A 72,089-nucleotide genomic window follows, 5' to 3' on the forward strand; every position below is an offset into this window, starting at 1 on the left:
GTCAACTCTCTGGCTCTTGAAACAGTTTCTTCTGCTGGAGTCCTGCCTCTTATTGCATTACTTCATAGATTTCGCCATGTGGATAATTTTGCAACCAGCAATAGGATTTTACAGACAGGAAGACAAAATGGATCCGAGAGGCTTGTTAAGACAAATATATTCTAGAAGATGGAAGATAATTCTTGCAAAATTTCAGGATCATGAAACATTGGTAAAATTTTGGGCAGTAAAGAGGTTTTATGATTTCTCCTTCAAATTGAAAATCAAAGTGATGCTCTTTCCCTATTCTAACACTAACAAAGTGATAAGACCCCAGCGTGTTTTAGTTAGACAAATATAAAGCCTAACTCCAGAAGTGAAAAGATTGTATTTTGGTGGTGACATGTTCTGCAAATGATTGTTTTCTTCAAACCCATTACTAAGTGAAACATATATCTGCCAGCATTTCAAATGGGCTTAAATCAAGAGTTTCTCTAGCATTTTCAGTTTGCTACTCCTGACACTTTGACCTTATTTCCTAACAGTTGCAATAGAAATAGAATTTGTGCTGCAAATATATTAAACTCTTTTAAGAATATCAGAAGATAGGCCCCTAGAGTTGTAGAGCAGAGCTATGCCTTCTGTCTCAGTCAATTTGGGCTGCTATAACAAAAATACCATGGACTGGCTGGTTTAAACAACAATTTGTTTCTCACAGTTGCTAAAGACTGGAAAGTCCAAGATCAAGGTACCATATACTTTTATTCCTGGTCAGGGCTCCCTGCCCAGTTTGCAGAGGAACACCTTTTTTTTTTTTTTATCCTTGTATGCCAGGGGAAGAAAGAGGAAGCAAGATCTCTTACATCTCTTGTTATAAAGGCACTAATCCTAATTACCTCCCAAAGGTCCCATTTCCAGATGGTATCACATTGGGGGTTGGAGTTTCAACATATGAATTGGTAGGGGGGTGATAAATATTCAGTTTATAACACTCTTTGGCTAATAACTAGAAACATTTTCTTCCTTCCTACTAGACCCTGGAAGAGACTGAATATTGGAGGGTAGTGCACCAAGTAATCATGCCCATTATTGACTAGATGACCATTGACACACAAAACCATGAAATGGTTGTGCACTGAAGCAGCACATGATGAAGCAGAAGTGGTATAGAAGGGATAGAGTTTATTATACGCCTGAAGAATACAAAAAATGACATAGTCACGTGGCACACACTCCCAGTGTACCTCCCTGAATAAATCTGCTTGTCTCCTCCAACCTCTTAAGTTCACACCAGTAACTTCACGGGCAGTTCCCCATACCCAACAGAGTGTGAGAACCGGATCTGCAAGTGGTTTCAAGCAATATACCGGTGCCAGGGGAACTCTGATGACTATCATTACAACCATACAGGAAAAATTCTGTCTGGAGGAAAAATCTTCCCAATGGCCAAAATATCATGTAGTCCACTTTACTTGGGAAATGAAATCTTCAAGAGATAAGGAAGCACACGATTTATTGGCTATAATTAACAGTTTGATTAAATGAGCCAAAATTTGGAAGGATAATATAATAAGTACAATGACAAGAGGCTTGGGTAAGCTATGTGTGGACGGACTTTTTAACATGAACTAGCCTCTGAGAATATTTGTGTTTCATATAAATTCTTATCCATCAGCGCATAATGAGAGGGCTCATTAAGTGTATAAAAATGATCCATTCTGAGGATGTCATTCATCCCCCTCCAGTCACACCACTGCTGGTCAATATATCCATGAAATATGTAGTTGCTGTCACAGGGATGAAAGTTGAACATGGTGCAAAACTTGTGACTTTCCAATCCAAGTTTATCTAGTCTCCCTTAATGCTAAACCCAATCTGGCAACAACAGAACTGAGGCTGATGCCCATCATAACACCAATTTTTAGAGATATTAGTAAATGATCTAATACCAGTTTGACTACATTGAGCCACTTTAATTATGTAGAAGATATCAACTTTCCTCAATAAAACAGTCACTTATTCTGGATGTGTTTGCCTATCATGCCTATATGCTTTTGCCAGAAAAAGAATATGAGGACTAATAAAATTTCATATGCACATCTATAATATCTCACACAATATCATTTCTGAGCATTGATGCCATATTGTAGAAAAGACCTGAGGCAAGGCCAACAGAGGCAGCGTTTCCTTGTAACCCAACACTCTGAAATAATTAGCCTTATAGAATAATGGAATAGACTATTGAAGACACAATTATGGCATCTTTTGGAAGACACCACTTTGCAGTCTTTGGGTCCTATTGCACAGGATGCAGAATCTACTTGGAACCACATACAGTATAGTTCTGTGTTTCTCATAGCTCCATTGGACTGGTAACCAAGGTTTGGAAGAGTGAGGGCCATATCCATTATAGCTAATTATACTCTCACAAAATTACTGTCTTCTATTTCCAGTGGCTTTGGAGTTTTAATTTTTAGTATCTACATCTAGCCTCCAGAACTGTGAAAAAAAATGATTTCTGTTCTTTAAGCCATCTAGTCTGTGGTATTTTCTTAAGGTAGTCAGAGCTAACTAATACACCTGTATAGGAAAGTTTTAATAATGGCTTAGAACGAACGTTTGGGCAACCCCATGAGCTATAGCTTCCCAACAGTTTAGGTACTGGCTAAGACCAAAAGAAAATTTTAATAGATGGCAGAGAAAGAAATCTATTATTGCTAACCACAGTCTAGTATCTAGGTAAAGGAAAAAACACAGTGACCCATATTTAAGTTCTGGCTCTGTGATGCATGTATTTATTTTTCCTTTCCTTTCTCCTTTATATTTTATAAAAGTTATGTTGGTGGTGATTTTCTTTATAATTGATTCCTTGAATTACAGAAAATTGAGATGAGATTGTGTCTTAAAAAGAATAAATGTTACCCAAAGATGAATGGAGTGATACATGTTATTGAGGTTTTTCTTGTGGGGACAGATTATATAAGTTAGGAGCATATTCTTTTTGGGGGGGCAGTTTATATAAGGTAGGGGTATAGGTAAATGGATGTGTGTATAGATGTTGAATTACCAAAAGGAGAGTTACAAAAGATAAGGTAAATGTAATGGAAAGTTAACCTTCATTCCATATTCTTAATTGACTTTTGTGTTCAGAAGAGGCAGAAATGCTTAAAGTTACATTCTCAGCCTCCCTTGCACTGATCTTCCAAATGCAAACTAGCTTCTGCCATTTATGTGCACCAGGGCAAGATTCCTAGGAGGAATATGAGATGGAAGATATCTTTCTGCTTTCTTTCTTTCTTTTTTTTTTTCTTAAAGAGAGGACACAAAATCCTGAACCTCAAAAGCCAACTATGGTGGTAGTTTTACTAAGCATTCACTGTTTAGGCACCAGCTTTGTTTGAGTTGAGAGGATTTGTGGTTATGTAACATTCTGATCTCTGAATCACAAGGGCAGTGTGAACCTTGGACTCGATTATATTAAGAAAGTCCTCCTGACTCCAACTCCTCCATCCTTTCCATTGATGTTATAAGCACTTATTTTCCAGTATAAAACATACTTCTGCTTAAAATATTCCTGGTGTTTCCTTTTCCTGCACAAGCAACTAAATAACACAGGAATATTTTTTTTTTCCAGAGGAAAATTGAGTTGTTACAATGAGAAAAAAAAAAAAAAGAGGATTGGATACTGGGTAAAAAATGCAATTCAAATCAGAAATAAAATATATCTGTTATAGTAGTACCTAAGTGTGGTGTGATGTCTTATTAGTGAGAAAAACTCACACTTATACTTGTCATTACCTTTTCTGATTAGGTAAAACAGAAAGTCACTTTGGAATGTTTTCTATATAGTCTGGAAAAAAAATAACATGAGTAGCTAGTAGGCACTCATTGGCAAGGGTAAAGTGTACAACAAGAGAATGTCTTAAAAATGCATGTGGATCTTTATATTCTTGGAATAATATAGTTTCTCCGCCACCCAGGGAATGGGTGGATAATTCACATACAAGGCAAGGAGTTTCCTAGGAACAAGTGATAATATACACTGATCCTTTCATTTGAAAGTTTAACTGTATTATAACCTCCTAGAAGAATTAAAATAACCCAGCTCAAGAGAAAGGCTCCCAATTTGCTCCAAAATAAATTCAAAACAAGAAGGCAGAACTGGTGGTCCAGGCTCAAAACCTGCTCCTCGACGGTCAGGAATAGGACCAGGGATGTTTCTGGATGAGAGGAATAACAATTCCAGATTTCCTGAAAATCTGGAAAGTTGATTTTTGATACATTTTATATGTAAATATTTTTTAAATGTGCCTCTATTTGTTCTTCAGTTGGAATTAAGCAGGTCTTAAGTCATATATCTTCAAGGATACTTAAAATTTTAGTTATCTATAGAGAGTGATTTTGGCATTGAGACTAACAGTAATAACAATGATATTAATATCAACATGTGTAATATAGTCCTAACTTCTTTTGTGACCCTTGGGTCTCCCCCAGTCCTGAGCAGGAAATAGGATGGTCCTCTTTGAACTCCATGTGAGAGATGGAGAAGTGGAGGCAACAGGCAATGACTTACTTGCCTGAGGTCACAGATAATTAGTGAGAGAATCAGGCAGAGCCCCCAGGTTTCCTGATCACCATCTCTGTGATCTCTTTACTGCACCATTTAGTTAAGAGGTCAGAATCTTTTTCTTGACATCTCTGACAATCCTTCTGTTGCCACTTACTCACTGTGTGACCTCGGGGCAAAACAGTTAATTTCTCTAAGTCTCCAAGTCTTCCTAGGCTAAATGAATGAAGTCAATTGTACATTTTTCCTTTAATATAATCTATTAATTTCTTATCAAGATAGTCTCTTTATCATCTCAATATATGTCTCAAACATCCAACTTTCAAGCAAATTTTCCTGCTGCAAATCTTGCCTACAATGTCTTTTTCCTTTATTACCACCAATACCATAAATTTCTATCCATTTATTACTATATTTCATTCAAAAACTATTTACTAGGCACCTATTATGTGTCCTGTGCACTAGTAGATATGGGAGCATACTCAGATACTCATTCTACTTTCATAGAATTTCTAATCTGGTCACAGGAAGAGGTTAAAACACACACATGCTGGTATTATCCAAAGCACCAGTAGTAGCTTTTAGAAGACAAGTGAGTAATTTCAGAATACCAGTCTTCTTTCTTTTATTCAACAGTATAATTAATATTGTTGAAAATAAAGCTATTTTGTTCTGTGTAGAATTATTAAAGTACTCAAATGATCTAAATAAGTAACTGACACTAAGTGCATAATTTTCAACCAGGTAATGATGGCTTTGTAAAATAAGGGAGTTTGTATCATATCATTTTTAGTTGATGAATGATATATTTCCTCTATTAGACACATGGAACTAAAAATAACTGGGCAAGTTTTTAAAATATTAAGAAACAAAAAATTAAAAGGAAACAAAAAATTAAAAGGAAACAAAAAATAATGTAAACCAAAAGCTAAAAATGAGTCTACATTTTTAAATATGTTTAAAATATTTGTAATACTTAGAATAATTGATCTTTTCCAATAATTATATGGTTCCCACTTTTTTTTTTGGAAACCAATGCCAAAACATATCACCAACATATTTATGTCATGTCTCATGGTTTGCTGTCATTTCACATTTAAGTGTATTGCCCAGAATGGTTTGAAATTAATAAAAATAATAGCAGCAGTTCTTTAAAATTTTAATTTCAGTTATTTACTTATAAAACATAGATCTTAAATTTCAATGTTTTTCTAGTGATTACAATTTATAAATCAATAAAATAACAGATTTGTCTATACTTAGTGATTAGTTAGCACCTTATTGTATTTACTTTTGCAATGTAAATTTGATTTAATCTCCACTTACACAAAAATCTACACTAAAACATGCCTCTTTTGCCCACACAGTGCATATACAGTCATCTAAAATGGAAGGAAAATTTTCTTGAAAGAGGCAGATTTTTAAGTTGTAGGAAGTAATCAGAAGGCGTTTGAATTAACTGTTTCATCTCTATCAATATATATGAAAGCAGCCAAAAAAGAAAACAAAGCAAATTATATACATATATATAAATATATATAAATAGTAAATATTTGTGTGTATATATACACACACACACAAATAGATGTGCGTAGGTATGCGTTATATAAATAATTGGGGAAGGACAGGCAGTTTTTATTTATTCTGTAGCCTATAATCAATAGGCTACCATTTAATTATGAACATAAAAGATGCACAGAAGGATTTAATTTTTGCCCAATACATAAGATGAATGAAAAGTAATACACACTGCACATATTGAAGACATTTACTATGTTTTCATTGATTTTCCTTTTAATATTAAAATTGTGGCATGCAGAGACAACCAGTGATCAAGTTATTTGGCAGTACTGTAACAGAAAGAATGGCTTGAAAAACACAGAAATATTTTCTGTCTCTTTAAAACATCCCGGCTTCTTTTTGAGAACTAAAATCTGTATCCCTACCTCAGGCCAGTGGTTGGGGAGGGCAGGGTGATGTCTTTTGTTCCTTGTGCTATAGGAGATGGCTCAGTGGAACTGCTAGCCAAGGGCCTGGAGATCTGGGTGGGCCTCCCAGGACTGTCTTTGGAGGGAGATGGAACCCATCAGAATCATCAACCCAACCAAACTTGAACAGCAATTGCCTAAAGCTGAATAGCCTCCCTTTAGAAACTCTGTATTTCTGCTTATTATTAGGATGGTGGCATTTCAGACAGGAATCTCCAACGTCCTCATTTGCCAGCAAATTAATAAACTTCCCTTTCCTTCTCCTCAAACCCACTTGTCCTCCTTCTTCTGATGCGGCCTTGGGGACAAGTGCTGAACTTTCGTTTACTGCACATGTGAATAAAAACAGGAGCTAGCCTCACCTTAGTACTAATACTATACCTCTTTTACCTTGGATTACATAAACCAAAATTGGTTGCAGAATAGTGAAGATTTCATACCGTAGATGATCTAAGATTTTATTAACACTGTATAAAACAAAACTAATTTAAAATTCAAAAAAATCAAATAATTATTATATATATGTATTTACTATTAAGTGAGTGTATTATTCCCTGATCAGTATCCTCAGCTCCCTTATTTCAGTGTTCTCTCAATCTAATCAAAATTCTCAATGCTGATCTCCAGATGCAAGCACTGCAGGAAATAATCACACAGTCAGATAATTGGTGCCACTGTGAATTTACATTTGCCAGCCTCAACTGAGCCCTTGATGTTGTTTCTTCTAGTTCTATTTTCCTGTCTCCACAGGGTCTATTCTAAAACATCCTCCACTCTTCCCAAAACTCTCAAGTCTCCTTTTCTGATGACAATCCTGCCTCCTGTTCTTATTGCAAATGAGTTGAAAGCTCCCTATATTTACAAAAGTCTGATTACTAGACACATGGATGTCCTGTTACATAGGAAATACTATACGCTCATACTGTAATCTTCCATTCTAAATATTCTTCCTTTCCTTTCTTTCAAGAATCTTCTCTTTCTGAACTATCTCCATTTTCTTAGTTTCTGTAGACCCTCCCTCTCTACCATCTACATTAGCTTCTAAAGGTATGTCTTCCACTTTAAATAGAGAATAAAACAAATTTTTCTTGAGACCCTCCCACCTACTTTCAGCCATTGTCCTCTTTAGAACTTCCCTGCAGTTGACTTGGTAATGCTCTACCTTTATCCCTCTTCAAGGAAAGATTTGTTTTCTCTACTTCTGGGAGAGCTGTCAGCAGATAGCCTTCAGCTATGGCCTCATTAGGAATTGCCTCAGCTGCAAGAGAGCCTTCTCACTCCAAGGTTACAACCTTTCTGGAGTGTCCTATATTGATGAAGGCCTGGACATTTTGGCTCCAAAGTTCCATGTAGGGTTGGCTTGGGCTCTGAGAGATCTTCTATCACAGCTCCACTTCTCCCTCCTCCGTAGCTATTGATCCCAAGGGCATTCCCTAATAAACAGCCTGCATGCTAAATTCTGTCTGTTTCATGTCTATTTCCCAGAGATTTCAAATTATAAGAGTTGGTGACAGATGTGGCCTGAGATTAAGCAATAATATGGGTTTTGGATTTGGATCACTTGTCACCCAGCTGGCACTGGAAGAGAACATAGATACCTCCTCTTACAGGCGGTATTTTTAATTGTTAAAATCTCACTGGTGGTGAACTGGGGTGGTATGTGAAAGGGAATGCACCAGCTGGTATGATGCATCAGGTATTGAGAAGTATGGGGAAATAGAAACTATAAAAATGATATCTGATCACTTTTGTGAAATTCTTAAAGCTCTAGAATAATATAAATAAAGACTGGGAGTATTAGCAGAAAATTCAAAGCCATAGGTGAAACAGAAGGTTTGCTGGTAGTATACACAGAAAGTTTCATCTCCTGCAACATGAGGATGAAAAAACTAAGGAATTATCCAGGACTCTTATCTTCAGCAAAATATATTTCTGAAAGAGGCTAAACTCATTAAGGCAGATCGTTTTGCTACAAGGATGGCTCCCAGAAACATGTAGAAAATTATGGCCCATGTTAAGTGAGGATAAGATGACACAATTTCCATGACAGACAGTGCAGGAAGAAATTAAAAGACCCAGGAAATGTTCATGTTGGAGTGAATGTACTACATAAAACTAAAAACCCACCAAATGTCAGTTCCATGGGAAGGCCTACAGTTTAGAAAGTTCACCAAGGCCACAGAGAACACACTGGTAAGAGGGGCACCAGCATCATTGAGATGTCACTGGTGCCTGCCATCTGCAAGCCAGGGATGATGTTGAAATTTTGTTCTTGTTCTTGGCTTTTTGATATCAATGGGATCTTGAGAAAACAGAATATGTGGAAGTGATTAACTGTCAGGAGGCAGGTGGTTTCATTTATTGTAATGAGCAGCAAGTTTTGCATGGCAGCCAAAGGGGCCTAACCCACAAATAATGAAATATAGTCCTTTTATGGTAAAAGTAGATGGAGCCACCAGTAAAGGTGGCACTCAACTTGCACCATGGAAAGAACAAAAGACAGAATATTAGGAAGTTGTAGGCGGTCATCAATCATATTACTTTCCACATGATAAATTATTAAATCTTTGGCTAATGTTCTTTTTCATTCTTACCAGGAGAGGGAATCAGAAATGGTTCACAATCATTGAGCATGGATAACTGTACGCACTTATTGTTCTTGGCCAGGGCTATGTGAGCTCTCCCATGTTCTGTCCTAACATAGTACAAAGAGACATCGGCCATCTGGATACCCTGCACATCACATCCATGCACTATGGCAGAGATATCATGCTAATTAGACCAGATGATCACAAAGTTTCTATCACATTAAATGAGTTGCTAAAAATATGTACTCCAGAGGGTAAAAGATAAAACATCAAGAAATTTCAGAGGCCTATCATATTGAAGCCTGGTGATGGGTCATTTTAGCTTCAAGTCTTGCTGTGGTTTTGGTCAAACTCGTAGTCAATACTGTATCATAGCCCATTTTTCCTCCTGCCCAACTCTGTTCTCCCCCATCCCTTCTTTCTACAGGTGTTAATACCAAAGATATTCCAGAGTAAATGTTCTGATAAGCTCAAAGCCTGCTTCCTGTGGAACCCCACCCATAATACATGCCACAGTCAAACTCTTTGTTTTTATCATATCTCCTATTTGAACTCAAACTCACTCGGTAACTTCCTGCAATGTGGCTTCATCACTTACCACTCTATTAAAGACTCTTAGCAGGAATATTACCCATGACTCCTTTGTTAGTAATACCAGGACATTTCAGACCTTACCTAGACCTTTTAAATATATCCAAAATGTTAACTAACTCCTTTCTCCTTTTTAAAATGCACTACTAGCAGACATGACCACCCACTGCCTTGGTTTTCCTTCTACCTTTGATTGTTCCCTGTCAGTCTTGTTTTTAGGAAGACTTCTTGTGCTCTTCCTGGGCTATAAGCCTTCATATACATTAATATTCTTTGGAGCCACTATTTTCTTCTCAATTATACATTTTCTCAGAAGAATAATTTTCATTCCCATGTATTCCAGTAGCATTTACATGCTGAACTTCCAGCTCTGTAGCTCCTTCCTTATATAACAACCTACCTCTGTATGCACTTGGGTATCTCATAAGTAGTTCAACTCATCAGGACCACAACTGAACTCAGCATCTTCTTCCTCGTCCTAGCTGCTCCTCTTTTTGTTTTTCCTGTATCAGTTGTATAGAGGACATTTCCTTGCCAGAAATTTTTCAGGCCAGAAAAACGGAGACGGCACTGGCTCCCTGTCTCCATTACTGCCCTATCCCCGTCCACTGAATCACCAGTGCTGTCATTTCCACCTCTTAAATATTACTCCGTGAAATTGAAAAATTTTCTCCTTTCCCATTTCTTCTTTCTAATTTAATAAACAATCGTCCCTCACTATCTGGTCTCTGCATTAATGAGCATTGACTTTCTCATTACAATCTGCAAATTGCCACCAGCTTGGTTCTTCTAAAACACAAATGAGGAAATGCTATACTCGTGCTTAAACCTGGACAGTGGCCTCATGACAGCATAAACATTTCCTGGCTTGGCTGATGGGGTCTTCAAGATCTAGCTCCTCCTATCTTCTTGTCTACCTTCTTTTACCACTCTCCATTTACAGTCTCTGTATCAGCCATACTTAAAGACTTTGGGTTTCAGTTCTTCGAATATTATACTTTATCTCACTACTGGGTCTTGCCAAATGCAGTTTGCTCTGCCTGGAAACACCCTAAATCCAAATATGCCCTATCCGACTCCAATGCTTTGATTCATTTAGTATTACTCCTGTTGTCCCTGCTTCCAAGAAGGCTTTCCTTACCAAAGGCAGGTTTCCTTGACAATTCTCCCAGGATGGTTCATTATTGTAACATCATAGTATTCTTCACTTTCTTGAGATTTCTTCTTTGTGTTTCTTCTCTGTTAGATAAAGAGCACCACCTCTAATTTTATAATCATGGTATACTCTGTACCAAACAATCTATATTTGTTAGGTTAATGAATTAATTAAATATATGTTATTTCATTTCTCATGTCAGCATGTCCAGCTCTCAATCAAGGTTCTCCTAACTTCTCTATATCATGTCTTCTTCCTTTAAATTAGAACTTTAAAGACTATAAGACCTTTAAAAAGAGCAGTTGCTAACTCTTGTGGCATTATCCTTCCAATACTACATAAATATTAATAGTATGGAAGATTGTTTAAAGTGACAGCCAAAACCTCCAAAGGAGTGACACTCTGAGGCTATGATTTCTAGAATACTAGGACAGCAGCTGTAAACCTAAGCATATGCTAGCTAAAGATGGACACTTAAGAAGCATTTTAGAATGAACATACTCATTTCTTCCCCACATATTTTTTATTTAGTAGATTCAGATCCAATCTGTTATTCTGACAGTCATGGACTTTGTGGTTATTTTTATTTCTTTGTCAATTTCTCCAGGCAAATATGAATGACTCAAATTTCATTTTTTTTTTTTTTTTTTTTTTTTGAAACAGAGTCTCACTCTGTTGCCCAGGCTAGAGTGAGTGCCGTGGCGTCAGCCTAGCTCACAGCAATCTCAAACTCCTGGGCTCAAGCAATCCTCCTGTCTCAGCCTCCCGAGTAGCTGGGACTACAGGCATGCACCACCATGCCCGGCTAATTTTTTCTATATATATTTTTAGCTGTCCATATAATTTCTTTCTATTTTTAGTAGAGATGGGGTCTCGCTCTTGCTCAGGCTGGTCTCGAACTCCTGAGCTCAAACGATCCGCCCACCTCGGCCTCCCAGAGTGCTAGGATTACAGGCGTGAGCCACCGCGCCCGGCCTCAAATTTCAGACATAATCTAAATGTTAGGGGAATTGGGGCATTTGTCCTTAGAAAATAAAGCATGGCCTTAGAGTTACAGTGACTTTGCATTTTACTCTTTTGTAAGAAGATTGCACTACCTATTCTAGCACTTTCACAAAGAAACACAGATGTCACTGCCTGACAGCAAACCTAGCTCTGTGGTGGCCACAAGTGTCTCTGCAAGTCACCCCTCCCAACTGACCTAGTTTATCACACCTTCTGAGAAGATAAGCTATTCTTAGGGCACCCAGGTGCACTGATTGAGCAGGTTTTGAAGAGGCTTTTCTATCACAGGTTAACTTGTGATTAATATGAAATATTGAGTTCTTTCATCAAATTTGCTTCATAGAGATTTCTAAAAGGTCTGTTAGGAGTTCTTTTTTTATCCACCCATATCTAGGCCATGCTTCCCTATGAATACAGAATTTTGTAAAGTAAACTGAAGAGTGTTATTTACTGTTCTATATTAAGAATTTTTCACACGTTTATTGACAAGAAAACATTTCAAGACTTGACTGGGCTAGTTAGAAGTAGACTGGGACTAACTGTACTCATGATGTTAAACTAAAATGAGTTTGATTGATTCCCCTTTAACAAAGTGCAAGAGACTCTCAAGCTGGTCAGAGAGAATTGAGCAAAGCTATTTATAAGACATGATGTTACTATGAATTGTCAGGAAGTCTCTCTTTAATGGGATGCACAACAGATACTGTATGTGTCTGGTTTTGACTTGTATCTGACATTGAATGTATTCTCTGTGGGTGGCACAGCACCCTATGGGCAATTGCTATGTACAACAATCCATAACTCAAATAAATAATTAAAAGACCTAAAACTGCCTTTATTAAGCAACACAGTGTCTCTTTTCTCCTTGCATTTTATATTGGAGAATTTCTGGAATAGACCAAAAGGAGAAAAAAAATCTTTTCCCTTCTACCACACCCATTTTCTCACTCTGAAGTTATTTCTGGGCACCTTTCTCTTATGAAAAAAGAAACAAAGGAATTAAAAAAAAGATTCAGAAAGAATGTTCAAAAGCACAGTTAGAGAAGAAACATTCATTGATTTTGCATTGCTTCTCCTTCATGATGTCTTCCCTTACTTGTTTCAAATTTAAGTTTGAGTTTTGGCAATGAAGACTGTTAATACACAGAAAAGAGGACACATTATTTTTATGAACTGGGTATAAGAGGATAGCTGACTAGAGACATCAGTCTCCAGATCATCTCAGAAAGAAGAAAAAGTCTTAGATGGGAAAAAAATAAAAACATAGCCCAGATTTAATTCTGAGGGAAAAGTACCAGAACCTACTGGAGATGCCACGGGAAGAAGTTGCAGAGCAGAACAAGAAGGAGCAAGATTTCAGCAGAGATCAACCAACAAGAAACTTGGAACCCAGTGGAAAGTGGAGGTGGGGGAGTTTGTTTTTCCTCCCCTCCCTCTTCTGGCAGACTACAGGCTTCCGAACTGTGGGAGAGCTTCTCTGCCACCATGAGCCAAAAAGCTGCTGCCGCCCGTGAATGGGGAGCTTCTCAAGAAGAAATCACCGGGCTGCCAGCCCCCTCGGGGTCAGTCCCCCTCACCACAGACCTAAGCTGAGGCAGCAGGCACCACACTGCTTTTCCAATCACTTTGTCCCTTTGTCCTCCCCAGGGAGTTTTAGCCCTTCAGTTTTCTTGTCACTGGTCCCCACATAAACATTTTCTAACTCCTGTCCAGACTGCAGTGGCCATAGGGGGTTGATGGGTCCCCAGGGAACTATGTGATCCCAGAGTTTGGACATTCATGGCAGGCTGCCTTCAGGGGAGAGGAGAGTGCAGCTAGCCAGGGGAGCCCCTGGGGACAAAGGGGACCAGAATGCCAGCTCTCTTCCCTTCAGACTCTTCTCCTCCTCCTCCCCTCCCCTGCCCACAGCTAATGCAACTGTGGCAGTTCCCATATCAGCAGGGGTTCCCCAAGAGGTGATTGAGCTAGAGCTTGCAAGAGAGGCTGCTTCCCCTTTATTAGTGCACCCGCAGAACCAAGGCTTCCACAAACATCACGTATTCTCACTAACAAGTGAGAGCTAATCAATGGTTACGCATGGTCACAAAGTGGTGTGAAGGACATTGGAAACTAAGAAGGGGGCAAGTTGGTTAGGGAGTGATAAATAAAAACTTACCTATTGGGTACAACTATACACTATTGCCATCATGGGAACGGTAAAAGCCCTAAGTTCAACATCATGCAATTCATCCATGAAACAAGAACATTTGTTCTCTCTAAAATTTTGAAATAAAAATTACAAAAAAAAAAAAAAAGAGTAGAATAGAAGGAAAGAAAATAAATTAGATATAGTAAGGGGCTGAAAACCCAGATTTATGAGATGTCTACCATGAATATGGCATTATGTTTTATGTCTCATGTAAAAAATATTTAATTAACTTCTCACAAAACCTTATGAAGTAGATAGGGTTATGCTTATTTTACAAATGAGCTAAATAAGGTTCTGAGAATTTAAAAGACTTGTCCAAGGTCTCTCATCTACTGAGTGGCAAATCATAGATTAACATCAGGGCTGCCTGAGTGTTTATAGCATATGTTTTTAAATTTCTTTCATGCACTGTTTCCCACTTATCTCTTGAATACATAAATAAAAGATAATCAGAAACAATATATTTTGCATTTGTGCAAAAACAGTAACTAAAAAAAAATACTTTCACAAAATTAGCTCACAGAAGTAATGGCAGGTGTATTTTTACTGATTAAGAATTTGAGACAGGCACACTAATTTTCTCTAGGAACCTCAGAAGTTAAGGTCTATGATGACTGTGCCTCATTGCTTTCCATTTGAAATCCAGCCATTTCTTCTACACCATGCTGCTTAATGCTTATATTTAAATGTATTTTTAATTACAAAACATTCAGCCTTTCCTTGGCATCAAATATCATCTTGTATGTGTTAAACTCTTCCCAAATTGGAATACGAGCATTTTGGGTAGAAGGAAATTGCAGAAGAGGGCATATTTATTTATACATCAACAAATTTTAAAATGTGTATTCATTTCTGGACACTACATATTTTAGTTGCATCTAGAATGTAATCTTGTTTTACTCACATTTTTAAATTTTCCAAAACACGCCTTGCCCACTGGTAGATGTTGTCACACAGTTCAAATTAGTTATGGTGCGAATGACTTTTAAAAGAAAATTATAGTTTAAATTATATACTTTAAAAAATGGACCTTTTAAAAATTATTAGGTTTTATGGGCTGTTTTAATTATTTTAATCTTGCATTTCAGCACAGAAATCTTCTCCACTGCCAAGTTAAATCTTCAGAAGAAAATGAAGATAATTATCTTTTTATATTATATGAAAATTAATGATATCATCAACACTTATTATATAAGTACTTTCAAGAAGTTAACCCATTGCAGTGTCTTAATTTGAAGTAAAAAGCTATTTAAACATTTGCCTATGAGTATGTAATTAGAATTAAAGTAAGATTTTCCCTTTATGTTATATGCTTATATAAGGCATTCCAAAGGAAAAATAATGTGAACGAATACATAAAATTCACGAACTAAGAGGATTTTACTATCTTGGTTCCAGTTTCTCACCTCAAACAGAATAAATTAAATTTCAATATTTAGGTGAATAAACAATAGACACACATATGATAACCATGTTTTCTCAACCAAAAAGTAGGGGTAGGACAAAGTGTTCCATAGAGACTCTGGGAGTCTAGTACTCTTATTGCCATTATTGCAGCTTACTCTCTTTGAATGGCTGCTGTGCAGCAGACACTGTCATATATACTTTCACTAATTTTTTCTAACGTTTTATCACTATTTCAAATTTGGTATTATTATATCTACTTATATATGCACAATAGACTCATATATAAAGTCTAAATATATGGAGTCTAAAATGTGTCAAATATCTTGTCTGAGATCACATAGCACAATAAGATGTGACTGGAGATTCATTTCTGGGCTTGCTTGGTTCAAAGATTATTTTTTCCCTCTAGATTATAATTCCAGTATCAATCATGAAATTGTCAAAATTAAACTTTATTCCCCACATTGTGGCATTGTCCTGCTTTTTAACCATGTTTTTTGGTGTTTTTTGGTGGTCCCTTCGGCAGCATTGGATTCAAGAAAGAAATGTACTTTATCATTAAGCTTAGAGAACTTAATGTGTTTCTTCCTCCAGTAGTATTCTCTAAAACAAAGAAACAACAACAAAAACACAGGAATAAAAGAAACTGAGAGAACAATAATAAACGGTTAATACCATATATTGTACAGTTTTCAAAGCCTAAGTAAAGAAGGTTATTTTGGAGGTTTGATTTTCTACCATAGAACTCCACCTTTACATCATGTCCATTCTTTAAACAGTGATTATTCTCTTTCCATCAACTGCTGTCCACGCATATTTTGTTCAGGGTTGGAATTTGCTTTACAGGCTACTTGCTGGTGTCTGAGGACACCAGTGCTGAAGACTCTCTAGTCCATTTCACCCAAGTGGCCTGTGCCTCTCCTGCAGCCAGAGCTCTGCTACAAATGCAGCGGCTCTGCTGGCGTCAACACACATAGCTAACGGCAGGGCAGCAGTGGGGGGTTGGATTTCGAAACTTTAGGGAAGAATTTAAAATGTTGCTTAATATTTTGCTTTGCTTTTAATATTATTTTGTTGTTGTTGTTTTGCTTTGTTTTTCCTGTTCTGAGTGGCTTTGGTTTTAAAACTTACCATTAAGCACGTTGGCAAAGTTTATTTTTTGGAAGCTTCTAGTTTTTCTCTTCCCTATACTCAAGATCCTTGGCTTCACTCACACATCCTGAACCCTGTACTTAACTAAGTCTCCTTCATGTTTGGAAGAGATGGTAAATGTACTAATATGATACCTACAAAAGACGGAAAAATGACAGCAGCAGCATTTCAATATTTAACTTCTCTGTAACAATCGTCTGCATCATCTTGACGTATTACATCTATCGTCTGTAATACCTCCCTCTTTTAAACTTGAATTTCTGAACCTATTTCTTGAAACTTGTAGTAGGCAGAATAATGCCCCCTCCAAAAACAACTCATTACCTAAAACCTATGAATATACTATTAACTTTCACAGCAAAAGGTATTTTGCATATGTGATTAAATAAAGGATCTTGAAATGAGGGGATTATCCTAGGTCATCCAGGTGAGCCCAATCTAGTTACATGGGTCCCCAAGAGTGCAGAATCTTTACCAGCTGTGGAAAAGGGAGATGGGCCTTGAGGAGAAGGGTCAGAGAGATACAGCGCTGCTGACTTTGAAGGTGGAGAAAGGAGCCACAAGCCAAGGATTGCAGGTGGTCTCTAGAAGCTGGAAAGAGCAGGAAAACAGATTTTCCCCCAAAGCTCTTACCAACATCTTGATTTTTAGCTCAGTGAGACCCATTTTGGATTTCTAACTTACAGAATTACAAAACAATAAATGTGTGTTGTTTTAAGGTACCAAGTTTGCACTAATTTGTTATAGCAGCAATAGAAAACTAATATGCTCATCTTTCCCTTTTAATAAAAAATCAGGATAATACCTTTTCCTGGTTTTCCTACTGCTTTAAAAAAGTATTTTTCTTCTGTATCACAGACTCTTCTGTTTTCATCCTTATTTATTATCTGTAAGGAGTTCTATAATGATTTTCTTATTGTACCACTTTATATGGGATATTCTCTCCAGTGCCGCACAATCTGCTAAAGCGATTGAATGTCTATGCCTAACCCTAAAAGAGCACACCAACACGATTTCAGACAGCCTGTAGGGGATCACACCCATGGGAAATTCCCAGAGATACCTTGAACTTAATTTGTTCTGAATCAAATTCATTATCTCTTGTAAGGACCACATTTCTACTCTCAAATCACTCATTTCTTGAGTTCCCTAAATTGTGCAGTTGTATTGTAATCTATGTACTTCGATAGTGTAGAAATTCCTCTGCTTCTTAATATAACCCTCTCCCAGAAAATCACAGTCATTCAATCATTTCTAACACCAAATACAACTCTTCACCACTGTCACTGACCTAATTTAGGGTCGTTTTATTTCTATGCTAAACTATTGAAAAATAGTATATGATGATATTTTATAATGAATAAAATTATTCTTTTTTCAAATGAATGCCCACCATATGCTAAATACAAGGATGCATGTGGATTGTGTGTATGGTAGGTGGACGTTATCTTGTTGTGGACTTTATATTCTCTAAGGAAAAGTATTGAATTGATGTTGCGGAACCTCAGTGTGATTAAGTTCAGATTTCAAGATATCTGGTTGATTCTGATTGACAAGTTCAACTGATCAGACACATGCTCATATTTGCAGAATCATCAATAATTTTTTATTGTTTTTTTTAAATTTCCACAATAATACTTATAGACTTCCAAGTACTCATCCAAACTCATCCAATTCTTAAATATGGAACTATGGCTCTAATTGCAGTGTTCCATGATATATTTAAGCAAAGCTATGCAAAATGTCACATTGAACTCTAAAAAATTAAAATGTTAATAATTTTTATGAATAATTGCCTAATTTGCACATTCTGGGGTTTAATTTGAATGCTGTACTGATTGTACAAGCCTTTGAATAATTCATGCATAGACCTTCTCCATTACCCTGACAATCAAGAGTTCTACACTGGTTCCAAAAAGCTGCCTTATGACAATACTACCTACTATGATTGGGGATGTAATACTACATTAATTATTTTTTAGGAAGAAAAAGAAATGAAGGAGAGTACCTGCAGAAAATTAAGTGACAAATTTCTGTTTCAGGTGACCTTTGTAAAAACATGCATAAAGATATCTCTGTCATTTCTTTTTCTACTTATCTTTTCTGTCTAGTGACCTTATGAACACTATAAATGTGTATGTAAATTTCTTCATCTAACAGAGGACTCAAGATAAAAATCTTGACAACACAGTTTATTGTATAAGATATAATCGCAGTTTTTACTCTCTAGTGGGAGAAGTCTACTTAAGCTGTTGCAAATTAGATATACTGTACAGCTTTGGAAAGATTCTCAAAGTCAGGCCAATAAATGCATATATAATTCCAAAAACCCAGCTGTCAGTTCCCAAACAATACCCTCAAATTTATCTTTAGAGGTAATTGGCTTACCAGTAATCTTCCCATCACCTAGACACGATTTTCTTAGCATAGCAGAGACACCCTTGCACCAACAGAGATCTACATTCCAGAGAAGTATGATCCCCCCAAAAAATTTAATTCACTGGCACATTGTATTGAAATCTTTTACAGATATCATGGCCTAGCTCAGTGGTTAAGAATAGAGGCTTAGATTTACACAACCTGGGGTAAAATCATACTCTGTCCCTTACTTGCTCTGAGATCTTGAATAAGTTATTTAACCTCTCTAAACTCTAGTTTTCTCAAATGCAATAGTTGGAGGATGATGGCATTAATATCTGCTGTATATGTCTTGTTTAGTTGAGAAATGTATGAAAGACCATATATTAAATTAGCATACTATGAAAGATATATTAAGAGCTAAATAAAAGCAATCTTTTGTTTTCTTTATTAATGTTCACATGTGTTACCTTTTATCTTTTAATTCTTATCCTTTGGATTAAATGTTATCAATTTTGCAGATGGAAAATGGTCTGAAGAATTGCAGCCCTTTCTTACTTAGTAGTTCTTGATGTGACTGATCATGACAGTCACGTGGACACTTTCAGCTTCCCTCTCCACTTCCTCCCGACCCCCCAATTCTGAGACCCCCCAATTCTGATTCCGTATGTCTTGGATGACGAATAAAGAATCTGTGTTTTTAAAAACTCCTCCCAGTTGATTTTCCTAATCAAGCACATCAGGAACCCTTTGCTTTTTACCATGAGTTTTCACCCTGGGCTGCAGGGGAACCATAAACATCTTAAACATGTTTGTAAAATCTTCGGTAGTTTGGCATTTGCTCATTTTCTTAGGAAAAAAGGTTTATCAAGTTTTATCTGTTAAAATGTAAAGACAATATTTTAAATCCACTACGTCTACACCTGGATAGTCAGACAAAGAGAGCACCACAAACTTGGGATGTATGAATTTGATGTCCTGTATGAATTGTGTCTACTAAATGGTGACTGTTTTTCAGTCTATATCAAGGGACAGTATGACAAATAGCACCATAAGCTTTATTTCTTTAACAAATTAATGGTGTTTTTTTAAAAACATGTCACTGCAGTAATTTCTTGTTTTAGGATTAAGAATAGATTATTTTCTTTTAAATGTTAGGTTTGTGTTACATTATGGGCATTGTGAAACTTATTTTTTTTTTTTCCCTTCAGCAAAATCCACCACTAGCAAATAAATATGTTATAAAGTGTTTATTCACCTAGTCCTCCTCTCATTTGTCTTTCTCCTTGACTCCATCATCCATTTATTGTCCATTATATTTGGTCTCATTATACACCTTAAAACTTCTCTCAAATAGAGCTGGGCAGTGGCTCAGGCTTGTAATCCCAGAGCTTTGGGAGGTCAAAGTGAGAGGATTGCTTGAACCCAGGAGTTCTGGACCAGCTTGGGCAACATAGAGAGACCCCCATCTCTACAAAAAAATTATTTTGTTTTGGCATAAATAGACCAAAATAAATGAGAAAAATAAAGACATACGATAAAGACAGATAAAAGGCACAAAGACACAGAAAAGACAGAAAGAAATGGAGGGAGTGAGGAAGACAGAGAGAGAGAGAGAGATCATTGAGGATAAAGATTCAGAAAAGTAAAGGAGAGCAGAGACAAATGTATACAGTATCTGTTTCATATACAAGCTTCCAACAACAAAAAACTAATAGAATTTAACTGGTAGTCTAGCCCTGGTTATAAACACATTTTTGAAAAAAGAAAAGTATGGTATAGGTGTCATGATTATAATCATACAAATGCCATTATTTCATATGCATCTATTGCTGGGAGCAAGTTTCTTCCTCATTTTATTTGAAAATTTGGCTTATAATATGCAGTGATCCATCATCTGTAAGAGAAATGTGCAGAAAGATAAATTGTACAGTGGCCTGACAAATCTTATTAAAGCAACATATAGAAGAGGAAAAATTAACAGCTAATCCATTATAAATGTCAAATCCACAGTGCCACTTTCTTCATAACTATTGTATTTCCATTTCTTTCTCATTAATCCTTAGTCCTTATGAAATAGTTTTCATTGGTTGATCAGTCATGCTGTATATCCACAGACTTCTAATCAAATATGTCACTATTACCTTTAACTTAAAAGCATTATTGCAAAAAGTCAGTGAAAATTTTGTTTCTTTCCAAAAACAAATGGACAAATGTACACCTAAAATTAATCATATTGGTCTTTTAAGTAAAAGTATTAAGGAAAAACCATATATCGTTTTTTTCTATTTTAGACCATATAATTGATTGGATTGGCTGAAGTAGAAAAGGAAGTCACTATATTAATATCTACAGAATGTTAATAAACAAATAACTTACTCTATATTTGCCAGATCCTTTAGGGAGAAGTGTGATATTTAGATAATGAATAGAATAGTCTATTTATGGATGGTGATTATAAGTTACGACTTTAGTTTTTCTACAGAGCACTTTTTTTCATTCTCCTTCTTTGGATCTGTTGAGAAATAACCTGTTCCCCATACATGTAAGGATATGACAGAGACAGAAACAAATTCAATCAAGATTTCTTCCCAAGTATAGTAGATTAAAGATAGTCACAAATACTGTGCCACTGTATCCATTGAGTAGTGGAATTTAATTTCCATTCTCTTGAATTCGGGTTGGCCTTAGCAATTTACTTGACCAATAGAATATGGCAGAGGGGATGCTCTTCCAATTTCAGGCCTAGACTTTAAGAGGACTGACAGCTTCCCCATTGTTTTCCTGGGGCCATGAGTGAATATATAGGAAGGCCAACTACCCTGAGGTTGCCATTCTGTGAGGAAGCCCCAACTACATAGATATTCCATATGTAAGCACTACACTGTCGTTCCCATCCAAGAGAAGGCTTCTAGCCATCCTTACAAAGATAGCAGATATGGGCATGAAACCACCTTGGATTGTCCAGACTAGGTGACCAGTCAGCTAAATGCTACCAATTAACCTCCATTAACAGCACTTGGAATAGATTTGTCCAGGCAATTTTTGCCCATATTTATCACCCATAACATTGTATTATGTAATTAATGTCTTGTTTTATGCTGTAATGTTTTGTGGTAGTTTTTATATTAGGTTTGACCTATGGATGCTGAAAGCAAGAAATTTTCTTTCTGCTGGAGTTGTTAAATGGAGGTTGCATGAACACGCAGCAATCTAGCTGGCTAAAGCCATGCCCACCCATTGACTTCAGTGTGATATGACCCAATAGATTAATTTGGGTTTTAGTATTCACAAAATAAGCCTGTTTGATTTTATTTCTAGTATTTGCAACTTTAAATAATATGGTTTCCAAATCATTCTGATAATCAGTTAAAATCTCAAATTTGCTAATAATAGTAATAACTTTCTAGTGGTTAGAACTTCCAGTATCCTTGGTTTACAAATACATGGATCAAAATAATACATTTAGGAATAATTTGATGTCAAAAATAATGTGGGAAATTTTATTGAATATACGCAACCTTTAACAAGATATGAAGTGCTGATTAAAGCCTACAGATTAATTTTACTAGTTTGGCCTTTATATTATTTTACTAATCCTGGACCTCTATTCTGCTCCCATCCTCTTTGGTGATACTTCTTCCTTCACTTTTTCCCTTCATTACAATGTCTTCATCTTTCATTCTCGTTCATTTTTTTCCCTACAGATAGGAAACTGCAATGACTATTTTTCTCCTCATAATTTCTCTATTTCTCTTCCATGTAAATCTGTATCTCCAAACTCAAACAGTTTTTCTATCTCCACTACCCATTTTCAAATACCTACTTACTTACTACTACTTTTAGTAATTCCCATAACCTGCAACACAAATTGCCTAAAATCAAACACATATTACACCTTGATTTCTTTTTCTGTTCTCTCTCTCTCTGTTCTATATATTTTTTACCCTTGAAGACATATTTGAGTTTTCCTTCTCCCTCACATTTCACTTCTAATTGGTGTCTGCAAACTGTTTATGCTTTATCATCATCTCTCGTATGTATTTGCAATTAAACAATTTTTATGCATTTATAACAAATCTATGAAGTGAATGTCATTATTATCGTCTTCTTGCAGACAAAGAAACTAAGATAGAGAGATGGTAAATAACTTCCCATAGGTTACTCGTTGGTTAATTACCAAGATTAACAAGACTATGTCAAAAGAATGGAAACAGTGCTTATGTCAGTCTCCCTTTCATCTGATTATTTTCTTTAATTCCAGCTGTCATAACTCTCATTCAAGTCATTGTTACTTCTATCGAAGCATTTTATACCCTACTGCTACTAGAATTCTGACTCTCAGACTCACCTCCTTCTAATCTTTATTTAACAGAAAAGCCATGCTAATATTCTTACACCACAAATGTTATTTTTGCTATCTGTGGTCACACATTTGGATGGCTCGTCACTGTTCACACAGTGCAGTCCAACTATGGTGTCCTGGTGTTACAGGCCTGTAAAGGCAGTATCTCCAGATATGCCACACTTTCTTCTTCTGGGGACAAATACATACTTTATGTTTTGGCCCAAGACCCCATGAATTTAATGCATTAAGAATATGTCATAATTAATATAAGTTATAAAAAATAAATTTTACATTTTATGAATATTAAATGTTAGGTTTATAATAGTTCATTTGCATATGGATAAACATGAGATGAATATTTTAAATTTAATTATGAAAAGACATATTAATGAAAAGTATTTATGAGATCTTTATTAAGTAGCATGTTTTTTCTCATCAGTGTCTAGCACCAGGAGGAAGAGGTGAAAAGAGTGAGTTAAATGAGTCTTATTTTGTTACCATTGTGTTGATGTCCAGAAGTACATACACTGAGTGAAGGTATAAACTCAATTAATAGCAATATCTATAGGTTTTCTTCTAGCTGATATATTTTTCTAGAATATACAATATATTAATGTCAGTGATCATTTCCTTTTTTGAGATATTAAAAATCTTCAAGAATCATTACAGTTCAATTAAAATAACAGCAATTTTCAAGAAGCTTTTCTTCATAAAAATGTTAAAATAGATAAGATCTCAACAATTACAGTGTATCTTAGTACCTTCAGGCTGCTATGAAAATTTAGACTAGGTGATTTCTAAACAATAGAAATTTATTATTTACAATTCTAGAGGTTGAGGAGTCCACCCAAACTTAGATGGGTGAAGGGAGGGGATGTGACTCAGTTGTTTCTTGAGAAGACTGTTGCCTGAACTAAATCTTGAGGGTCGGAAGACAGTGAGTGAGGAGGAGCAGTTGGCAAGGTTAGGGGTGCGGCTGGAGGAAATCCAGGAGGTGTGTTCCACATAAAGAAGAGCATCATGCCCCGTAAAGAGACCAAACTGTGAGAATCACTGTGACACTGGAAAACTGCATTTAATTATTAATACTTAAAAATGAAGAAATGATATGAGACAATGTGGAAGTGATAAGTCGTGTTTAATTCAAAAAAGGGCTTCTCATGTGATGTTAAATAGCTAAGATTTGAAAATTTAGAATAAGAGAAATTTTGATCATTTTAACTTGATAATACTGTACTTCAAACGATCACTTTGGTGACAGAGGAGCAATTCAAGGTGAGATTGCCAAGATTGACTGTATTGAGGCCCAATATGTTGAAAAGGAACACTAACAACAAAAAAAAATGAGATTCTAAACTTGGCCAGGGGAAGACAAAATGGCGGGAGAGATTTGAAAGATATGAAAAATGCAGAACAGACAGACTGTGGTGACCTCACGAATGATAGACAGTGGTGGGGGTGCTGAGGAGTCAAAATGGCATCAAAGAGGACTCTTAGTTCACTCTTAGGTTGGGGGGATGGTGTTAGATTCCAAAGTTGGGAGTATGAAAATAGAATTAGGTATTAGGACAAAAGCATTAATGTGTAATGTGTAAGTACAGTATTATCCCAATGTTGGGGTCAAAGGGTAGAAAATTGTCGTTGAAATGACTAAGTAGAGAAGGAAAGAAAAGAATTAAAAAGAATCAATTTTATAATACATGAATATGTCCCAGATGGTCATATGGCTTTTTGTTTTTCATGTATGCTGCACCTCTGTGATCCCCTATAATTTTACTGGTAAGAAAGCTGAGGCTTAAAAGGAATACATAATTTAGTCCAAATCACACAAATCGGATGTTAAGAGCCAGGGGTCAAACCTAGTTCATTCTGGCAACCAAACATTTTTCATTCAACCATACCTGGAGATAGAAATTGAAGCTTTATCTAGGCAGCTTGATGTGATTTACAAATCTACAATCTTGATTACTATTTATCCATTCAGAAGGAATCTTAGTGTAAAATGACACAGAAATCTCTCAGGGATCTTTAATCATGTCTCTCACACTAATTTTCTTTTCTTTTCCCAGTTTCTGTTAAATTATTATGTAAACAAAATTACTGAAATGCATTTTTCAAGAGCAAAATAGAGGTCTGGGGTTGCATGCACTTCAGTTTGAAAGATACTTGTAGCTTATAGTGAAAATGTCTTCACTTGTAAATCAGAATGATTAGAAAAAAGTAGATACTTATACTGTCATGGAAGAACTTACAAAAGAAGAACAGAAAACTTACCTAAAATTATTCATTTTTACCTAGGTGCTGTGTATATAGCTAGAATAACAATATTAGTTCACAAAACATGTTTTCTATCAAATAACACTTATTGACTAAAAGTTGGAATCTCATAATTTAAGAAGAGCACAACAGACATCTGTAAATGTGTTTCATTTGGACAAATACAAATGAATTTAGATTAGCTAAACTCTTGTCATGAATTTTTTTAGATTTTATAATGTACTATTAAGAAAGAATTGTTTGTTTCAATTTGTCTCGGCTTAAATATAATACAGGAAGATAAACATTAACTTATAGCTGGAGATTTCTGTTTCTAAGTTTTATTTTTGTTTCAATCTATATGTAAATTTATACCTAAAGTAACATACATTTACAAACAAGAGGAAATGTTTAGTATTAACTTCAAATACAAGTTTATATAGAATGATATCCATATCCAAAACAAAAACAAAATACTTGAAAGAGGACTTTAAATTCTTGTAACGATGTATCGTAGATAATAGTGAACAATGTGGAAATGGCTCAGCATAAAAGCTTTGCAATCTCCTTTTACATAATTTATTAATTAAAGTTCACATTACAATGTATATGCACGTTACTCTCCAGGCATGTAAAGGTCTGAATGCTGAAAACCTTAATAAATATCACTTTCTGACACTAGTTACCACATTAATATCTTTTACAGGCATCATTTCATTTTATTGCATCTAAAATGTGATGCTCTCTGAGTTAGAAGCAAACTCTCTGGACCAGTAATGACAGCCTTTGTTTTAACATCCAGTCAATGTGGTTTCTGTAGTTCTCTTCATCTTTCTTCTTCCACCCCTATTGTTCTTTTACCTTGTTGATCTGAAGTTTTCTTAAAATTTTTCAGATTTATTTTGTTTAACATCTGCCTTTTTTTAAAAAAAAACATGTGCTTGAACCTAGATTACTATCAGAACATTGTGAATTTTAGGAGACTGTTTCAGAAACCAATTGTCATGTCCGGAGTTCACAGTGGAAAACTTTTTGTCAAGACAATATACAAAATGAGAAATAAATGTTTTAAGAGAGAATTAAAAAGTTGCAGAAATTAAGTCACATACATATTTTGAAACCTTTGATTTAGTTGTAGGGAAATTACTGCACTTTGCTATATAGAAGAGTTTTTTTTTAAATTTAACTAGGCAGTAATTGGGACTGACATATCTATATTGCTCATTATCTTGGAGGTCAGGCCAGTTGTCCTATCAAGCAAAAGATTCTCTCAGCCCCCAGCAGCTTTGGCATGCCCAGAATTTCCAAGGAAATGTAGTCAAGAGAGAGACCAGAGACCAGACTTGTAGGCATCTTATGTCTCAATGTCCAACTCAATGAATATGTCAGATATCTCTCTCTCTCTCTCTCTCTCTCTCTCATCTTCCAATCTATCTCCTAAGCTTCTCTCCTCATTGCAACACCTTTTGGAGTGCTGTCAGACAAGACCTGTGGAGTTTACTTCAACCTGTGATACTTGACCTCATTATTTGTTTGATTGTTTTCTTTTTAAAAATTTTATACTATCTTTTATTCTGTGATCTCACAGATCTTATAAATTAAAAACTAAAATTAAAAGTTCCCTTCTGGGTCAGAGTCTCTTGTGATCTTTCCATCAGAGGTATTAGTCAGAATCAGCCCATTAACTAAAATAAAGAAGACATGAATGTCAGATACATCCTAAGAATTCCACTTCCATCCACACCATCATAGACTTTTGGCAAGAAGAAATTGTAAAATTGTCTAGCCTTGAACTTAAAGCATGTTTGAAACTGTAACCCTCCACACAATCTGGGCCCTGCCTTTTTACCCAAACAACCTTCTGTTATATATGATACTCCCACTTGTGGCCACCACACTCGCCACATTCCAGCCACATCTGCTTTCCCTCTGTCATCCAGTATGTGTGCACTCCTTCCTACTTTACGGCTTTCTTTCTAGAAAGCATCTCCTAGGTCATCAGAACACTGGCCTGATCATTCAGGTCTTGCTGTAGATACAACACTCCCCACCCCCAACAGAATGGCTTTTCCTGACTTGATCCTCACTCTAAAGTAATACCTTAGTAATTCTCACCCCCATCACCCTGGGTTGTTTTCGTGTAAGCACATATTACTACTATGCTTTATTTTCTCTATCCCCCGCCATCCATATAGAATTCAATATCTAATCAGTACCTGGTCTGTTGTTACTCAGAAAATTGATTGAATGAGTAGATTTAGTAGTAAAGAAAAAAAAAATGGATAGTAAACTAAAACTTTAAACTTGGCATTTTTTGACATTATATACATATATATTTTATAGATTTTAAACATCTTCTAAGAACAAAGAAAAGACATAATATCAACCAGCTACGTAAAACCCTTACAAGGCATTAACAAATGGAAAGAAAATAACAAAAACAAATAATGACAATATAGAATTGAATATAAGCTCACTGACACCTGGTGCCCAATATAACTCCAATCCTATTAGATTATCCTATTTTTAGTATTCCTATCATACTACAATAACTCGCCATTAGGCCCCCAAACTGGGATTCCAAGTGTCCTATTTTTAATTATATTTTGACAATGCTGTGATCTCCATTTAATTTTGCTGCTTCACCCACCAGCAGCTAAATTGAATAAAAGGATTCTAAATTATAAACAATTTCCCAAAAAGGAAAGAAAAAGTTACTAGCAATTTGGACATGTAGACTGTGTTTCCAGAGAATAATACTGGAATTATGTACAAATCCACTCTTGCTTGTCAGTGAGAAAGTCAAGGATTGGGACAAGACGCAATGGTTCACAAAGCAAGAGGGAAAGTGGGAGACGGGTGACTGAGCTAGAAATGATGTTCTTACCACATCGTTTCTTGCAAGAATGAGTCAGGAGAAGAAACATATGGGATTTGCTTCTGTGTCTTCCCCATGGGGAATGTGAATTCCTAAAAACAAGCAACATCCATTTGAAGACCAAACGCACGCAAAGTTAGTAGGAACTGCATTCTGGACCTTAGGAGTCTGTCTATTTCTTCTGAACTCCTTTTCTGCATTTATTCTCTACAATCCACCATTGTCATTTCCCGTCACATGATTCTATGGTATCTTGATAAACTATGTTACAGTTCTTTGAGAAAGGGACTTCTGTTTATATATCTTTATATCACAAACAGCAGCTAACAGTTTTCCACAGTTAAATACTAATAGAGCTAATTGCTTTATATTTTCAATTGATAACAGTCATGGCACTTCCCACGGTATCTAGGTAGAAGAAAAAAACACCTAGGAAGCATTCTGTTTATTCAAACACTCAGTGAATTGATATTAAGCTTCTATTGTGCACCAGGAACTGTTACAGGCACTGGAGATACAGTAGCTAACAAAACCAACAAAAACCCCTGCCCTCATGGAGCTCATATTTTAGTTTGCAAAGAGAGACAATAAACAAAATAAGTAAATAAGCTGTATAGTGTGTTAGCTGGCCATAGAGTCATTGAAGCAAGATAAAGCAGAGAAGGAGGGGAATTGCAATTGAGTTGTAATAATTCTATTTTGCAGTCTTTTTGTTTGCTTATTTGTTTCAACTGTGTAGATTTCCCTTATCACTCTCTAAAAGAGTACACCATCCTTTCCTTAAGTGCTTAAAGAGGTTAATGAACCTGCGAATCCAATGAATTATCGATGCCTTCAAGGCAAAGACAAGTGTCACTCACAATTTTTTTTTATGCTGTGAGTCTGTTTGTGTGGGTTCTGGTGCATGAGGAGACGATACTTTAACTTCAAGCATGTACTGCTCCTTGGGTGGAAAAAAATTCATATACAATTTGGTCAACATGTTATCACTTGTTATTGTTTATACAAAGTCATGGTGTGTGTCAGTCATTCATAATGCCAGAATTACTATATGACAAATAAGAGTTAACTCCTCAGAGCATCATTTTTCTGCCATCCCACCAAAAATACCACCATTAACTCCAGCTCTTCCAAAGGAGGAAGGAGTTTATTTTCTGCAAAATACAATAATCTGCACCACAAAAAGGTATTCATACATAAGATAAACTACAAATATTGATAGTTAATAAAAAAGGAAAAAGATAGAATTTTAAACACCAGGTCAACGGAATACAAACTTATGTGCCTAGTAGTGTAGAGTCGAGGGACTTCAAGGCCTGTGCACTCTCGACCGTGTCTTTCTCCCCTCCCTCTTTCTATCTCTCAATCAAGCAAGCAATAAAACGACTGCCCTGTGAAACTGTGCTAGTGCTTATAAATGTGAATTAATTAGGCATCAATAAAAATATGAAATCTCAGAAGCACTGAGCCTTAACAGTTGGATATGAATATAGCGATAGATGTGGATTCAGTAAAAATGAATCTCCATCCTAAAAATTTACAAGAGGGAGGAAGAATAAATACAGTCAGAATAGTAATTACCAAATGAACAGAGAAAATTACTTTGAATTTCAACTTCTCATTTTGGCCAGCTCTGTAATTTTGAATTATTACTTATCCTTTCTCATTTATCTATTTTTGATCCAAACTTTTGAAAATATCTTTACGAGTTCAGGTCTAGTTTAATGAGTAGGCTTAGTCTGAGATTTGCCACAGATTTAATTTGTATATGCTTTTTGTATTCATTTTAAGATCATTCTTTTAAAACCATACTCAAAGAAAATGCTCAATATATTCTGAATTTTTTCCCTTAGATTCATTTCTTTAGCCTCATTTTTCTTATTTCAGAAAAAAATAGTTCTTCATGCACAGTAATAATTTCAAGCTTACTCTTCAATAGCTGTATATGTATTATCTATGACTCTTGAATGAAGGTATTCCCATTTAATTCAGAACTTTTACAAAGTAGTAAGCAAATCAGAGTACTATACAGGTAGGTAAAAACAGTAAAACTGGAACATTTTTAGAGAACTACTGAGGAAAGGGATTAAAACTGTGCTGTATTTAAAAATAATTCTTAAAATGAATTCAAAATTTCACAGTAAAGCTTTGAAACACATTTCTTCGTCCTATAACCTGCACAGTTATTTTTCTCAGACTCATGGACTCCTTTTCAGGTGGATGCAGATATAGAAATTTACCTATCACTGAGTTTTCCGGCAATCCACCTCTTCAGTATCAGTATCTTAGCTAGTCAGCATTTTTCTCGTTCCTTTTTGGATGGTAATGACCCTGGCATTTCTGAATCTCCCCAGTGCCATTACTCAGTGTTCCAAATAATGAGGAAGAGACTGCAGACAACTGAGCGGCACGTTAGTTCCTTGCTTTGACATATTAGTAAATCCAACATCTCAAAAGACAGTAGCACTTGGGAATCTCACACCCAGCACCATTTTGGAATAAAAAGATAAAAAGAGTAGAGCTTGAATCCTGGATCTCTTAAACTACAAAAGCATGCTTTACATTTTATAAAATTATTGTTTACTGCCCACATGTTCTCACTCATATGTGGAAGCTAAAAAAAGCTGATGTTGTGGAATTAAAAAGTAACAGAGGGTAAGAGAGGCTGGGAAGGGTACGGGGAACGGAGAGATAGGGAGAGATTTGTTAAAGGATACATGTGTGTATGGTTGGGAAAAACCAGCTGGAAACATTGGTATACTGACTTCCATTTTTTTTTTTTTTTTTACTTTTCAAAGATGACTCAGTCTGAAGATAACATGACAACAAAGATTTCTGGCACTAAAAAGGAAAATCCATGTCAAAGTTAGAAAGTGACACATCCTGGCTCAGAATAGCATCTTTTATGTCATTATACCCAATGTTTTCTCAAAAGCACCGTTCTACTTCTTGATTGCAAATATATTTTATTTACTGGATTGCCCTTCATTAGAGTCTTAATGAATATACAGCAATTCATAATAAAAAGGAAAACAACTGGACAGATATTAAAATGCTAAAATGATGTTACCAAGTATGCAAGGGTATTGTCACTTTTCTTTCAGTTTTTCAACTTGGAAAATATTTTTCTTACAACATGCTTCATTTTTTTGTCATTTCTATATTTGGGGAGCTACCTAATAGGAAAATACTTTTGTAAATTTCTACAGTGAGTAAAAATGTAAACGTTGGCCTTCAAACATTTTAGCACAAAATCTAGGAATATTTTAATAATCAATTTTAATTAAAAATGCTGTCATGTTCTTTATAATAACTTGTGAGTCCCTTTTAATCGTTCAATAGTGATGAGATAAGGAATCAGATTTTCTTTATAACTCTAATGAGGGCATATGTTAGATTAGTATATTATTTAAATGTGCAAACTACAAATTGACAATATCTGGTATTTTAATGCAAGATGATATGGCACTGATTGTAAGATCGAGGTTATAGAATTTGACAAAGATTCTTTATGTGTTAAAAAAATAGCAATGATTAATTCAAAGTTGCAACTGTCTGCATCTTGATGCCCTTTGAACTTTGAAATGAGAAGATCTGTAGTATCCTCTTAATTAGTATACAAAGATAATACAGAAATGAATAAGAGAAATATGATATACTTAAAAAGTGAAAATGGTCATATGTTTTAATGCCTCTAGCATTTATGACCATTAAATAAAATATTTTGTATAAGAGGTTACTGAGATCTAATGTATTACTATCTCACTACAAATCAATGATATTGTACTATGAAAATTACATTGTGTTGGGCTAAATTATTCGTTCATAGAACAAGATTCAAACATAAGTTATTATAAAGAAATAAATTATATGAAAATAGGCAATGAAACACAAATATTGATATATAAGTATATATATATATCATGTGTATTTATAACACATAAGTGGAAATTAATATAAAACAATTTTACCTATAGGTACCTATTCATTTCTTTAAAAGTATTCTAAATAAGACAAAATTATTTTTAAAGGTTAGTTCAAAAGAAAGTGGGAATAAATAATAAATTTTACTCACTAATTAGTGTTCTGTCAGTTGGTGAGAAACTGCTCAATATATATTTTTTTATTTAGCACATTATAAACATGATTACATTTCATTTCCAAGAGATTAAAAAGATACCTAACCTTTTATATCTACTTCAAGTAAGTGTAAAACAAAAAATGTGAAGCTGAAAAGCACAACAGAGAAAATAATTCAGATAATGTAAAGAAATTAAGTTTTTTGTCCTCAGTGCAAATTTATTAATTTATTCATGAATACTCTGAAACAATGTATAATGTTTATTTCTATTTCTGAACTGACTTTAAAAATTACTCCTAAAAATTTTATAAACACCAGGGAAAATTTATATAAAGAATAATCAATAAGATAATGAATCTAGAATTTCATAAAATCCTAAACTACTTTTTACTAGAAATTCATAAAGTATTGAAATATTTTTAATGATATTAGACTTGTAATTTGAAAAGGCAACATAGTCTAACACTTAGAACAGTGCATCAGAACCAATGAATTTTATTCCCCATTCTATCTTATGTGAAATGTTAACATTTTTTTCTACACAGGGAGAAAATAAAGGTAATAATATTTGCTTCTTAGACAAAATTGTTCTAAGGATTCATGGCTACTCTTAAAAAGGTTTTGAAGTCTTCAGAGAAAAAGAGTTCTGTCATTTATAGCTATCAAATATTATTTCAAAACTGAACTATGAATCTTCACCTGTTCTGAATTTCAAAATTAATCTCAAAAGAAAAGAGTTCTATGCAGAATTTTTTTCTTTGTTAAAATGTCATGAACTTGGCAAAGCTTTAGTGTTTTAGGAAAAGATCTATATCTGAATAAACTTTCAGAATTGAAACTTTAGAATCATCTCTGGGCACTTTAAATAATATAAAAACATCATTGTTCCAGCGTTTAAATTTTTGCTTTGCACAAAGATGGACTGTGTCATAGAGGATGACATTAGTACTAAAGAGGGATAGGTCATCATCCATGAGCTTTGTGTTTTTCTCTCTCCTTCTGATTTTTATCTGACTCCATTCAGAAATTGTGACCACAAGTTTCCAGCAAGGTCTTCAATCAAATCTAAAAATATGGATTACAGACATATTGAATATTTGGGTATAGGTAAGAATCTAGACAGCAAGAGGAAATAAGGTCTATATCAATGTCTTGCACTTATGCCTCCATCCTCTAACCTAATCACAAACCTCTTAAAAGGAATAATTTTTTTATTGAAGAAACTGAAGAAAATCACAATTAAATAAGTTATTGAAACATACAGAAACAGTGGTAAAGTTGTTATTCACTAAAAGGTCACCTAACTAAATCATTTTTACTTTTGAAGTATCAACTAGGAAATAGATAATGCTCCCTAAAATCAGAATGCTTTATTTGTAGGTAGAAATGATTGAGTTAACTTGACTACCAGAGATAAAATATTTCTTTTAACACAAAGAAAAAAAAATATGTACATATATTACTCTTCCCTCCACTTACTACATTTATTAAGAGTTCTTGACGAAACCTTTCTACCTAGTATGTTGATAAGGTAGCCCTGCTCCTTCCATATCCTTGATAGTGACCTCTGCCTACTTGAGCATATGAAGAAAATATTACAACTTCATTATTTGCCTTGATATCATTTTCTCTGTCTTCCTGAAACACATAGGATAAAACTGAATACTTAGCTAAAGAAAAAAGAAATATTACAGAGACATGAGCTAAGCTCTACAATGTGATTTTTAAATGCATATGTGTTCAAGTATAGGTAAATACAAACATAAGGAATATATATGTGATTTATCGATTTAGTACACATTGAAAATAATTGAGTATAATTATTAGGTCATTAAATAGGAAATGTCCAATTTCAAATCAAAAGAGTAGTTTATTATATCTCAAACAAGAAGCAGTATTATTAATCAAAGTATGTGCCTAAACTATCGACACAGTGTTGCCATCTTAATGGTCGCTTGTTTATGCCAGCAGAGAAGCCTGGAGACCAAGAGGTGATAAAATCATGATAGGTATTTTCCACAGCTTGTTGAGAAGTGAATATTTTTTCTTGCAAGAAGTGATTCAAAGCCTGGAAGAAGTGGTAGTCAGTTGGTGCAAGGTCTGGTAAATACAGTGGATGACAGAGAGTTTCCAAGTCCTGCTGTTATAATTTGAGCAGCATTGTTTGTACAACATGTGGTTGAGCATCGTCTTGCAAGAGTATTGGCCTGTCTCTATTGACCAATCTTGGCTGCTTAATAGTAAGGATCCTCATCATTTCATCTAACTGATTGCAGTAGACATCTGCTTTGATCGACTGATCAGGTTTCATGAAGTGTTTGGAAAGGATGTAGCTAATGAACACACAGTATGTCTAACCCTTGTACTGTAGAGAAAACAACAATTTTGCAACCATATATCGGCCAAAATGTCTTCATGAGAACTTCAGATTCAGTTAAGAGGTTGCAGAACAGCATAAAACTGAGAAAAATCAGCAAACTCAAAGACAGTTCATTTAAAATGAATCAGTCAGAGGAGCAAAAAGAAAAAAGAAAAGAATGAAAAAGAGTGAAAAAAAGCCTGTGGGATTATGGGATACCATCAAGCAAATCAATATATGTATTACAGGAGTCTCAGAATGAGAAAAGGGGGAAGAAAACATTTAAAGATAATGGTTAAAAACTCCCTGATACCGGAAGGTAAATATCCATCTAAATTTATGAAACATAAAGAAGTTTATGTAGGATGAGCATATAAAGGCATTCACCGAGACACACTATAATCTAATTATTAAAATTCAAGACAAAGAAAGAATACTGAAGCAGCAGGAGAAAATCACCTTATCACATGGAAGGCAACCAAGACTATCAGTGGATCTCTCAGCAGAAACTTTGCAGGCCAGGAGAGAGTGGGATGATATATTCAAAGTACTAAAAGCAATAACAGCAATAACAAGAAACACTTTCAACCAAGTATACTGTACCTGCAAAACTGTGCATAATATGCTGAAATAAAAAAGATTAAAAAAAAAAACAAAGAAAAGAAAATGAAAGCCAGATAAAGACTTTGCCAGACCAATAAAAGCTGAGAGAATTCAAAACTAGATCTGCCTTACAAGAAATGCTAAATGTAGTTATTCAAGTTGAAACAGAAGGACACTACACAGAATGATAAGAAAGTACAAAACTCACTACATAAAGATAAATATACAAAGAAATACACGATACTGTAATAACATAATAGTGGTGTATAAATCACTTAATTATAAATCACCTAAATATATAAAGCCAATACTATCAGAACTGAACAAAGAAATAGAAATATAGTAATAATAGAAGACTGCAATACCCCACTTTCAACAATGGATAAAACATGCAAAAGAAATCATCAGACTTGAACAACACTAACATCTACACTCAAATGTTTATAGCAGCACAATTCACAATTGCAAAGTTGTGGAAACAACCCAAGTGCCCATCAATACATGAGTGGATTAATAAAACGTGGTATATCCAGACCATGGAGTACTATTCAGCTATAAGAAACAATGGTGATACAGCACCTCTTGTATTTTCCTGAATAGAACTGGAACCCATTCTACTAAGTGAAGTATTCCAAGAATGGAAAAATAAGCACCACATGTACTCACCATCAAATTGGTTTCACTGAGCAACACCTAAGTGCACACATAGAAATAACATTTATCAGGTGTCGGGGAGATGGGAGAGGGGAGGAGGGGATGGGTATATACATACATAATGAGTGCAATGTGCAGCATCTGGGAGATGGACATACTTGAAGCTCTGGCTCTGGGGGAGGGGGGTAAGGGCAACATATGTAACCTAAACATTTGTACCCCCATGATATGCAGAAATAAAAAAAAATAAAAATAAAAAAAATAAAGACCAAATGGACCTAACTGAGATGCACAGAACATTCCATCCCATAGCAGCAGATTATACATTCTTCTCAAAAGCACACAGAACATTCTACAGAATAGCTCACATGTTATGCCACAAAACAAGTCTCAACAAATTTAAGAAGACTGAAATCATATCAGGGACCTTTTCTAGCCACAACAGTATGAAACTGTAAATAAATAACAGGAGGAAAATTGGAAAATTTAAAACATGTGGAAATTAAACAAACACTCCCGAACTACAATGGGTCAAAGAACAAATCAAAAGGTAACTTAAGAAAAATACCTTGAGATAAATTAAAATGAAAACTAACATATCAAAACTTAAAAGATGCAACAAAAGCACTAAGAAGAAAGTTTATAGTAATAAACACCTATGTTAAAAAGGAAGATAGATATCTAATAAACAACCTAACTTTATACCCCAAGGAACTAGAAAAACAAGAACAAAGCAGAATGAATAAAACAATAAAGATTACAGCAGAAATACAACAGACTAGAAAAACTATAGAAAAAGATCAGGGGAAGTAAGTGGATTCAGGGATGGTTCAAAATATGCAAATCAATAAATGCAATATAGATATTAACAGGAAAAAGGATAAAAAGCAAATGATCATTTCAATAGATACAGAAAATGCATTTGATAATTTTTGACACTTTCTTGATAAAAATTCTCAACAAATTAGATACAGAAGGAATGTATCACAACATAATGAAGGGCTTCTATCACAAGCTCAGAGGTAAAATCATACTAAAAAGTGAGAGTGAAAATTGTATTTGGATAAAGAAAATGTGGTATATACATACAATATAATATTCAGCCTTAAAAAGGGAAATGCATGAAGCTGGAGGATACTATTAATATTTGTTATTTGAAATACACCAGTCACACAAGGAAAAACACTGCATGATTCCACATATATGAGGTATCTAAAATTGTCACACTGCTAGAAGCAGACAACAGAATGCTAGTTGCCAGAGGCCGTGGGTAGGGGGAAATGGAGAATTGTTGTTCAATGAGTATAGCATTTCAGTTACATGAAGTAAGTTCGTTCTACAGATCTGCGGAACAGCATAGTACTTATCGTCAACAACATGGTATTGAGACTTAAATATTTGTTAAGGGGATAGATCTCATGTTACTTTTTCTTACCACATATATACACGTGAAAAAAAGCAGAAGAAAAAAACAAAAAAACCCAAAAGAGATCCAAGGTAACTTCTGTAGGCAATGCAGCTATTAATTACTTTGATAGTGGTAACAGTATCATGGGTATATGCCTATGTTCAAATACATCAAATTATATACATTAATCATGTCTTTTTTTGTGTGTATCAATTATTCCTCAATAAGGCTCTTAAATTTTTTTTTAAATTGAAATAAAAAAAGACTTGAAATGACCCTCCTCCAAAGAAGATATAAAGATTACAAGTAAGTATGTGAAATGATGTTCAGTATCATTACTCCTAAGAGAAATACAAATTAAAAGCACAAGGAATCACTATGCACTTATTTGAATAATTAAAAATAATAATATTAACCATAACAAATGTTGGGAAGGATGCAGAGGACTCGGAACTTTCATAGACTGTTGGTGAGTATGTAAAACGGAAACAGTTTGGTAGTTTACAGAGAAGTGAAACATACATTTCCCATAAGGTCCAGCCATTTTGGATATTTTCCCCAAAGAAATGAATGCATATGTATACAAAGAATTACCTGTGAATATTTATAACAGTGTTATTTGTAGTAGCCAGAATCTTGAAAGCACCCACACACAAGGAAAAAAAAAACAAAAAAACACCAAACAGGAAAATGGATAATCAACAACAATCAGGAGAACTTGTAGACTGAATAGTGGTGTAGCTATACTGTAGGTACTAAGCAGAAATTAAAGGAAATGAACTACTGAAATGTCAACATGAACAAACCTCAACATAACTACGCCGAATGAAAGAACCCAACCAAACATATGTACTGTATGATTTCATTTGTATAAAGTCTAAAAAATGCTAACAAATTTATAGTCACAGAAAGCATATTGTTTGCTTCAAGTCAGAAGAAGTGGGGAGGAAGTAAGTGATGGATACGCTTATTACCGTGAATGCAGTGATGGTTTCATGGAGATATATATATTTTCATGACAAATATATATATTTGTCAAAACATAACAAATTTGTCACTTTAAATATATGAAGTTTATTGTAAGCCATTCTTTCTCAATAAACTGTTCCAAAAACTTTCTATGTTCTTCCAAAATTATTGTATTACTTATCAAAAACAGACCAAAGTAAAGAATATTTTAAAATTCACACACCAAGTTATCTAGGTTATCAAAAAGTTAGAATACAGAATAAGATAACCATGTTTTACATTGATTTTTAGAAAATATAAATTTAACGAAAGCAAATTCTTTCTGGTGTAAAATTTTAATTACTAAGACAAAGTCAGGTTCAATATATTACATATATAGTACTGCAGGAAAGAGAAAGACTTTATATTTCATATTGATCTATAACAAGCAGTGCTTGTTGCAATTTGTTGTTTATCTTTGTATCATAATATTACAGTTAATGGGGGAAAAAAAACCTCTAGACCATCTGGATCCAAATCACAAACCTTTTACTAAATCTAAATATCTGTTTTCTCATCTGTAAATGGGGCAGTAATAGTACGTGCTATCTGTGAAGACTGAGTTGATACACATAAAACACTTTAAAAAGTTTGTAGCACATAGTAGATACTGTAAAAAAGTCGGCCAATATTGCTAATACCAGAAAACCTTATTTTCTGATTATTCAGTTTGCTGAAATTTTATTGCTTATCCAAATAGTTAAATCAATTATTCATATTCTGCTAATTTCTTATACTTATATTATAATCTCTTATATTTCTTATTTTGAAAAGCAAGCACAAATTTTTGGAAATGTAAACCAAAATGTTGGAAAATAATTTGCTGTAGATTTGCAATGAATTAAACACTATGGTACAACATTCAAGATTCCCTTCATTAAGGCAAAAAGTCACTTGTGGTCAAACATCGTACTCTGAGAGACAAATAGTACTTAAACTGTCCTGATGCAAAATATAATATGAGATATGCTGTAAAATGAAATTACACTGAGAAGAATTTAATAAAAAGTTTTTTTGATTTATTTTGTAAAATTACAGTAAATGCATATATTTATTTCTATACCTTTGGCATTTTGTACATGATAGTTTTGATTTTATAATAATAATTAAGCAATAGCAATAAAACTATAAGGGCAATTATTATCTAGTGCTTATATAGCAATTACTAGTTGACAGACCCTAATTTGTATTCTCTGCATATATGTACTAAACTAATTTTTGTAAAAATCCTAAAAGTTAGGTGCATTATTTTCCCCATGATAATAATACAAAACAGGCTATTAAAATACAGGTAGGTTGAATAATTTGCCCAAGATTATTCTCCTAGTAAAGGGCAGAGTTAGGATTTGGCAAATCACTGTCACATGTATCTACCTACTAACGTTTCTTCATCTACTTTGCCATGCAAAATATAATACAGTCTACCACAATGTATCTATACATATATTAGTCTAGTCATACCGTCAGAATCCCGCGGCGTTTTGGCACCAAAGATGTCAGGGTGGGAGTCTGCCCTCGGTTCTTGGTGTGCTCTTGGCTGAAGAATGACCAGACACACCAAAGTGTCAAATCCAGACTATTATCCTCTGGTCCTCTGACTCCTTTCTTGGAAAAATCACCAGCAAGGCCAATATGAAGGTAACCTCAGGCAGGGAGCAGTTTCACAAGACCAGCTCTTTGTTGTAGAATAAAACCGGTCTGTCTCCACAAGTGGAGAGAAACTGACTGACTGACTGACTGACTCACTCACTCACTCACTCAACCACTCACTTCCTTACCTCTCAGCTTGTTTCCTTTTATTAGCCCAGTCTGGAGGCAGGCTCTTAGGAAATGACCAACAGATGTCCTCAAAATTCCACCTGCATAGATGAGCTCCCTCTAAGAAAGCCCACCTGGGGGAGTGAACTGCAAAGCAGTTTCAAGCTAATGGCATATTAATTACCCTTAGGTTACTTTAGGTCACCTTCTAAACCTTATTATGCCTGGGCTGAGGAATTCCTAGATTGATAAAGCAGTCCCTCCTTCCCCAGGTGTAGCAGTTGCTCAGGATAGGATTAAGGGTGGGACAACCACAAAATTGAGTACCCTCCCTTATCCTTCCCAGGTGGAACAATTGCTCAAAATAGCACCAGAGAACCCTGTGCCAAGAGGAGCCAGTGATCCTAACTATCTACCTAATAATATATATTAATATATCTCAATATCTTTCAACATTTCACTCATTCATTATTTCAAATTTTTAAAATTCAATAACTGTTGACAGCGTTCTTGCTAGCATATGAACACATCTGTATTTATCCATTCACTATCTAGTGTTTTACAACATTTTATAATGTCATAGTGAGAAGTATATATAGTATGTACAGACAGAAATATTAGTATTGCTTTGTCATTGATGGCATTAGAATATTGCACAACTTACCTGCTTTTGTTGTGTTTTATGATGTTGACAGACAATGGCATAGATCACAGTTGTCTGCATTTTTAAAAGGAATAAAATATTGTCATCAAGATTGTACCCAAGCTGACGGTTAAATATATTAAGAGTAAGTGCTTTGCAATTTCAACTGCACTACATGCAGTTCATTTCCCATTACCGTTATCACAAACATTTAGCTGTTCCTCTGTAATAATAACAAATTTTTTATTTAATTCTATGGATTTCTTAAATGTTCCCTTTCTTGATAAAGTTCAAATTGAGAAAAGTTCATTTGAGTTCTATATATCTAGGCAAGATAGGTATGGAAAAGCATGCCTTATGGGGTAGGGATACTATTATTATTAAAGTATGTACAAATTATTCGATAATGTACATTTGAGTAAATAGTAGTACCTGAAAGAAGTAAAGGGAAGTGAAAATTATTTTCAGCTTTTTGCTTTGCTACTCCTTCTGGTACATAAAAATAATAATAAAAAATATGACCTACTATACAAATATAATTATAATAAAAGTTGATTTAACATATTTCAAAACTTGACTTATTTTCAGATAAATTTTAGTAAAGATTCACAAACAACATTACTTTAGTCCTGTGGTTTGCAAACTGGAATAGTGGTGTGCAGCAATGAATTCAAAAGGCACTATGGGATAGTTTTAATTTTCTAGGTAAACACAATAGTACCTTTGGACACCCACAAATTTCTATTTTTAAGTTTTTATACTTGACTACTTAACAAATAAAATTGTTAGGCATATATTTTGGTTTAGAGATATACTTTGAAAAATTACTAAAACTTTAAAGGCACCATACATCAAGAAAATAGGAGAAACTCTTATTTTAGACACTTCCTTGTATTTTTATACTTGAATTTTAGCTGTGATGGATGTTATAGGGCTAATTTGCTTTTAGATTGTTAAACCAGAACCTGGCATGTGTATAGTGAGAACTCATCTGAAGGTAACAAGAATTTTAACACGCTGTACCAATTATCATGCCCTATCTCCTAAGCAGGTCTGTATCATTAGAGAAAAAGAAGAAATTAATTGGATAGCTCTACAGAGTATCTGTTTATTTTCTGTCAACAAAGGGTAGAGATCAGAAATAACTTTTTAACATTTTGCTTGTACATGGTATTTATTAAAATCTACCCCCCAATAGCTTCCACTATTCTCCTAGGCTAATCTTCCCTTTCATACTTTTTGTTTTATTTTCCTAATATTTTCTTATTATGCATTTATTCAGAGGCTTTGGCATGAATTAATAGCTTTTCTTTCAAAGAGAAAATATTTCTTACAGGATATATGTTCATATTCAGCACTAGAGAAATAAACCCAAGCAACTCTATGACAGAACATGCAAACTAGAGAAGTAAACCCCATCAATGAAATTAAAAAATCATCATAATATAAGACCCATCTCTAATTACAAAGACTTTTTTAGAAGGCCTAATGTTTCTTAGAGACCTATCATCTCTTCTTGTACTTTCAATAAATCTCAGATGTATCTTTAGTGGCATATAATTATGTGACTTCTTAAAGCGTTTGAAACAGATTCCAGATGAATGAAGACACATAAAGTCTAATGGTGTAAGAGCAAAGCGCCAAGAGGGTCCCCTATTGTAACGACCCTGACAACCTTCATCTTTAAATGCTAAAATTCAGCTTTTCGAGAATAGCTACTTTTCAGTTCCATGGGGTGAGACTCAATTTGTATCACTGGCTGTTGTGCTGTGAAGGAGAGTTTCAATGCCCTGTTGAGTACTAAGTCTTTTTGTTTGTTTGCGTGTTTGGAGAGTAATCCTTATAGGCCAAAAGATTAGCTGAATTGAACTTTTTGCTTCCCTCAGGAAATGATGAGATTGGAAGAAAAAAAAATTAGTGTAAAACAACTGAATACGAAACACAGCCTATTCTGCAATCAAAGATACACCGGGCTGGTTATTGCAGGGTGTGAAGGGTGTATCCAAGAAAAGATTTAAACATCCCTTAGTGAAACTGTGGAATAAAGGTCTACCACTTGGTGAGAATAAAAATAACTAAAGAGAGAGAATTGAGATTTAACAGTTCTAGTAAGGATGGATGATTTCTGAGTGTTAAGTTAATTTTTTAAATGATTATCAAGCAGCACAAAAGCAATCCATGCAAACAAAACATTTGTACCCCTGTAATGTTCTGAAATGAAAAAAAAAAAAGTTATGGTATACTTTAAAATAACTAAAAGAGTGGAACTGGAATGTTCCTAACACAGAGAAACAATACATGATTGTTAAACTAAATTTTAATTACTAGAAATTAAAAGGGAACATTTCAGATAAAAATCTACTCTAAGAGAACCAACTTTTTTAAAAGGTTAAAGTAACTAAATTTATGCATTTTATGAGATTTTAATATAAAGAAATCTTATTTCATCATGTTTATCAGATGTTTCCCTTTATAACATAAAGTAATACTCTTGCTCTAGTAAATGCTTTCTCATTCAATTTTATTTTGTCTAAAAATATGTCTATATCTGCTTTCTTTATTATTTTATTTATTGGCTATTTTATCACTCTTGAGTTCTAACCTCATTTAATGTTTTTTGTTGTTATATTTCTGACAAGAAGATTTTTCTTAACCAAGTGTTAGAATTTATGTCTTCTAATTAGGGAACAGCCCATTTAAATTCAGTCATGGTTGTTATCATTTACTTCATTGCTGTCATTTGCTATTATCTATTGCTTTAATGTCTTATATATTTATTTTATTTTCTCTGTTGTAGTTATTTGTTCTTCCTGAATTCTACTCATTCTTCTTGATTGTTTTAGTTTAATACAATTATTCCTTAAATTTAAAGTGTCTACCAGGACCAAGAAATACAAAAATTCTGGTTATTTTTCAATTTAATTTTTTTATAATTTGAAGGAAGAAAAATATTCAAACTTAGTTCACTAATCTTCAGCCTTCCAAATCTCACTTTTTAAAGATGCAATCCAGTTTTGTAAACTGTATTTAATATTATAAAATTGTAATATACTTTTCCCAAATGATTCTTCTCTTCTATATTTTATTTTTAAATCATAACCATAATAGGTATTATATTTTGCTCCTTTACTACTGTGAAATTTCCTTCTTGAGTTTTGGATTTTGATTAATTTCTTCGAGAGTAATGTTTGTCCCAATGGTAAAACCTGTCTCGTTGATAAGACAGGTGGAAAATGACAGTTCCCAGAGAGCTACCTGTACCTTTACCTCTTTTCTACTGCAGAAAGCATAATGGAGCTTTAAATGATTTTATTAATGTCAGAATTATAGGCTACTTTTTTTTGTACCTTGTAACTTGATGTACCCTACTATTTCTAATTATGGATGCTTTCCATTAATTTTGTCTAAAGCTCGGTGAACACTTTTCATTTATTGCATCTTTGTTCTCTATTTCTGCCTCTGTTTCTTGCTGTCTCTGTCCCTCCCTTCTCTCTTCTCTCTCTCTTCTTGCTTCTCTCTTTTCTTCCCACCTCCCCCACCCCCACTCCTCCAGCACTTCTTCCCTGATTTATCTATGTATTTCCTTCATATTCTGAATTTTTGAAGTTTGTTCTTTATAACAAACTAAAGAAAAATTTGCTATTGTTTTCTAGTTAATAAGTGTTCTCTACTACCCTAAACTGATATTATTTTTTGCTTTACTTGCTTCCTTATTTTTGTCATTTCTATATTCATGTTTGCCTCTATGTCACCCTTTTGTCTCTCTACTATTATTTTCTAGAAACCATTTCTATTTTTTCCATAAGAAATAAGTGTGTGTGTGTGCACGTGTGTGTATGTGTGTGTGTTTCTATTGGAAGATCCTTGTAAAGGTTGTGCTCTTCTGACTGTGCAGCCCTGACATTCTGCTACATATGTAAAGTAGGTAGCTAAAGCCCACAGTCTTGTTCACTATTTTCAGTGATGCTAGCAACTTTTGCCCTTTTAGAAAAAACCTCAAAGTCATTGGGGTGGAACTTCACCTTACTTTAAATTTGGCACTTAACAGATTACTGTGTAATATAAATGTTCTTTGAGATGTTTTTGTATTTTCCTGCTCTGTCAGGTTATCTGACTTAAATAGGGAGTTAGATTTTTTTCTTCCAATAGGTTAGACACTGGTATTAAAAACCACATGCTCAGCCCAAATACATATTTCCCCCACTGTGCCTCCTGTCTGCTGCTTTCCCTTGCCTGAAGGTTGGGGGTTGGAAATAAAACAGAAATATTTCATGTTATGTTTCTTACCTACAGTCAAGACAGCAGACTGCATTTACACAGCATCACATTTGAATCACAGATACCGATTTTTTCTTGCCAATGGAAGTGATTTTTTCTTTGAATTAAGTTTAGAAAATGGCAGTCAATAAATGTCTTTTGTTCATTCTTTGGAAAGCAGAAAAGCTGAGAATACAGATGGGTAATCCAAGAATGTGCTCTTCACTCCCTCCTCATCAATTAAAAAGAAATATAATCTAGAGGCTTTGCTAACCTGTTCAATAAGATACTACGGTATAGTAAAGATCACAAAATTTAGAATCAAAAAGACCTAGGTTCAAGACTTGGTTCTGAATATATTAGCTATATGACTTTGGGTCAATGTCTAAGCTTGATGAACTTCAATTTACTCTTTGTCTCTCTCACAGAATTGTTGTGAACTTTTATACTAGAAAATGCATGTAAATACTAAGCAGAATAATTAACACTCAATTAATCTTAGCTATTGCTGGTTATGTAGTATTGTGTATCTATATTTTAATGGAACATTGGAAGAAGACATGATATGAATGTCTAACGGATCATCATTTTAAGATAGTATAATAGTTAACAGTCATGTATAACGGCATGCTTTAATTTATTCCAATGTCATAAAACTACATCATGGTTAAGTGAAAACAATTTTACAAAACATCAAATAAATTTAGTCAAGTATGAGTACAGTCTGACTAGAGTTTTTCCTTGAAGTGGGGCATCAATAAATGTAGTGTAGCTCTAACAATCTTACATACACATGTACTTCCATAAATAAGTATTTACACTGGCATTATAATTAAGTTTGTAATAGTCAATTAACAAAAGGAATTATATGTAGAAGACCAAGAAAACATAAACAACATACCACATTCCACCTCCACTATTTTGAATTGTATGTGTGTGAGTGTACATGTGTGTTATATATATGTGAGTGGCAAACATCTAATGTATGTTTAGTGTATAGTGGCAGGAACCTGAGAAAGAGTGCATGGCAGAGCTGTAAAAATGTTTAGGTTTTTGAAAATGAGGAAAATTGAAAGGAATTGATTAAAATATATATTGTCTAGCAAGAGAAAAACAACAGTAAGCAATTCAATGCAAATATAGCTCAACACACTTCAAGGGTTTATGGATACATTTAATGTAAAGACAAGCATGTGAAATCATGTTCTGCATACATTATATTTGTAAAGAGTTTGTTTTGAAATTGAATTTATCAGTCATGATTACTATAGGCTACTGATACATTTGCCAGAATTGACATAGGACTGGATTATAACAGAAGTAGTTTCTCTTAAGCCTTGTGGTTGAAATTTTAGTAGCTGTCACCAGATACATATTGTGCTTTTTTACACTGTTGATGGAGAAGTCATGTGGATTGCAGCTTTATCACAATCAATGATAACATTGAGTATAGTAACAATTTAATCAACTTATTTGATTTTTTATTTTTACCAAAAATTAACTCTTCATTAAAATGACTTTAATGTGCATGTGTGTGTATATATATATATATATATATATATGCATATATATCTGTACATCTGTATATATACATGCATATGCATAATAATATATACTAGCTTATATCTAAATATTAAGAACATATTGAAAAAGTATAGAGTGGTATCATTCTATCTCCCCACCCCAACTACCTATATGTAGTGTATTTTCCTAATTTATCTTTTAATTTAATGATACCCAACTATCTGTGATACTGTTGCAGTTTGGTTTAAAAATTTCCAAAACTGATATTTTTTTGAATATTTTAACCTATCTGTATTTTGTGGAAGTTAATGCCAACTACTCATTTATTTTAATTCATACACAATAACTTCTGGATTTTTAAGCAATTTTTACTTTTGCTTAAAGGATACTGAAACCAAAGAATTAGTTACTAATTTAAGTATCTCCCTGTCTCACAATGAAATTGTTGGCATAAATTGTTCTAAAAATGATTGTTACAAGTCAGTCTAGTGACATAAATCATATAGAGGAGAATAACTTCAGATTAGGGGAATAATGATCCCTCATGACTTGACAGAAAGACAAAGCAGTAATAATCCCAGAAGGAGAAGCCACAGACAAATGGAATGCCCCCTGGGCAATGGGGGAGCCAGATTGGTGTGGCTCTTAAAAGTATTTCACCATGAGAATTATTGATGACAATAACTATCTTTTTTATATATTGATTTCTGGCATGTCATTCTCTTGAATCTTGCAGCCATGAAAGGAAATAGTTTACATTATAATTGTCATGATGGATATGACAAATATAAATGAAAAAAACAGGTTCTTAATAGCTTTGGGAGGAAATTACACTTTATATGGTGATCATGACTGTGCACTTTTTCTATAACCTTAACTTTCACTCACAGTCAAAGGAAGGCTTTAAACAAATCCAATATAGGGATCAATGAGGCTGCCTCATATCCGGCAATTTTGTCACTACCCTACCTGAGAAAGACCCATGTGTTTTGTTAATGGCTGGTTTCTCAGAGTGACAGAGACCACAAGGTTTGCAAAGCCTAAAATATTTACTATATGGCCCTTTACAGAAAAAGTCTGTGAACCCCTTATTTAGAAAAAATGCTTTCTAGAATGATACAAGAAGCTTGCACTAAACACAATAACCATTTATCTGTTCATGATCTGTGGTTCAGGGATAAGGCAAGCCCCTCCTACTGTTTCTTCTATCCCACATGACTTTGGCTTGGACTATCCACTGGGGTACATTTATACTGGGCCTAGACTGATTTGGAAGATCCAAGAAAAGATGTGATTCGTGTGTTTAGTGCCTCACTGCTCCTCCACAAAGTCTTCCCTCCCCTTCCCTTCTCTTGTTTCCTCTTTCTCACCCCACCCCAAACCATATTGACCTTTTTCCCCACAGAATGGTCATCTAGGGCATTCAGATTTCTTAATATGCCAGTTCCTTCAAAGAGAAGCCATTTCAAGAGACATAGTTGAAAGTTTCAAATCTTTTAAGTCCTGGGCTCAGTTGTCACACCAGATAACTTCTACCACTTTCTGTGGCACAAAACAGACCATAAGACCAGCACAGATCCAATGGGAGGGGGAAAAAAACTTTACTTTTTCATAAGGAAGTGACAAGGTCACATTGAAAAACACCATTCATGATGAGAAATATTGTTGTGCCAATCTTTAGAACCAAAATCTACCAGAAGTATGCTTAATGACACAATCGATTTATATTCTGGCACAGTTCATCTTGTTGAAACTGGGGGTTTCAGTCTAGGTCCAGTTACTCATCACACAAAATCCAATTATTGAGACAATGAGGATTGCCAAGGAAGAAAGGAAGTTTTAATATGACAGATGTCTTGCAGAGAATGGGAGAAGCTGCCTCAAATCCATCTTCCAGAATAAGGGATATCATGGGCTTTTAAAGGAGGGACCATGTGCCTTGGGGGCAGGTTGTAGGAGATGGTGAATCTTGGCATCAGGAAATCTGCTCTGGAGTCTTCCAAAGCTCACCTCTTTTATCTTGTAGAAAATCCATCATTTCAGGCCCACTGTGGTGGCTCACACATACAATCCCAGCACTTTGAGAGGCTGAGGAGGGAGGATGGCTTGAGGCCAGGAGTTCCAGTCTATCATTTCTGAGAAACAACTCAAAAGGTCAAGTACTGTACCAAAAGTTCGGCACTTGTCCCTGAGGTCGTGTCAGAAGAATGAGGACAAATGCTTTGAGGAGAAGCAAAGAGGAGTTTATTAATCTGCCAGTAAGTGAGGAGGTTAGCAGACTCCCATCTCTAAGTACCAACATCCTGCTTCTGAGCAGAAGTATTAGAACTTTTAAAGGTTCTGATTCATCTCATCTTAGGCTAAGACAATCTCATGACCTCCACTAAGACAATCTCATGATCTCCACCCGGATAATTCCCTTGTGCCATCTCCTGTGGCACAGAGAACAAAGGAAAATCCCCTGTCCCTCCGAACACTGGCCTGAGGCACAGAATGTTAACTAAAAGTTTTCAGAAAGTTAGCCAGTCCAAGGAACACATTGAGAAGTACTAACCTCGGTTCTAGACCATTACATAGCATTTAGGCTTCTTTTCTTGATCTTAATAAGATATTGTAACATATTCATTTTATGTTGGATTATATATTTATATGTAGAAAAATTCTAGGAAAGATATTTTTGGTAAATTTTTAGTAAACAAATACGCAATTTCTAGTAAATGAATACTCACAATTGAATTTCTAAAACATAATTTTCTCAAATGTAATACTTTTGAAAATTTGTCTTTGCTTAATCAAAGTCTTAATACTTAAAAGGCTGGATGTGGATTTGTGAAAGCAACTCTCATTTTTGTCATAAAAGTATGACTATCCCTTTACTTAATTTGATTTTATGCTTACCAGATGGTATAAAATCTTGCCAAAATAGACTCTTTTTCTGTACAAAGAAGATGTCTTAATTACCAAAGGTAATTAAGCAACAGGTCATGTTCTCTCAAATAATTTCAAGGCTCTCAATATTCAACAAATTATATTCTACAAAGTGAAAAATTTTCACTCATCATAACCTGAAAAAATGAAAAAAATACATTTGGTTCTTAAAATGATCAAATGATCAATAGCATATTTTCTGTATTTTTACGTGACCTGGGAAGTCAGGAATTTTTAACAATTTTATGGATTACTTTGAGATCTTTTTTAAAAAAGTTGATTCATCAATAAATTTAAAAAATAAAAAGCTTTGAAAAGCTACAATTAAAATTTTATTTGTTAGTAAATATAGGATAATAATCTATTAAATAAAATAATATGTGAAGAATTAGTTGAAATTTATATAATGTGTGTTATATAACTATATATAATTTAAACCTTCTAAATGGTCAAATGTGTCTGAATGTATTATATAGTTTGAGGTGAAGATATAAACTCCTTATAAGAGTAACATTCCAAATCAAAAGACTTGTTCAGAAAAAAACTAAGTAAAATTCTGTCATGAATAATGTGAACAGTAGTATATTTTAGGGGCTTTCCAATCAGAATAGTGGATTGACCATAATCACTGTAGGGTAAAAATGGAAAAGTACATCCTAAGAAATGTTTTTATTTGAAAATGTGTTTTAGGGGTCCATATCCTTTAAGTAGAATTTTAGTGTGAAACACTGTAACACTATATTTAGATTAATAGTATATTTGCATACCTATGCATGTAGATCTAGTAACGAAAGAATCTACTCTGGAAGAACCATTGACTGCCACACTTTCAGTTATCTTTTCTTCAATATTTGCCTTCTGGCTGTATTAACTGACAACATTGTCCAAGACGTTCCCACTCATGTGACTTTATTGACTCTTAAGTGGGTTTAAATATACTTGTAAATGCCATAAAGAGTTGACCTTCTTTTTTACAAAAATAAGTGAGTACAGTTGTTCTTCATTCAACAAACTCATTTTTTCATTAAGTACCTCCTATGTGCTTAGCTTAGGAAAACCATAAGCTCAGAAAGAAAAAGGGTAAAGAAATTGCAAAATCAAAAAAAGCCTGGAAAGCATGACATGTTCAAGAAATAGAAATAGTGTAATGCACCCCACGGGAGCATGGGGGTGTGGCAGAAAGTTTGAAAGTTGTGTTATCCATGCAATCTTAAGACAAATGCTAAGATGAGATATAATCAGATTTGCATTATTAATAGGAATTTCAATGAGTATGTATAAAGAAGGCACAAGCTGGAGAAAGGGGATTAAGGTTCAAGTTCTTTGACGTGAGACTGTTGGTAGTTCCTTAGGAAATGTAGCAAGAACATTTTTTAAGAGCCTCTCAAGCGTATGTTGTCTCTTAATGAGATTCCAGTGTTCATTTATAGGAGTTTTGTGTTCCCAGAGCACAGAGGGAATGTTTGGTGACGGAGAGTGAGAAGATGAAACATATAGCCACACACCAATCTGGCTAAGTCTCAGTAAGCATTACTGAGTAGTATTACATTTAATACAGGTAACACATAAATTAATATGTACATACGGCTACATTTAGAGGGCACTAATTTTACTAACATGAGGTGGTAGGTAGAATAATGCCTCCCAAAGAGGTCAATGTCCTAATTCCAGCAATCTATGAATATGTTATTTTACATGACAAGGAGGGATTAAGGCTGCAGATAGCATGAAGTTGTCTAATCACCTGACTTTAACAAATGGAAATAATGCTGGGTTATCTAAATGGGCCCAATGTGATCATTTCTTTAAATGTGGAAGACGGTAAGAGTTAGATGCAGAGCAGTGTAAGGTGAGAAACGTATTACTGGCCATTGCTGGTTTTAGAGATGGAAGGGGTCACTAGCCCAGGCATGGAGAAAGCCTCTAGAATCAGGAAAAAGAAAGGAAATGGATTCTCCCTCAGAGCCTGCAGAAGGACTGCAGCCCTGTTCACATCCTGATTTTAGCTCGGTGAGACCCATTCAGAACTTCTGACCTCCTGCAATGTAATATAATAAATATGACTATTATGTGTTAAGCCATTAAATTTGTAGAAATATGTTATATAGCATCAATAGAAAACTAATAAATATGTTTGACTTATCCAGATGCACTAAGCACATGCTGTGTCCTTATGCTAAGGCTACAAAGCTATAAATGATCCAACAAAACACTCAACAGGGGACTTTGTTCCCTTACCTACCTCCTCACTTTTTTTAATTGTTTTACCCTTATTTCTATCATGACTTATCCTCTAATAATAATTTCCCCACACATGCACTTTTTAAAAAGTCCCCCCACACACACTTAAAAAAAAGTCTGTAACTATAGCTTCTGTATTGTATTGTATGCCTTTACTACATTTGAATATTTACAGTGTTATCTAAGAAAAAATCTAAAGAAAAAAATGAACAAGGTATAATAGGTATAGAAAGTAGACTGCTACAATGAATCTGCCAAAATATTACCTGCAATTACCACAAGAAAATATTTTTTTTTTTAAGAAAAGAAAGACGTATGTTCACCCTGAAGAAAAACAAAAAAAAAAGAATTTTTTCATCCCAGCTACCAGAGCCCAGCTGATTCAGAAAACTGTACAAGTGTGGAAAAGGAACTATAAAGAAAATATTTTTCTTTCCACTTGGGATAATATACAGAAATACAACATGCACGCACACATTGAACTGGTCTGAAATATTCTAGTGCCTGCGAGGTTCCTGCAGGTTAATTCCTGCTGTGGCGGGATTGACCTGATTTGCGCTGACATGCGGGGCTCTTCCTTGGCAAATGCCTCCTGTAGCGAAGTGCCTTCAGGTTGCTCCTGTTTGGGACAGAACAATCTATTATCCACGCAAGGTTATATCTTATTTACCTTTATACACATTTTGACATAGAAAACATTCTCAATTTATATCATTACAACTTTTGCTTAACTTTGAAAATAAATTAGCCATCCTGCCATATCCACTCACAGTGAGGTGGTAAATATGGTATCATATTTTTTTTTAAAAAGTAGAATGCATGATGAATCACAATAAATGACTAGAGCACTGTTCTCATTAAATTCAGAGAGCCAGCTCTGAGATTTGTCAGATGTGATATTTGATTACAATAACTACAATTAATCTTGCATAAAATTTTACCTAATCCTGTAATGCAGAAACTTTATTTTTCTATCATCTAGTAGCTTATTCTGAAGTGAAAAGAAAGCATTTGTCAACTAGGTCAAGGGGAGTAAGAAAATTGGAAATAAAAAAAACATAGACAAAGAATATACACAGAATAAAGCCAGTAGATTTCAACATGTGGTAACCCATTTAAAGACAACTGTCAAATGCTTTATTTTGTTTCACTTTTAACTGATGTCAGCCAAACAATATTTAATGTCAAAGTAACAGATAAATTGCTATTTTTACATACATACAGATATATACATTCACAAGTACACATATGATAATTAATTATTTTTAATGTTGTGTCAGAACTGTTATTTATGTACTTTTAAATTGATGTTAAATTGTAAGTGGGGAATAGTACTGATACATGCCATAACAAATCAGAATCTTTCACCCATGATTTAAACCTGACAAACTATTTCAAGTTTGCAACATTGTTATCAGCAAACAAGCACCTTTTAATTAAATAATAAGCAATTCCTCATTTGAAACATTCATTGTTAATGAGACACTTTGATTACTATGAAGAATAGACGATTTGTGAGGTATACCATAGATCCATAACAGTACACTGATTGTAAGTACACACCTTAGTGAGTGTTCACAGTTTACACACCCATGTCACACTACATAGGTATAATGGAGTAGGCAATGTTTTATATCGTGCTTTTAAAGCATCCATAAAATTTTGATTTTCCAAAAAGGGAAGAAGGTAAAATATGCCATACATTAAACAAAATATCATTGCAACATTACACGTTAGGGGGAAAAAAAAAAAAAGAAAGGATTTTTTTTTTTTTTTTGAGACAGAGTCTCACTCTGTTGCCCCGGCTAGAGTGAGTGCCGTGGCGTTAGCCTAGCTCACAGCAACCTCAAACTCCTGAGCTCAAGCGATCCTCCTGTCTCAGCCTCCCGAGTAGCTGGGACTACAGGCATGCGCCACCATGCCCGGCTAATTTTTTTCTATATATATTTTTAGCTGTCCATATAATTTCTTTCTATTTTTTAGTAGAGGTGGGGTCTCGGTCTTGCTCAGGCTGGTCTCGAACTCCTGAGCTCAAACGATCCGCCCACCTCGGCCTCCCAGAGTGCTAGGATTACAGGCGTGAGCCACCGCGCCTGGCCAGAAAGGATTTTTTTTGAATATCGTTCTCTGAAAATAAAACAGAGAGCCAGCCAGAGAAAGCAGCGTAGGTATGCTCCAAGCAAGGTCTGACCCATAAATCTTATTTATTTTGTTGACAGTTGCTAGACTAGACATCAGAGAATTGTTGATGGGCAATGTAGGGTTCTACCACATTGAATTTGAAAGAGTCAACATGTATTTACAAAATGTGATATTTATACAAAATTAGTCAAGAAAGAGGACTCAAGAAAGGCTTCCACACAGATGGAATTATTTGTGTTAGAGATCGAATTTTAAGGTTAGCTTGTTCTTTCATGCCTGATGATGTTTAGAAAGCAGAGTTCTAATATTTTTAGAATTATTTTTGTTCTTTGTAGAGTACCTGAAAATTAAACATCCAAGAAAAACAGACCTCACATTTAGAAATTGGAAGGAAATCTGTGAATCATTTTAATACTTTTTGATTTTTTTAAACAGCTTCACATTAATTAACATCAAGTGAATTTGAAAAGCAGCCAAAAAAAAAAAAAAAAAAACCATGAAAATTATTTTGTGTTTTTGTTTTTGTTTTCTTCTAAAAGAGATGATTGGACACAAACATGAATCTCAAGTTTCTCAACTTAACTCTGGATCCTGACCCTCAAACAGTCACACAAGCCAAGAATTTTGAAATGTTTTCATTTTTCTCAGAAAAGATGGCTCTCTCAGAATATACTTATCCCATTCTCTTACAGTAGAGTGGCTAAGGAGTTACCACAGGAGCTTATTTTTTATCATTATTTATCTCTTGTCCCCACATCAGAGACTCTGACTTGATAAATCTGGGAAGGAACCTGGGATTCTGAATTTGTAACATATACTCCCAGGTGATTCTGCTGAAGGTAATTCAGTTAGTGGCAACTAGTAGCAAAGGCACAGAAATATAAGCACTACTCTTTATGGCATTGCCTACAGATATATTTCATAGCACTTGGAGATTTAGCCAAAAGTTTTGATTGTATCACCACTCCACAATATAAGTATTAAGATATAGCCCAAGTATACATTGTTTGAAATTGCATTAGTTCTTCCAACATACTACACTGTTATATAACTTAGCTAATGCTCTATACCTCTGCTCTAAGGAGTTCAACATTGAGATAATCAGAATTTACTGAATTACCAGCAAATGCCATTAAAAAATTTGGTTTCCTTATAGACACATAAGGCATAAATAAATGTCAATGCTAATTTATGCATGGTCTGTTTTGCGCAAGGTATTGTTCTAGGTGGAATGATGGTTTAAAATGTATGTACCACCATCCTATGAAGAGGGTGGTGTAATATATCAAGTGTGGGTGGGGTGTGAGTATGTGTGTGTGAGTGCCTTCCTCTAGTGGGGCCACAAAGTCCTTCTCTGAAGAGATGATACTGAATTATAACAAAAGGACCTAAAGCAATAAAAGTGACCCAAAGTTTACATTCAGTAAAATATTATGCTCTGCTATATAACATTACACTTAGAAATATCTGCTGTTTCCAGGAAACAGCGGGATGAAAGAAACAACATGTATTGAGCACCAACTCTGAGTCAAACAGTCTTTCATCCGCTTCCTGTATATTATCTTGTTACAGATTGCAGTCCAACGTTGCCACTTCTACCACGAAAATATTCTGAAAAAAAAATGTGGTATTTTCCCAAGGCCCCCTAATCAGATGACTACTTGGTGAAAGAAAGTTTTCAAGGTCCCTAGGGTAGACGTATCAATGTACAGAAACACAAAGTCCTTCTGTCTGTCTCATGGTGCTTACATTTTTAGGAGAGGAGATTGGTAACAAATATGCAGCATAATAAGTAGGCAAATCATGTGTCATGTTAACAGTTGATGAGTGCAAAGAAAAAATAAAATGTAGAGGAAGATAACGGGGAAATTAGAGGTCTAGGGGCAAGGGAAGGGAGGTACTTCGCTATATTAAATATGGTGCTGAGGACAGATCTTTATGAGAAAAAGACTTGAGCAAAGACTTGAAGGAGGTAGAAATAGCTCAATGTATGTCTGGGAAGAGAGAGAACTTTTCAGGCAGAAGAGGGAAAAGCTAGAAGAGAAGCACTAATGTCAAACATAACCGGTATGCGGAAGGAGGACCCAGGAAGTCAAGGTGCTAGCAGGCCAGAGAGTTGAGGGAGGCCACAGGCAAGGAAGCATTTTGACTTTTACTCTGAGGAAAGGGTGACTCTCGAAAGAGGGGGAGCATAGAAGTGCTGTGATCTGGACTATCATTTCCAAGGACTCCTCTGCCTCTGTGGAGTCAAGTGCAAAAGCACAGAGACCTGTTAATAGCCTCCCTTTCAGATGTTTTTGCTGGTTTCTTTTCTTCTCCCTGATATTTTAATATATTAAAGTCTCCAGGCTCTGATTTTCTTCTTCCCTTCTCCCTCTACACTCTCACTTGCAGTGACTTCATCCTATCCCATGGAATAAAATGCCATGTATTTGTTGTCAATTCTCAAATTCTCATTTTCATCTGGGACCTCTCTCCCACATTTCAAACACGTATGCACAATTTCTAGATTTCTGCCTAGAAATCTCCACTTGGATTCTTAATAACAGAAATAAAAATGACCACCACATCTTTCTCCTAAAATTAGTTTTATTTGTTTTCTCTCCTATTTAAGTGGTCAAAATTCCCTCTCTCCATTTGCCAGGCCATGAGTGGTGACCAGAGAGTCTGAAGTTCTTTTTGTGGTTGACAGAAACAGGAAAAAATTGTACCTAGAGGATTTGAGAAGGAGAATGGTCAGCCATGAGTATTTGAGTGTGGGGATGAGAGCATTTTGTGACTCTCTTTTCCTCCTGATTATGCAGTAAAAGGCCTGGTAGGAGTGTCGTGGCTGCATGTTTCTTCCATCTCCGTCTCCCGGCTTGTGAAAACATTGAGCAGGAAAGTTTTCAGCTATTTTTTCTTCATGGTGCCCAGTCTAGCAATGCAGCACCTCCTTTGTTCTTCAGCAAGAAGCCAGAAAAGTTGAGGAAGCTCCCCACCGCATTTTTAAATTGATTGCTTTATTAATCATGCATGTGTCTATGGCCATGCTATATGGCTCTGCATTGTGTCTGTATAGCTCGTAGGTAGGGTCTACGTCAGGAGGAGACTGACACCCTTGCCTGCCCAGAGTCTCTCTGCCAAGTGTGTGGTGCATGATAGACCCGACTCACCATAACCAGGAAAGCAAGATTATCCTCCTTGTTCCCAGCACTAACATAATGATAGAAATCTGCTGTTAACTTTCTATGGTGTGTATTTTAACTACTTTATTGAAATATATTTGGAAGTAGTACATCCTTTTTACCTTCTAGTATACTTATGAGGGTCCTAATCACTCCATTCAGGATTGTCCTCTGAATCTACATATAAATGGCCTCTTAGAGTCTAGGGAGAGAGACTGGGGAGATGGAAGATTGACATGGCACCAGGAAGACTTGGGTTTGACTTTCTGTCCTTCTGGTCACTGACAGCATGACCTTGAGTGAGGTACTTTGACTCTCTGATTCCCAGTTATGTGTCTATACACCTGGCAAAATGATGCCCTTTTAAAAAAATTTCATAACAGAAGAATTTCAAACAGGAGTATCTATAGAAAGTTGCTTTTACATGAGGGGAATTATAATTACTGTTATTCCTTCTTTCATTCCAAGACTGATTAGTCACCTGACTTCAGAGGTTTTGGTCACCGTCAGTGAAGTCGGATTGACTATCAAGAATGAATGGAAGGCCGGGCGTGGTGGCTCACGCCTGTAATCCTAGCACTCTGGGAGGATTGCTTGAGATCAGGAGTTTGAGACAAGCCTGAGCAAGAGTGAGACCCCATCTCTACGAAAAATAGAAAAATCAGTCATGCATCCTGTCACATGCCTATAGTCCCAGCTACTCGGGAGGCTGAGGCAGGAGGATCGCTTGAGCCCAGGAGATTGAGGTTGCAGTGAGCTATGACGATGCCACTGCAGTGCACCCAGGACAACAGAGCAAGACTCTGTCTCAAAAAAAAAAAAAAAGAAAGAAAGACAGAAAAGAAGAAAAGAAAAGAAAGAAAAAAAGAAAAGAAAAGAAAGAAAAGAAAAGAAAAGAAAAGAAAAGAAAAGAAAAGAAAAGAAAAGAAAAGAAAAGAAAAGAAGAGAAGAAAAGAAAAGAATGGAGATGCTGAGCCAAGGAAAACCAAATCCTGAGACACAGGCATGATGAGGAAAGCTTTACTGTCCACCTACTTCACCTTCCTGTTGTAAGACTGAAAACCAATTGGGGGAAGGGAGGTGGAGTGACAAGCCAGAGCAGGCTCACAGCAGTGTTGTGACTGATTTATTCACACACACAATAGTCATTTCTCATGGAAGACTTACAGACCTCTAACCAATCCCATTGCTCTGGACCTCAAATTTACACAGCCAAGTTAAATGCCTTCTTTAAACTCATCTTGAAAGAAGCTATGTACTCACTTCATTCTTTAAGCCAGATGTAACCCTTACAGAAACTGTTCCAATATTAAATTTTTGTATAATAACATTTAAGAAAAATGTCTTCTTTTTTCTTTCTGTTTACCTTCTAATATCTTATCAACGAAAGAGAGGCAATATTGCAAGATTAAAGCATTTGAGATTTTGAGGGTGCAAATCTAACAGATTGTAAGGTTTCTGACATTTCTATATGCACTTCCAAATGAGAGTGAAAACAGTATGTCCGAACAGTAGCGTATCTACCAACAGAGATGCTAATCTTGAGTACAATACAGAGGCAATGCTCTTGGCATGGGTGATAAACTTTGAGAAGATCCTGATCATACCATGAATCCCCAGTGGCTCTCCTATATCTGGGCCCTTAGTAGATGTTAATTTTTTTTTCCTTTTTTCTCTTGATCAAGTTATTTATATCATGATTTTACAAACACACAAAACCAGGGCGATGCTAATACAGCAAACAAGCAGCACAATCTATTTTACTACAATCTCTGAATGCCAGTAAAGTTTACTTCTCCTTTGACAGCTTGAAAATTGCAATTTGGAACTAAAAGCTTATCCCTGCAATAAAGATTGGCTAGTAAAGTTTTAGAAAGAAATGAGAAATTTGGCTGCCAGTCGCATTTGAATCTTGCTGGAAAGGAGATTCTTACCAGAAAAGGTTGTGCCCTTGATGTGTTAAGCAGGCTGTCCACTTAACCCAAAGGTCTATTCAAACAGTTCAATCAAATTGTAAGCTGTCACAACACCATCCAAATACATTAGAGAGGTCCTGCTAACAGCTGAAAGACCTTGTCTAAGCACCAAGTATGTTTATTGAGAATAAATCTCGAGTGCTGGCTGAAAAGCTGAACATGGACCTAAGGTTAAAAATGATAAGTTTTTAAATTGGTGTTTGATTGTACTGACACCAAATATACAAACAGTGGTCCTCTAAGACCACAGTCTTTAATGTGGGGTCTTGAAAACTTGTTAGAAATGCCAATTCCTGGGTCCTACTCAGTCCCCACTGAATTAGACACTCTAGGGAACATACCCAGTAATTTGCTTCTCGACATACCCTGGAGGTGATTCTAATTCAAACTAAAGCATGAGAAACACTTCTCCAGGAGTTTATGTTTCTGATGAAGCATTATGAAGGCTGCGTCCATTTTCACAGTGTAAACAAGTAGTGCAAATTGGATTAATCATGATCATTAAATAATTGCCAATTTTCTAGAAAGAGCTTTTTTTATATAATTACTGAAATATGAGGCTGAGGCTGAATACTAGTGAATATAATGTAATATTAATATTGATTGTTGGGGTCACCATCAGGGAAAGGAAGAAAGGAAGAATAGGTGAAGTATAAAGTGATAATTGTAATATTGTGACCAGTAACAACAAGGACACAAGGAAGATAAATATCACCTTTAGAAATGTGGGTTCTTTTTCTTCACAAGAAACAAGTAAAATATATTACAAATCTGTTAAACCAGTAATTATTTAGTCTATTTTTTTTTTTTGAGTGAGAGTCTCACTCTGTCAACCAGGCTGGAGTACAGTGGCGCCATCATAGCTCATCATAAGCCTCCAATTCCTGAGCTCAAGCCATCCTCTCACCTTGGCCTCTCAAGTAGCTCAAACTACAGGCATGTGCCACCAAGCCTGGCTGATATATATATATATATATATATATATATTTTTCCCATAGAGACAGGGACTCTCTCTGTTGTTTAGGCTTGTCTGGAACACCAGGCCTCACGCAATCCTGGCTACCTTGGCCACCAATGTGCTGAGATTATAGGCATGAGCCACTGTGCCTGGCAATGTAGTCTTACATTAGGTTGATTTATTTTAAATAGTTGGATAAAATCTGAAATATTATTATAAAATTTGTGTTATTTTTCAACATAGAAAATAATCACTTCCACATATAAAATCCACTGCGGATGGATCACCCTCAATTCCCTTCCACAATGACTGTGGAAAGGATCTCATTGCTGGAGCCAGAGAGATCTGGGATGAGTCTGTGGCCTCCCGCCTACTGTGTGCGTGACTTTGGAAAAATAACTTTAGCTTTATGAGCTTCTGAGCTTCAGGGGGGGTTTGTTGTTGTTGTTCGGGGTTTTTTTATTTGTTTATTTACTTATTTATTTGGAAATTGAGTTGATAAAACCCAGGGCTGGTGTGAGCACTCCTGACAAGGGAAGCGAAACACTGGGCAGAGTACCAGCCGCAGGGTGGACACTGGATGTGGCATTGTTATTGCCTCCTATTTTCAATTTACCATTTTTCTCTGTCCCTGTTGTGCACTCACCATCTGTGACACAGACCTTTCCAGATATCTCTGTCCTTTATCTCAGACCTGATTTACAGGCATAACCCACTCCGGCTGTTCTCTGCTCCTTTATTTAGTTCCCTTATAATTCCCGTTTTATCATGTGCAAACATTCACATGTACTCAAACTCATTCCTTGAAATGCTCATTTAGTTTTCTCACCGTGATGAAATACGATAGACCCACTTTACCAGTAACTTTCTTCTCGCTCACTCCACAGGAACATGGTGTGATTCTTATTTCTTGTTCTCTTATCTAGGTCACTGGTAATCATCATCACCCTAAAACCTTCCTATTGAAAAACTAATACAATGCAACCTACTTAGAACCATTTCTTTCTCTTTTTTAACCATTCAATTTGTGAGAGTCCATGGGACACTTGCCCATCTCTTTCAGGAAGTCTGCCTCTCCCGTGGGACTCCGCACTCCCTAGGCAGAAAGAAAGTCAAAGCTCTCTGTCCCTCAGATCCCATCTGCTTCTGCCCTGTGTTAGAGTCAAACTAGATTTCACTTTGTTCCTTAACAAATCCTTTTAAGTTTCCTACTTCTGTACCTGTTCTCATGCAATATCTTGGATATAAATGTCTTCACTCCTATAATGTCCTATAAAAATGTTATCCGAATATTCCAACACAAATGCCACAAACCAGTCACACACCACTGGCTCATTCTCTTGATTAAATGGTAATTATCTTATTTAATAACATGCCAATTGTGATACTGTGTTTTTCCAAATATCATTTCACAATTGAAAATAGTGTTTTCTCCAGAAATGAGGCCTCTCTTTCTCTCTTTCTGTCTGTATCTGTACCGTCAATATCTATATCATCATCTCTATTCTAATATTCTATTTTATATAGTCTATGTAGAATATATATCTATATAGATATAGATAGAATACAATATATGTTCTATCTAATCTATCTTAACTAAATTTCATATTTGGATTTTTTTTAAAGCTCTATAGAGGTACATGAGCAGCCATTTATCAGTGTGATAAGAAGACAGAACTCACATACACTATGATCACAGAAAAATAAATGAATAAAAGAAATACTCCAAAAAATATCTTTCTATAATGTGCCACAGCGAGAGCTGATGATTTCTTAGCAACCAACCCCCTTAGGTGCTCCAAAAATTATTCAAAAGACTGAAAATCCCCGAGTCAACCTCTTTCCATTTATTTTCTTTCCTAGATCTTGGTTTGTGGTACACGAACAGTATCTTAGGCACTTGCTAACTGCCAGTGATCTCACCTGCCAGCCTTGCACCGAATCTCCCCCATTTACATCTGGGCTAGATGCTCAGTTTGTGTTTATGTTCACTGAGCGGAGCCAACGTATGGCCACCAGTCAGGCTGGCATTTCAGCTGGCGGCCCTGGGTCTGGCATTCATTACAGCTGTCTTTCAAATAGGTAATGAAAAGTTGAAGTTTAACTTTGACTAAAATTAATACCACACAAACAAAAATAAGTTAGAAAAAACAGAACGTAAAACAGGGGGACTTGTTAGAATGGCTAACAAAATAATAATAATATGTAACTTAATTGATTTGTAGACATTTTAAATTTTAATTAAGGTCAGATTAAGGCAAACAATTTTTAATGCTTATTATACTGTGGCTCACATTTATCTACTTGTATTTTTTTGTCTTTCTTAAGAAGCATACTGACTAGGTTTAGAGATGAAATATTGAATATTAATATAAAGGTACAGTTGTCCTTCCAGAATACATCATTTCCTGTATATTAAATATATATCCCAGAAGACATAGTAGAATACTCTTTTCTTTCTCATGCTCAATCCCTTGAAAAACAAAAACAAATAAAAATCAACTTTAAAAAAAGACAGATGACTATATTTAAATGAATATTTCACTAAATATTTATTTAAAAATCCATTCTTTTACTTTTTAAAGATATTATCTGATATTAATTTTCATATTAATAATGAAAATGATCAAATTTATGAAATTTTAAATACAGATTTTTATCACATTAATTTATTTACTATACATTTATTGAATGCCTATTATGTTTTCTTCAGTGCTAGATGCTAATAAGAGCAAAGAAAATTAAACAAATATGAAGAACTCCATGCCTCAGAGAACTCGCAGTTATATGCACAAACCTATACAGATAGCTCGGAATACTAAATATACTGATTCTCTACTAGCACATATCCAAGTAGGGACTGGGATCGGGATTATTTGTACTTTATTTTCTTTAAGATTAAGATTAATTTAGGATGCTTATTGTATATTTGGAGATATAGAATCTTATATATGTGTATGCAATGAAGCTTATTCATTGTGTTTTTCAATTTTTAAATTATACTTATTCTGTTAGATCTATTATTATTGTTAAAAATCTCTCCCTACAGCAATTTGTGAATTATTAAAATTTTGCCAATATTTTCTTTTTATAATTTGTGGGTATGATTTTTAAGAGGATAAAATTAAGAATTTTTATGTCTTCCACTAAGCTATCTCATTTGTCATTATATAGTGGTGGACTTTCCATCATAATATGTTTTGCATTAAATTCTGAGTCTGATATGAATATAGTATTACTGCTGTATTCAAAACAGTGTTTTCACAGAATAATATCTTCATCCTTTTAAATACAGCTTTTGTGAGTTATTATTAAATCTATGTATCTCTTATAGAGTATATAGCTAGATTTTACTTTTAATTTTATAGTACTAGAATTTCAGTATTTCAAAATCAGTAAAATCAGTTTATACTTATTGTGTTACTGTTGAATTTTTATTTCCTTATCTTTCATGTTTTCTTTTCTTTTTCTCTTACTTTTTGTTATCTAATATATGATTTTTTAAACTCTATTTCTTCTTCCACTAACTTAAATATCTTAGTGTTGATATGTTAGTAATTTTTTTAATTTTAAAATCCACACTTGAGTTAATAAATTTTGACTTTAATTTAAAAATGTAACCTCCTCAAACCTGCACAAAAAAATAGGCATTACATCTATGCATCTTTGTAGCAACCACTATGACTTTAGTACCTAATATTTTAGTTTTACTTTATTTTTAATCTTCTCCCCCAATATAGACATTATCTTTCATTAATTTTCAGTCAATTATCATTTAGCTTAAGCAACATGCTACCTCCCAACATTTGTTCATGATTGCTTCTTAAATTTCACATTTTCCTTTTGAATTCAGGTTTCCAGTTTTTTTTCTTACTGAAAATATATGACGGGGGAAAAAAAGCAAAGACTGAGAATGTATCGTGATGTTGTTTGTTTTCTTCAAATAAGCTCCAAGAAAAGGTACATTCTTGCTCTTTGTCCCCCAACACCCACATACACAATATTTTTTTTCCATCCTTTCTCTTGAATGAGGCTCTAGCTGGGTATAGAATTTTAGGGTGACAATTATGTTCCCTTAACATTTTTAGAATGTAATTTTATAATTTTCTTCCTATTGATTTCTCTATTCAGAGGAGCCAAAGTTTTATCCTGGAAAATTATCCACAAAGTCCTCACATTCTTTTATTCTCTACTTCTGAGATTTGAAAACATTCTCAGCCTACCTATTGTATTTCTTGGTGCTTTTTTCTTTTATATATTGACAACTTTATCACTTTGAGATGCATTCTAGTTAATGTCTCAGTGATTCTTTTCTAAGGAAATCTTTGCTTGCTGAGTCACAGATGTCGCTGCAAAGCAAGTGTGTGTTTCCTGCTCCCTATAACTATTTTCCTAATTTGGGACAAATTTTCATTACTTTCTGGACTTGAAGACTCATGCCTCACTTGAACAGTATAAACTGTACTCCATATCCATGTGAGGTAGAGGACTGGGTTTTTGTTCCTCACAAATAATATTTTATTTTCTCAACTAAGAGCCCCAGGAAGAGATAAGATTATTTGTAGCCTCCATAAGTCAGTAGATAAATTTACCATGAATAAATATTTTCCTGAGAAAGCAACTCTTCTAAGGTCCTGCTATTATGAAAGTGGGGTGGGGGGGGCATCTCGATTTATCTCATGGTCTTCTTTTGTTCTTTCTTTTGAATCCAGCTTTATATTATATTATTATGCTATGTGGTTTCATTATATTTCATTTTATATTGCACAACCTTCATCTCATATTTCTATTGGTTTTAACAGGAGAATTAATGCTGTCTTAATATCACATGCAAAAAGAAACAAAAGTCTCTATCCTTTCCTAATGTGTTTCATTCGTGTTTTATTCACGTTTTGCTTACAGTACTATAAAGACAATGTTAAATTAATATATTTACAACACCCTGCCTTGTTTCCTACTTGTGTAATTTTTTTTCTAAATTTCAATATTTGAATGTGACCAATCGTAATATTCATAACAGGCATTTTTCATTTTAATAAGAGAAAATTCAGAAAAATAAAGAATAACTATGTTTATAATTAAGCCTTTATATGACTTTATAGCATTAATTATTTTTCCTTGGGAAAATTTTAACATATTAAAATATTAAATTTTACAATGGGAAATTTACCTAAAATATGGAATATATATTTCCTAATTTCGAGAATGGCACTACAAATATTACCCTCAGGTCCTTAAGAGACAAGAACGATGAAGAGAACTCTCTCAAGTACCCTTTGGGACTCTCTATAGTTACTGATCATAAAACAAAAATAATTGTTTTTAATTATGTCCATGGCTGATGGTGCATCAGCAATTAACACTGTATTTCAATAAAAAGCTCATGCTCTACTAAGGAAGACAACAGTTACCTTAGTACAGAAATCTGTCTGATCCCTGGAAATCTCAGAGGCTTTGGGTTATCATCACCTGTCCTCTCAGCTTCCTCATCCTGACCTGTGTGATCTGCAGTAGATACTTTCATCATTCTTTGGAGTCTGTTTTTAAATATAGACTATAAAAATCCTCATCTTAAGGTCTTATTGTTTTTCTTTGAGTATGGAGGAAATTGTAATTATTATTATAATCACAAATAACACAAAAAGGACTTTAAAACATCTGTTTATTTTAGCAAGACTTTTTTCCCAGATATGTTGGAAATGGGAAGGACATTAGAGGTCAAGCATCACAATGTCACGTCCACTATTTCATTTCTTTCACGAGCCCCACGATAGCTGACCTTCCAGCCCTGTGACTACATGTGGTTGGATGTGTGATACTCCCTATTTTCACGGCACCATATTATACATCACAATGTATTTTAAATATTGAGTACTTAAAATATTAAATATTTGATTTTTGAATATTTTAAATTTAAAATATTTAAATTTTGAAATATTAAAAACATGTACATTATTAAAATGTATTCTCCTCCAAATTCTAGCAAAAGTGTCCCAGCATTTCCCCTTAGAAAGACAGTTCTTAACATTTTAAATCTATGTCTTCTTGATAATTGTACAAATTTGGCTGTTCTTATCTCCTCTCCAGCTCCCCTACTTCACCCCAAATGCTGATATACTCCGGGAAAATCCTGCATCATTTTCCCTTAAGAATCACAACTAGAAATCACTTTACTCTGTCAAACTACACTTCTTCATCTCTGATATGATATCTCACTAGCTAAGAATTATTTCCTAAGGCCATATATATTTAATCTTTGCCTTCGGTGGGTAAGTAGAAGAAAATGAGTTTTTATCAAGTGCTTACTGTATACCAGACATTGTACTGCACTTCTACTTACCCTTTCAGTTATCAAAGGGGCTTATCAAAATCGTCCTTTGTAATAAAATATTGTGATATTACAATTTCATCTATGTTTATGTAAGTTATTATAGAGCCACATTATACTGTTAAATCATACAAAGCTTCTAGTAAATAAAAAAAATCTCAAAGTAATTTTCCCCCCATAAATAGCTATTCACAAAACAACTTTCACTGTCTTTTTATATTACAATCAGTTTTTCTCATCTAAATACAGGAATTCATATTTACAGGTTTAACAGTTTATATCTTCTTTTCCCCATTTTATATTTCTGAGATATTTTAAAATCCCAATTTTGTTTCTTATCACATTCGCCATGGTTTCTAACCTTTAATCATTTTATGTTTTGATTAGTATGCCATTTCTTTCTAAGTTCAAGTAGTTGATTAAAATGCTACTAAACATGATCAAAGCACTTTTTCCTTCAACATACTACTAGAAAAATCTGTGCTGACTTTGCTCATCCCTGCTAGTGTACTTTATTTTGTCATCTACAATATTATTATTTATAAAATTGTTTTGAGTGCTAATTTTATTCTGAGCAATATCGTAATGTTAGGTTTTTAAAAATCTTTTAAACATCATCATTAGGTAGAAACTATTATTTCATCCATTTTGCATATGAGGTAAACAAAGTTTAGAAAACATAGTCAATTTTCATAAAGACACAGACATATTAAATTGTGAAGCCAGAAATCAAACTCACTTCTGTCTAACTAGAGAGTCCCACACTTTATCTCTATGCTATAAATATTTCTATGGGTTTCCTTGGAATCAATATGAAATTTGTTAGTCTGTAGTTTCCAAATCTACTTTGATCTACTTCAAAGTATCATGGTATCTAATCAATCTACCCATATTTTACAAAGTTTATTAACAATTATACTTTGATTCTACCTATAGAACTCCTTTGCAGTCTAGGATGTGATTCATCTGGTTATAGCAGTTTGAATACATTTAAAGTTGCTAAGTTATTTTCACTCTTTCTTGGCTTGGCTAGGGCTTCAATAATATCTTAATATAAATGTTAATAATGGGCATTTTATAGGTAAAATGACTATGAAAAGGACAAATTTAGACATTGAGAAGTTCTGCTTTTCCTTTATCATCTGTGTTTGTAAAAATTAGTCCTATACCCAAGAAATATCTTTCATTTGCTTTATATACTTTCTTTATCCTTAGTGTTTTTCATTCAGTGTATCACATATGGAACTTTGGTCTTCTTTATACAATTTTATATATTCATGCAACTTTTTAACTGTCTTCTTTATACAATCCAATATTTTAAGTATATGAAGGCAATTTATGGAAATAAAGACATATTTTAGCTAAATAATTTCTGGGCCATATTAAGCATTTACAGAGTTTTTTTTATGATTTAAAATAGAAAAACATGCCCTCTGAGAAGATAAATGACAAGAGCTACTCCTTCTTCTGAGCTAATGCTGCCCCTCTTAGGGTGAGTGAGTTGCTTAACGAGCATCATCCAGATGCCAACCCTGACTCCATTTCTGGCTGGATAACAGCCTGCACATTCCAATGCTTTCTGTGATTTCCATTTTCCCAGAGAGCTAAACTTTTCGGGAGGCTCACATAGTAGTTTATACTTTTTATATAGTAAAGATTTTCAAACAATTACTGGATTGTAACTCTACAATGTCAGGGACTACTCATATCTTATTTGCCACTCTATCCTTGCAAATAAGATGCTCCTTGAAACATATATTGTTATTTATAGTATGCATTAATAATTGAAAAAAGGCCAAATTAGAACTGAAATCTTTGAGAAACTCAAATTACTCATTATGTCCAATTACCAACTTTTTTCTATCTCCAATTAAATTCTATTCATGGCTTCCTTGGTATACATATAATTATAATTATATGATTTATTGTATGTTATCATGAATCAAGAAAGAGTGAAATCACCAAAATGGAGGAGTAGAAGCAATTTGGTTTCATTCTCTCCCACAGGAAATAAACAAACAAAAAAACTATCCAGCACCAAGATTATCTCCAACAATATCCCAGAACTCAAAACTGAGGCTGTAATGAACCCTGGAGCCACAAAGAAGTGAGCAGAAGCTAGGAGAAACGGACTTTTCTAACTATGATGTCTCTCCTTCAAACTGTAAGGCACCACGTGGAAAAGTCTCCTAGACTAATGGTATCTACACTGGACAAAGTGAGATTGAGACAGACAGCCAACTTCCACATTATCTTGGTTCCTACACAGGAAAGCTGTTCCTCACTCAATGCGTGGGAGTGTTCTCAGTGCCTTAGGGAGAAGAACCTCTGAGGGCAATTGGAGACAGACACTGGAGGTAGGGCTAGAAACCTCAGGATGTGAAACTCCAGGGCTGTTCTCCATCTTTGACAAAGGAGATGCTAAATCAAAGAGGTAGTTTAGAAGGACCATGCTGTAAGAGATGCACCTCATGGGACCCTTTGGGCATAAATCACCAGACACCCTCTTCACCTAGCTGGGGAATTTCCTTTGAGATCCTGACATCCACGATAAGCAGCACTTCAAACTTTTGTGCAAGCTGTGGCAAACCTGGACAAAGGCATCATCCAATACCTAATAGGAGATAGTGATCTAAGGCTAAAGTTATCAGTATGCAAATTGCACAGGACCTCTAAACACATATTGCTAGAGAAACCAAATGAACTCAGAAAGCAAAGACTGGAATAAATAACTAATCCTTTAATGCAAAGACATAGACATATATCTATAAGAAACAACAGGAAATAAGGAACCTCTTCAAATGGACAAATGGATAAAGCAAGGAACCAGAGTCCAACCTCCAACAAAAGGGAAATATGTGAGCTCTCAGATCAAGAATAAAAGATAACTACAACAATTTACTAAAAGATAGTAATATAAAAGAGAAACTCAGCAAACTCTAAGATAACACAGAAAAAACATTTGAAAATTTAACAAAAATTGAAATAATAAAAAAACACAAAAATCATGGAACTAAGAAATACATTAGCTGAACTGAAAAATGCATGTGCTATCTCATATCAGATAAAATGAACTTCAAGTCATATTTTATCATTTACCAGAATGAGACATTTTGTAGGTGCCCAGACAGAAATTTTACATTATTTTTTTCATGTACATATTTTATAATCAAAGAAAACTATGTTTTTCTTTTTAATTAAATAGGCTAAATTTTGTTTAATAACCAAATTACTTCTTTTTAAATTTTAACTAAAGCAATTAATTTCTACCTGAGTCTAATCCCTTGTTCAATAATTCTCATATATAAACTGCTAATCTTCTTGGATTTTTTTTTTTCTGAGATTATTTTGAATTTTTCCTCCCATTGATCTACTTTAAACCTCAAACATATACCTATAAAACTATTTTCTCTTCCTTAAATGAAAATGCATTCCAATTTTTATTTTCAGAAATATTTTATTGTTTAGAGTAGTTTAATGTTCCCAGGAAAATAGAGCAGAAAGTACAGAAACTTCCCATATAGCTCCCAGACATGAACAGCCTTCCCTATTATCAACATCCCCCACCACAGTGTTATATTTGTTACAATTGATGAACCTACATTGACATATCATTATCATCCAAAGTCCATAGTTTACATAAGAGTTCATTCTTAGTGTTGTAAATGCTGTGGGTTTGGATAAATGTGTAATGAAATGTATCCACAGTTATAGTAGCACACAGTGAAAAAATAATGTGTTCAGGTTAACTAAGTAGCAGCACTGGATACTGTATCAGTTGTTAAAGAACAGCAACAACAAACAGTGACAAGCTTTCAGTCTCTACCTATAATACTGTGTTTTGATTAAAGGTTACTGTACACTGTATTTTTTTTAGGTAAGAAGAAACATTTAAAGCAGTCAAGGGACCAGTCTGTGGGTCCTCTAGGGATAAGGAGGTATTCTGCTGGATGGCTTTTTAAAGTGTTTCTTCTAATGTCATCTGCCTCATTAGCAATGGCTTTTGCCTTAGAAGTTTCTCTTTGATTTTATAAAATGACATGATTTCTTTTTCTGTTACAAATGCACACTGCTCCAGTCCTTTAAAAACCCACCACGTATTTTTTTTTACCACATCATCTATAGGCACTTTTCTGCAGTGTTAACAACATCATCTGCATCATCACTATTATCCCAATCACCTTGATTCATAACTATTTTAGCTGTTTCACCATCAATGAATGAACGACTAGAGTCTCATTATCAATGTGAAAAACATCTTCAATATTTACTTCCTCCAGATTATTGACAGACACTGAAGGTATATATCTTGCATGTGTAAGGAGGTCAGACATCATTTTTTTCTCACTTGATATATGGAATCCTTCAAAGTCAACACTTAATTTATCATCATCACTGAACATAGTCACAGGCCAGAGGTTTTGCCAGGCACACACAACTGTGTCTTTAGTCACTGTGTTCTAAGCATTGACAAGAGTATATATGGTATCCTTCACGCTAAGCTCCTTTTGAAAACCCTCCACACCCCTGCCTCTCTTCAATGCTGCTAGCATGCTGTTCAAGAAAGTGTTTTATATATTCTCTTCATTAATCTAAGGATATCCTGGTCACATGCCTAATTAATAAAGTCATTTGAGGTAACGTACATGGCATAAACATTATTTTTGATGAGAATTTTAGCTGAAGGATAAGAAGAACAGTTGTCAAGGAATAACAAAATCTTGCATTCATCATCTGGTCCACCTTCCCTGGAGTGAACAGGAGCCACTAGTATGATCTGTGAACAAATCAGAAAAGACGTCCACAGTGGTCCGTGCCTTTTTGTTAGCATAGTGAACTTGTAAGAAGTTCTCTCCTTGAAAACAGTGCGGACACAAGCTTTTGCCCACACAGCAAGTTTATCCTTGTGCATGCCTGGTGCATTAGCCCATCTCAACACAGTTATTTTGTTTTTGGCATCCTTAATCCTTGCAGGGGTTATAACACATAGTAAGTGTCTTTCTGCAGCAATTACACCAAAATGGTGATGTTTCATCAGCAGTACAGACTTGTTCTGGTGGCATATTTTCATCAGTGATGACCCTGGTAAACTTGTCAATGAATTTCTCTGCTGCTTCATGATCTGCAGATGTTTTATCACCATAAATCTTTAAAATTTAGATGTCTTGTATTTTCTTAAACTTCTGCAACCAACCTGTTGAATATTCACAGTCCCCTTCCATTTCCAGTTTATTGTGATAGATCTTTGTTTCAGGATCAGCATACAATTAAGTGCACGCATTCAGGGCAACCCTGATGCATGCACTCTTTCAATACACAGCTGACATCTTTATGTTTAGCTTTACGCAGTGTTTTTCTACTTTTCATTCATTTCTGTTCATCATTTTCAGCATAGAACTTCAAAAGTTTATACTTCTGTTTATTCAGGTCATATGTTGCGGTCATTCCAACACTGTACTCTTCTGTAAGACATTTCACATGTACACTGGTATCCCGTTTCTCCAACAGTTTGACTTTATATGCTATAGATAAACATAGTAACATAAATGCTTCCTCTTTTTTCTTATCAGCATTACCCATAGGGGTATCTGAA

Source organism: Eulemur rufifrons, chromosome 18 (assembly GCF_041146395.1).
Source record: "Eulemur rufifrons isolate Redbay chromosome 18, OSU_ERuf_1, whole genome shotgun sequence".
In the NCBI taxonomy this organism is placed as follows: domain Eukaryota; kingdom Metazoa; phylum Chordata; class Mammalia; order Primates; family Lemuridae; genus Eulemur; species Eulemur rufifrons.